At 36.1% G+C, this 60,948-nt stretch overlaps 4 protein-coding genes and 1 pseudogene across 4 annotated transcripts; 2 read left to right on the forward strand and 3 right to left on the reverse strand.

Moving 5' to 3' along the window:
• Window positions 1–12,678: 12,678 nt before the first annotated feature.
• On the reverse strand, window positions 12,679–13,377 carry LOC132612080 (uncharacterized). Its single transcript, XM_060326423.1, has one exon. It carries the CDS (start codon window positions 13,375–13,377, stop codon window positions 12,679–12,681), a length of 699 nt encoding a protein of 232 aa, XP_060182406.1.
• Window positions 13,378–27,592: 14,215 nt separating this feature from the next.
• LOC132612081 (uncharacterized) lies at window positions 27,593–28,596 on the forward strand. The gene is made up of 2 exons (XM_060326424.1): window positions 27,593–27,796; window positions 27,895–28,596. The coding sequence occupies exons 1-2, from the start codon at window positions 27,593–27,595 to the stop codon at window positions 28,594–28,596; spliced, it is 906 nt and encodes a 301-aa protein (XP_060182407.1).
• A 13,600-nt stretch (window positions 28,597–42,196) lies between these two features.
• On the reverse strand, window positions 42,197–43,644 carry LOC132609194 (protein TIFY 5A-like). The gene is made up of 3 exons (XM_060323067.1): window positions 43,453–43,644; window positions 43,253–43,343; window positions 42,197–42,557 (listed from the first exon to the last, which is right to left on the reverse strand). Exons 1-3 carry the CDS (start codon window positions 43,539–43,541, stop codon window positions 42,363–42,365), a joined length of 375 nt encoding a protein of 124 aa, XP_060179050.1. The 5' UTR covers window positions 43,542–43,644; the 3' UTR covers window positions 42,197–42,362.
• Window positions 43,645–47,838: 4,194 nt separating this feature from the next.
• On the forward strand, window positions 47,839–50,969 carry LOC132612083 (uncharacterized). Its single transcript, XM_060326425.1, has 9 exons — window positions 47,839–47,997; window positions 48,452–48,576; window positions 48,812–48,856; window positions 48,963–49,044; window positions 49,130–49,198; window positions 49,272–49,442; window positions 49,562–49,627; window positions 50,487–50,555; window positions 50,829–50,969. The coding sequence occupies exons 1-9, from the start codon at window positions 47,839–47,841 to the stop codon at window positions 50,967–50,969; spliced, it is 927 nt and encodes a 308-aa protein (XP_060182408.1).
• A 4,729-nt stretch (window positions 50,970–55,698) lies between these two features.
• On the reverse strand, window positions 55,699–60,562 carry LOC132611306 (protein TIFY 5A-like; annotated as a pseudogene).
• Between the last annotated feature and the right edge of the window lie 386 nt (window positions 60,563–60,948).

Raw genomic sequence — 60,948 nt, forward strand, 5'->3', positions numbered from 1 at the left:
TTCCCAAAACAAGCAAAAGGGCGGTTTCACAAGGGCAAAATAGGCAAAAACACAAAAGCAGCCAAAATGACCAAACGGATCGTTACATCATTATATCCGGGTGGGGCTATCTCTGAAGCATGAATGAGAAGAATTATAGTTCGTGGTTTGAAGTCAGAATATATTCCTTTTGTTACATCAATTCAAAGATGATCTCGACAACCATCCGCGGAGGAGTTTGAGAATTTGTTATCATCACATAAGCTACTATCCAAACGGATGGCTAGTGGATCTATAAAAGAAGGGAAGGAAATACTCTTATAGCCTACAAGAGGAACTTAAAAGGAAAATCAACAAAAGATAGGCGACACTCTCGATTCCAAAATGGTTCAAGTTCGCCGGGAAAGGCAGGAGAGTCTACTAATAACTTTATGAAAACTCTAAAATGTTATCAGTATGGTAAAGCAGGGCACATAACAAGATATTGTTGAGCCAGGAAAACAATATAGCTCAAACTGATAAAGCTTTTGAAGAAGAAAACTGGGGAACTTACTTCATAAATGAGACTGAAGCAGTAGATGTCATAGCTTCCATCGAATTAGAAAGAGATTGAATCATTGATTTAGGATGTGGGCATCATTTCACTAGAGAAGGGTCCAAATTTTCCAACTTTCGCGAATACAATGGTCATGATATTATTGTGACAACAAATAATACAACTTATCATGTGGAAAATTAGGGAATTATTGCCATCAACAAAAAATAAGTAGATTTTAAAGACATTCAAACTGGTGGATGCGGTAGCTGCTACCTAGGAAATCAAATAAACAAATCCAGAAATTAGTAATAAAAGTCTGGACGTGAAGGATGCTGAAGTAGAACCTGAGCAGGCAGTGTCTGAAACTAAATATACCAATGGTGACCATTTCTGAGAAAGCATTGAGGGATTGTACTAGAAGATGAAGTCTCTGATCAATCATCTGTCATATCAAAGTCAATCACTAGCTCAGAGAAAATACTGAAAGCAGATGGAGAAGCTAAAGATCAAATAGATGAATAAGCTGACCTTGAAGACACAATTTCAGATGGAGAAACAGGTTGTATGATTATTGGAAGTTCTGAAGAGATACAAACAGATTATTGAAGAGTTGGAAAGGGAATCCAATAGTGGATCCTATGCTGGTGTTGAGGCTTCGCAAGAAATTAATGGTCAGATAGTCACCTACACATATGAGGAGACTGATTCTAATAAAATTTCCTTTTATTATGGAGTTGCATCAAAAGGAGAGGGTTCTAAAATATTGAACCTAGAAATCTATTATAGGTGTGTTTGCACATGATACAGTTGTCGAGGAGCTAAGGAGCCCGAAAACTCAACAACATGAAACTAAGCACAGAGAAAATTCAAGTGATTCACAAAGGCCCAAAAAAAAAAACTATTGTCAAGCCTTACAAAGATGAAAAATATGTCAATACGTAGTCATGTTTCTTTGTAGGCCAAATAAATGACGAGAAAAAACATATTGGTCATTAATCTTTGATATTCTATAAGTTTCAAACCCATGACAATTTAATGTCATAAAACTCAAACATAGGTTCACGACAATTAACTTATTCAGTTTCTAAATTATACTCCCTCCATTTCAATTTATGTGAATCTATTTGACTGGACACGACATTTAAGATAGAATGAACACTTTTGAAACTTGTGGTTTGAAATAAGTCTTGAATATTTATGTGGCTGTAAATCATTTCATAAAGTTAATTTGTTTCTAAATTAGAAAAGAGATCATTCATTTTGATACGGAGTAAAAAGGAAATAGATTCAGATTGAAACAGAAGGAGTATTAAAGACCACTAATTATTAATATAGAGCATATCGGTGATTGATGGTTCACTCCATCTTGCAAAAAGGTTGTAAAACAACTAACCTCCCAGATAGGACATTTACTTTTTTGATTGGTCTCTTATGCGAACTTTCTCATTTCTCTTCTACTGATAGTCGAAATCCAAAAAAGGGTGAGATGAGGTGGGTGGAGAAATGCCTCCCCCCACCCCTTTTATCTTTTTTTCCTGTTTTGGACTTACCTAGCTAAATCATTTATCTATTAACTATTTCGACACTCATAATAAGTGATAGTTATGATATTTTTCTTAAAAGAAGCAAATGGATAAGAAAGACATACAAATATCATATTCCTTTTAAATGATTTAAGTGTTTTGGGTTTTGAAAGATGGGACCTTACAAGCTTAGAAAAACTTTAGAATATTTTAAGTTGCACACATATTTCTTATTTTTAATTTTTTCCTTCATTAGTCACCTAAATTAAATGGCAGTGGAGTCCACTATTACTATGACACGATAACTATTACTATCAAACAATTAATGATTCATGACATATTCGTTTGTGGTAAGACTAAGTCCCAATATTGATTGAATTGACAAAGTTAAGGTGCCTAATAAATAAGGGTATCCTTAAACTACCCTTGATTGTCCTATTCTTCACTCTTTTATATATAATAGAAATAAAGTAAAGTGAAAAAAGATCTTTTAGCTTGAACATACTGAATATTTTTTTTTCTTTAATTATTTATTACTCCCTCCAGATAAAAAAAAAAAAAAAGTCCACTTAGTCATTTACATACTCCTTAAAAAAATACTAATTCCTAGATAAAAATAGGTAATTTGACTAAACTACCCCTAATTAAAGAAGCATTGGGATTTGATCATATAACACTTAATGTGGGCAAATATGAAAAAACAAGGTTAATTCTTTCTTGATTTGCTAAGTGAACTTTTTTTTAATAAAAAAAAAAAGCTAAGTGGATTTTTTTTTTGATCCGGAGGGAGTATCGCTGGGGGATACGCAAAAATGATGCAATCTTAGGAATTTCAACTATTTCCAGAGAATAAAAAGAAAGCAGTTTTTGTAAAGTTAAGCTATACCTTCTAATAATAACTAGACAACGTATGCCTGTGTTGCGCACGGGTCCAATACTTTGGATTATAGTGTATCTATGTATATGTAGTTATATTTGGGTAGTAATAATATATATATTTTATATTGCTAATAAACGTACATAAGTTGGCACTGTTTTTATGCATATATATATATACACACACTATGTTCAAAACACGATTAATATAACATTGTAGTTTGTGCTCCATATCCAGAACTTTATTATATTAGTGTTTGCTCCGAATACAAAGTTGGCAAAAATTTATTAATACTTTTTAAAAGAGAAGACTTGTTTAAAAGGAAACTATTTTCCTCTCTTTGAGATAAAACAATAGCAATATTTAAGCATTAGTTGATACTTTGAATTTTAATTCGATTAAGTTAAAGGTGTAAAATAGTCTATTGTTAATGTATGTAGATTGGACCTAAACAATACTTATTATTTTTTATCAAATTTTGATTTGGATAATTCTAATTCAAATTATTAAATTAATCATACATGTTTAAAACGAAACAAAGTAAAAATTTGATTTTCTATTTAAACGAAGAACTACTATTTTAAAATTTTTGGTAAACATTCTTGGTTTAGCTCATTTTACTTGTCATGTTGTCTTTTGCACGGTTTTTTTAAGAAAACGTCAATTAGAATTATGATTTGACTAATTTACCTTATTAATTATTTGATCTCCATTTAATATTATTTTTTCTTTTATGACATTAATCTCTTTTCACATTTATTAGAGTAAGAATAAAAATGAAAAAGTAATTAAATTTTATCTTATCTTAAAATATAAATATTTTAAGTATATTTATTTTAGTAAACATAACAAATAAATGACATGGCGGAATAGCAAATACAATAGTTAAATATCTAGATTAGATCTCAGGCTAATATAAGAAAAGAAAGGAAATTGTATGGTTTGACTACTTAACCTTTTGAAGAAAAGCAATAATATGGAATCCATGTTTTTTGCTATACAATAATTTCATTTGCTCTCACTAATGGGTTGATACGCATGTGGCAATGAATCCACCATTATTGACTTAATGGGGATACTTTGGGAATTACATGAATATTGTTTGATTTTTAATATGGGGTGCACTTTTTCTTTTTGACATTGCTTGTTTTTTTAATATGTCGTCCACTTTTCTTTTTTTACATGAGTTTGGAGATGGTGGGGTCCACTTTTTTCCTTTTTTTTTTAAAATATTGCTTGGTGTTTTTAGTATGGGGCCCACCTGATTTTTTTTTGGTCCGTGACTGACGACAAAGCATGGGTATAATAATAATAATAATAATAATAATAATATTCATGTCACGACCCAACCGGTGGGCCGTGACGGGCACCCGGTACTAGCCCCCCCCCCCCCCCCGGCACCCCTAACATACCTTTACATTTATAACTAGGTGAGTCACATATTAAATCATACATTCTATCCATCAATCATACTAATCCCATTGGACAATCAATGCATTTATATCATCAGCAACTATGCCCATATCAATGTACATGAGCCGACGAGGCTAACAAAATGATATCCAAAATATAGGCCGACAAGGCCAAACACATCTAACTAAATACACATGTCTACGGGCCTCTAAGGAGAGTATGTCATATCATATAGGCGGGACAGGACCCCGCTATGCCCATAAATATATACACAAAAGAATAAGTACCAAAAGCTTTAACTCCGAAAGAAATAGAGCTTCGCTATGTAGTCCCTGAGTAATGTAGTTATGAATCAAGTCTGTCTCCCTGGCCACCTGCGGGCATGACGCAGCGTCCACAAACAAAAGGACGTCAGTACGAAGAATGTACTGAGTATGTAAAGCATGATCAATATCAATATAGAAGCATAATAAGCAACATAAGAAATAGCATATGATGGGAGATAGTAGTGTCATCGTCATAATCACTTACTTGCCTTTCATAGGGACTTTTCATTTCTAATGTGAGATTGTGTACATACCTCTGTATTCATATCCGTACTTGTATCCGTACTCACTTACATTTCGTATCCATAGTCGTATTCATATACGTATTCTTATTCATATTTGTATTCATACTCATATTGATATCATATACATATCCATAGCATATACATAACATTTACATAGCATGCCCGACCACGAAGGTTCAGTGCTTCACATACCCGACCATGGCTAGGCTCGGTTATTATACATACCTGGCCAACCAAGGCTTCAGGGTTACACATACCTGGCCCTACCAAGGCTTCAGGGTTATCCGTACCCAACTGCAGAGGTGTGCGCGCGTTACATAAATATATATTCTAACCGGCCATATAAGCTCGGGGTTCCATAATAGTCATACATAGACACATATACGTAAAAGCTCATAAGCATCTTTAGCATCGTTACTATTATCATCGTCATCATTATCATCATTACCATTAACGTCGTCATCATTATCGTTATCACCATTATCGCCATTCATTACATCTATCCTTAGAGGATTATTCGTCATATGAGGAATTTAGTACAATCGTGATACATATCGAGAATTATAAGCTTTGTAGCTTTTCGAAGATAGAATCATTTAGTGAGCGTCATAGGCTCATAGAAGAATGTATATTTGGCCAAAGAACCAGGCCTTATGAAAGAAGGGTTAGCCTTACATACCTTTCCGTTCAACTATTTTATCACTTGCACGTTCTCCTCCAATGCTCACGTTTCTACCTTCATTAGAGTCATACTATCATTAGAAATCGATGGCTAGCATACACAACTAAAGCTAGAGAAAATTGGACAGCATCTCCTTTATTTATACGACTTCCTCCATATCATATATCAACTCCCAAACGTCAATAATACATTCACAATATCATAACAATAGTCTTTATTTATCCACATTATCTATATTTCTCAATTCACTTCCAATCACCCATATTCATGGTCATAACACACGACTACGTTCATTCATACACATTGCCTATCCCATGTTCTTAATGGCATACATAACATGATTATAATCATAGAATATCAAGAATCATTACTCAACCCAAGCTATTACTCACAAACATTACTATTCTCACATTCAAGACACATTTTCTATATCCTTTTACAATCCAAGTGTTTCAACTTTCAAATACCTTAAACAACATGGAAATACCATAAATCTTACCTTAGATGGTGTAGGGATGAACCTTGGGTGAAAATACTTCACTTGAACCAAACCCTAATTCTCCTCCAATGGAATTTCTTGTGGTCCTCTAACCCTTAGAAGCTTTCTAACACATAAACATTTGATTTTAGTCTTTGATCTTTATGTTCTCTTGGACTTGAGTGGAATATGCTTAGAGAAGGGTTTTTGAGCTCTCATCACTTGTAGAATATGAAAAAAATGAAGTAAAAGAACCCAAGGCATCTATTTATAAAAACATTGAAAATCAGCCCGTCGGGACTTCCACGGACACTTATACGGTCCGTATAATATTGTACGGCCCGTATAAGTGGTCGTGGTTCACCAACCAGCAGATCAACTCAACTTTGATTTGAAGAGTACCATAACTAATATCGTTCTTCATTCGATAAACAAGAGGGATACGAAATATGAAAGGTACTTCAATACAAGCTATTCATGAGAAAAAGATAAGCTTAACCATTTTGGGACATAATCGACACAAGTTGAACAGAAAGTCTTTTAATCGATAGCCAAAAGGAGATGTGGACCATAATTTGGTAAAAGTCATAGATGAGTATGTGTCAGCTCAATTATCATGGAACGCGATCGATCCAAGTTAGCAGAACAACTTTTCAATGAAAGGTCATTTGAAATCTAGTCATGCCACAAAGAGAATAGAAAGCCCTACATACCTTGTCGATTGGAGTTATACACATTTCCATAAGCTTCGAACACTTTATAACTGACTTCCTACAAGATACGAACAATTCGAGAAAATCACGAGAATAACTCAACATTCTCATATTCACATTGAAATCATAAGCTTGGGACTTTTAAATATGAAATCATCATCATCATCGTAATCCTCATAGAAACATTCTCAATTGTAAGAAGTATATCACAGTTGGTTCGCTCGGTCCATCGGGTGTCGGGTGCCAGCCACACCCCCCAAGGTTGGGGTGTGACAATTCATGAGGATGAGCCATTATGCATTATTGTCCTAAAGGTCATTACTTCCAATTTCTTGCTCATAAGCTGAAATTATAATTTTATAAGGATGAATTATTATACGTCGTTATGCTGAAGAGCTTACTTTTCATTTTTTCTGCTCAGTAGTTGAATTTATAACGGAGGAGCGAGTGTAACTCATTTTTGAAATAAACTAAGCCTGTAATTTGTCTTAATGATAATAAAAAAGAATGTTAGCATGATACGATGATTATTTTTCAGTTATTTGTTCATGATAAAATGATGCATAATTAAAAGTATTATTTAAGTCACTATAATGAAAAATACTACATTTAATTTCAGATCATTTACGTATTTTTAGACTATCCTATCTAGATTCAGTTTTAAATTCTTTTACTGAAGTTATTTTTATTTACGATATATAGTTATATATCAAATTAATTAGAATAAATAATTGCAAGGACCAAATAGTTAAAACAAAAACATCACAGTATTATATTTGGTTATGCACAGAAAGCTTGTGAAAACTTAAATTTGTCAATATAATATTACATGGAACTCATTAATATTTTAAAAAGAGACAATTTACATAAAAAGAATTCCTTTCCCTTTCTTATTTGAGACAAAAAAATATTAGTATTAAGAATTATGAACTAATTTGAAAAATAATGCAAGCAATCTATTATAACAGATGAAAAATTGATTTGATTAATTTTAAAATGTAAAAAGATTATATTGTCGGTATTATAAAATGGACCCAAAGTAACACTTGTTTAACAAATTTTAATTTGGTAAGTTTGAAAAATAAATTAAAATTTTATTAGTTCATAATGCATATTCTATTTAAATTTATAGCTAATCCTTCTGTTTCATTCAAGTATCTTATTTTTATTTTTAGTATGTCATTCTTATTTGGTTCTTTAATTCAAATTTTACATTGCATGTTTAACACCATAAAATTCGAAGAGAGTTTAGGTATATTACATAATCCTTAATTTAATATTATAAGATTTAAATTTTTTTTTTTTTTTTAAATTCCATATCTATTTTTCTATTTTAGTGAACCTATTACTATCTCCGGATAAAAAAAAAGAGTCTATTTAGCCATTTGCACACCCCTTAAGAAACTACTCACTCAAAAAAAATGTAAATTGACTAACTATCCCTAATTAAATAGACATTGTCATTTGATCACAGAACACTTAATAGGGGAAAATTTGAAAAGATAAGACTAATTGTTTTTTGATTTAATAAGTGAATACTTTTTTTGATCCCAAAAAAGAGCTAAGTGGACACTTTTTTTTTTATCCGGAGGAAATAGTTTACTTTAATTGAAAGTAGGAAAATAAAACAATTAATTAGATTACAATAGATGTCATGCTAGTTTTTTTTTTTTGTTTTTCAAGTAAGAAAGAAAAAAACAATGAATGGTCTTGATTCTTGAATTCTAGTGGGGCCACGTTTAGGCACCCACTTTTCAGAAATGGCACAGACTATTTGCTTCAACTGTCATCATACACCCACATGGCAATGTGTACTTGTTGGAGGCACGTGAACGGAATGAAATGACAGAAAACCTTGGTCGTCTACCCTCACTTTTCACTTTATTTGTTAAAATGCCATGACTGACGAGGAAGCATGCTTCTATATAGTAGAATTAGTACTCAACTAGTAATAAGAACAATATTTACATAAAAGAAAAAGATGCATCAGTTTTACCGCGGACTTGGTCTTCAGAACTTTTAATTAAAAAACATTTTGGTCCTTAATCTTTGTTATTCTATAATTATGGCACTTTGAGTTTTAGAACCAAGTCAATGTACTACTTCCATGTAATAAAACTCAAAGATAGGTTCATAGGGATTAACTTATTCAGTTTCTAGAGTAATCTAAAGGTCACTTATTGTCGTTATATAGCATCTTACTACTCCCTCTGTTTCAATTTATATGAACCTATTTCCTTATTAGTCCGTGGCAAAAGAATGACCTCTTTCTATATTTGTAAATACTTTACCTTTATGCAATGATTTATAGCCACACAAAATATATGTGACTCATTTAGGACCATAAGTTTAAAAATTTAGGACTACAAGTTTAAAAGTCTTCTCTTCTTTCTTAAACTCCGTGCTCAGTCAAATGGGTTCACATTTTTTTTTAAAAAAAATAAGGCCCCATGGGCTGTTTTATTATTATTGAAAGTAAATGTCATACAATGCATAAAATGAAATCATAAATAGTAAAGTCTAGTCCTACGAAAAGAAGAACAAAAATTAAAATCCCTAATTGGAAACTAGAGTGCTGGTGTTGAAGCTCATTTTCGAAATCCAGCTCAAAATTGATTTCCATTTTACTTGCTTTCGGCCCTTATTGATGAGCTTGGAGTTGCTGAGCATGTCGATTTCGAAGTACAGAGCCCTAAATCTTAGGTCCCCGATTTCTAAATCTTCAGGTGAGTTCATCATCTCCGTTGCCCTCTTTTGCCGATTTGATTTGTGGTGTTGCTTCTCTTGTAAAGTTGACGTCTTTTCCGTTGCCTTCCCTTGTCGATCTATATATTTTTTCGCTTGTGGTCTTGTGGTTGAACTTGTGAGAGTGATCCATTTGTTGCTGATTCGTCTTGTTGTTCCCCATCCATTCTTTTTTGCTGGTACATCGTGCACCTTTTCATGTTGTTTTCGCTTGTTTCAGTGCGATTCACTCCTGTTGGTATCTCATTGAAATCTCTGTTTTTTCCATTGCTGACTTTCTATGTATCCTTGAATCTGTTTGTTTCCTGCTTTTTAGATTGTCCATGTTGTGGTCCTGCTTGTTCTATGCTTATGTATGAGGTAGCTGCAAAACAAGGGACTAATGTTAGATAAAAATGATTTCCCATGTTCTCCTCCCACAACAGGATTTGAACATGGAAAAAATGACTTGTCCTGCTTCCTTCAATGTGTCCATTCATCTCTTGCATGTTCTGATCCTTAAGTATGGTAATTGTAACTTATCATTATTAATCAATCTCCTCCCTTGAATTCCCAACTCCTGGAAAGATTCTGAAGCCACTTCTCCATGATCTAGTGCCAAATTAGCCAGGTGATCTGCTAGCATATTACCCTCTCACATTAAATGTATCACCCTAACTGTTTTATTATTCATTAATCTCCAGATTTCCTCCACCATTTCAATTATCTACCAGGGAATTTCCCAAACTGTGAGAATGATATTCTTTAATAAAAGAGAGTCTGTTTCAATTATAATCTACTGATACTGCCTTTGCTTCATATATCTCAAAGCCTGTACTATAGCCATAGCTTCTACCTGAGTATTAGTACAAGTTGGTTCTTCCATCTCTTTTTCCTTAGTAGCTATCAAGTCTCCAGTCTCATTTCTCACACAAAATCCCCATGATCCTCTTCTAGGATTTCCTCTAGACGCCCCATCGGTATTGCATTTCACCAAACCAGTATCAAGGGGCTTCCAGAGAACTCTAATCACCTTAGTTCTTGGGGCATAATATTGCAAAGTCTGCACCAGTGTATTCCAGTGTTAGGCTGCCTGTTTGAAATTGCTTCTTCTTACCTTCATGAACATTATAATGTTGTGCATAATTTCATATATCAACTTCACCTTGGACATTTTCCCTCCATGTCTTATGGCATTTCTCCTCTTCCATAGTTCCCACACAATAATAACTTGAACAACCTGAAAGATGTACTTCACATGATGATTAACATGAGTGTCCCGCCATAAGTTAAAAAGCTGACGTAGATGTAGGTTTTGAATATTGATGCCCATAGGTCTGCAGAAATACTTCCAGGTGTATTGTGCTATTGGTGAATGATGAAACACATGAGATATGGTTTCTATTTCTGGTTCCTCACAACAATAACACCTAGAAGGAAATTGAAAGCCCCATCTCTTCTCTACATCATCCAGTGGTACCTCTGCTCCCCATAATCTCCACAAGAAGAATGAGATTTTGATAGGCAAACCTTTTACCCACATCTTCTTGTACAGTATATTAGGTTCCACCCTTTGTCTAATTAAATTTAAAGTTGTCCCAACAGTGAATTTGCCTCTAGAATCAGGTTTCCAGTGAGGTTTGTCCAGTTCCTCCTCTTGACCAGGTGGCTGTAGTTTCTGGATAATATGATCAGTTAGATTCTTTGGTAGCAACTCCCTTATCATGTCTTCTTCCTATCTTCCTTCAGTCACCACTTCTTTAATTAGTACCACAGTATTGTCCCTTCAGTCACCACTTCTTTAATTAGTACCACAGTATTGTCCCTTCTGAAGTTTGCAGGAATAAGTTTGTATAGTGCTCCCCGTCCTGTCCAGTTATCAATCCAAAAGTAAGAATTTCCTTGCTTAGTTTGCCACCAGATTTCTGATTCTATCTCATCTCTACATTGCAACATTTTCTTCCATATGTATGTTCCTCTCATCCAGTGGACAGTGATTGCATGATCTTTTTTTAGATACTTATTACTCATGTAAATCCTCCACAATGATTGTTTGGTTCTAAAATTCCACCATAACTTTGAAAAGAGTGCCTTGGAAACATCTTGTAAGCTTCTAAAACCCAACCCCAAACCCAACCCCCCTTCCTCTTGAGGATGACACAAAGTAGTCCAGGAAACCCAATGCTTGCTAGAATTCCCAACTGAATTACTCCAAAAACATTTAGCAAACATTCTATGGATTTGTTCCAATACCCCTGAGGGAGGATCACAAGCTGATAGCAAATGAATAAGCATACTCTGTAGTACATGCTTTATAAGTGTAACCCTTCCTCCAATCGATAACAATTTTCCTGTCCAAGATTTAAGACTATTAAAGATCTTATCAGTAATTTCCTTGTAACGTGCTATCATTCTTCTTCCATAATATATTGGTACTCCCAAGTAGGTGAAAGGAAACTCCTTTCTAGGAATTTTGTTATTGTTATATACCAAGCTTTCCACCTCCTGCGTAACATTATGATGGAGAAATGTTGCACTTTTTCCTTTATTGATCTTCTGCCCACTCACTTTCTCATATGCTGCTAAAGTTTCCATTACCACTTGTAGAGATTGTTCCTCAGCATAAGTAAAGATGATGGTGTCATCTGCATATGCCAGGTGATTTATATAGGGGCTCCACTTAGGCATTCCAAATCCCGAAAACCTTGAGTTATAGTGCAACGCATTCAGCGCCCTAGATAAACATTCCGAAGCAAGTATGAATAAAGTAGGAGATAGAGGGTCTCCCTGCTTAACACCCCTTGTTGATTTGAAGAAGCCACAAGGCTGACCATTAATAAGAACCGAATACCAATTGTTGGAGATGATTCTATAGACCATGTCTATTAGAAATTCTCCAAAACCCATTTTCCTCAGCACTTTAGTTAAGAACAGCCATGATACTTTATCATATGTTTTTTTCATATCCAACTTGATAACAACATTAGCAGGCCTACCTCTTAACCTAATATCATGTACAATCTTTTGGACAAGCAAGATATTTTCTACAATACTTTTTCCCTTCACAAATCCTGCCTGCTGGGGGGAAATTAAGCTAGGCAATATATGAACTAGCCTCTCATGAATGATTCTAGAGAATATTTTACTTGTAAAATTACTAAGACTGATAGGTCTCAGATCTCAGAAAGAACCAATCTCCTTCTTTTTAGGAATAAGCACCAGATTTGTACATGTGATGTATCTAGGAAGTTCATGGCCACAAAAGAAAGATCTCACCATCTGCACCACATCCTTTGCAATTATGCTCCAGCAAGATTGGAAGAATTTTCTCGTGTATCCATTAGGGCCACCTGCACTATTTGAATTTAGCCCAAACACTGCTTTCTTCACTTCCTCCCCCTCTGGTAGTTCATTAATTTGTGCATTCTGCTCAGCTGTTATGAGGCGGGGTATGTGATCCAATAACTCAAAATTTGTAGGTATCTGCTTCTCAGAAAATTGATCAGAATAGAATTTAATAGCTTCTTGAGTTATCTCCTCTTCCTGCTCCAGCCACACTCCATTTTGATCTTGAATTTTCTTGATTTGTAACCTCTTCCTTTTCCCATTCACAAGCACATGAAAGAATTTTGTATTTCTGTCTCCTTCTTTAAACCATTGTAACCCTGCCTTCTGTTTCCAGAACTTTTCCTCCACTGTATAAACCCTGATAAGATCTGCTTGTACTTTCTGCAACCTCTCTCTATTCGCCTTTGTAGGATGCTGTTCAAATTCTGCCTCATGGACTTTAATCACTTCTTCCAATGTGGCCACCTGTTTAAAGATATCTCCAAATGTTTCTTTGCCCCATTTAGTCAATGCTCTACTCACCTTTTTCATTTTGTTGTGGATGTTGAAAAAAGGATCAGCTCCATAATGCCCCTCCTAATTTTCCCTGACAGTGGCCAAAAAACTGTCTTCCTCGATCCAGAAGTTAAGAAACCTGAATGGTTTCTTAATAATTCTAATGTCAGTTCTGTGGGATAGCTTTAATAGAGAATGGTCAGACCCTTGTTTGATTAAATGCTCCACTTCAAAATTGGGGAATGAATTATGAAAGGCCTGATTTCCAAGACATCTATCCAATCTTTTAAAAATACATGCTTCATCAGATCTTCCATTCCACCAAGTATAAGTGCTTACTGAAAATCCAAGATCTTCTAACTGGCAGATGCTCAAGCAATGTGCAAAGTCTTCTACTTCTGGATAATTAACAGGCAACTCACCAAATTTCTCTGTAGCATCTAGGATGACATTAAAATCTCCCCCAACCATCATGGTGTCACCATGTTTGTTGATAGATCATATAAGTCATCCCACAAATTGATCCTATTAGCCCTTTCAGTACTTGCATAAACCAGTGTAATATTGACCACTTGGCCAGATTCCAAGTTGGTCAGTGTAATGGATAATAATTGTGTAGTATCTTTTGTAACCTCCGCCTGAAAATCCTCATGTACAAAGACCCATATTTTTCCATTAATGCTGTGCCATGCAGTTCCCATTCCCAACCATAATTTATACATGTCAATATGTCGTGAATGTTGAAAAGGTTCCATTAGTGCAATATAGTTGAATTAATTTTGTCTATGCATCAAAACCACTCTCTCAAAGGCCTGTTGAGTGTTTACGGACCTAATATTCCAAATAAGTGTGCTATTCATTGAGAGTTTCCTTGGGCATAAGCTTTCCTTGTTAGCACACCACCTATTGCCTTAGGTGGTACATTTTTTCCTCTATTTTGTGTTGCTTGTCTCTTTGCTTTTGCTGTTTGTCTAGGAGAGACATTTCCCATATCTTGTTTTTCCAGTGTGACTGATTCACTGCTTTTTTCAACTTCATCATCATCCCCTATGTCATCCACTTTGCTTGGTTCTGCTGATTGTTCCTCAGGTGCATTGGTGGATATTGAGTCTGCAACCTATCTTTCATTATCCTTAATTTTACCTTCCTGTTAATGATTACTGCCTGTTGCCCTATCTTTTTTTCTCCTTTGTTAGTACTTTGAATCTTTTCAATATGTTGTTCTCCTGTTTGAGTTCCTGCTAATGTGCCACCTTCCATCTTATAACTCTCATCTGTTATGCCTATCCCATCAGGAGGTTTCTCATGAATAACATTGAGTTGCTACACTTTCCTATTCTTTGTTATCTCCTCTTGTTGAGTTGAAGATTGTCACGACCCAACCCCGTGGGCCATGACTGGTGCCCGAGCTGGACACCCGTACCCACTTGTTTATCAAATCGTCGTAGCCATATCTTATTCTTACCCAACATATAATGATTTATACCGATATTACTCTGAAGCGGTCACATATATCGTACATATCAAACCGAAGCATATACATAAGCATATATATATATATATACAAGCCGTTGAGGCTGTCATAGCAGATAGGATCACTTAAACGCAACCACAGACATAACCGAGCAATAGCGACCCACGACCCACATATATGTCTACAGGCCTCTAACAGACATAGCAGAATCATATGACGGGACAGGGCCCCGCCGTACCCCTGAATATACACATACATGTACATAACGGAAGAGTATATACCAAAAGATGGGCTCCAGAACAAGGGAGCACTCCAGAGCAGTAGAACAGATAACCTAAGCAGTCGGGTCTCTCACATGAATGTCTGTACCTGCGGGCATGAAACGCAGGCCCCCGAAGAAGAGGGGGTCAGTACGGAATATGTACTGAGTATGTAAGGCATGAGATACAACTGAAAAGATCATAATCGAAACAGAGGTTATAGAAGTCAAGTATCAAAATCAAGAAACCACTGTATCTGTGCAGTATGGAACAGAATCAAACATTTTCATATTACATATCGTACCCGGCCCACCCTGGGACTCGGTGAGTGAAAATCATATCATTATGTCATCATGAAAACATGTATACATATATCGTACCCGGCCCGTCATGGGACTCGGTGAATGAAATTATGCGTGCGGACATCATATATCATATACATATCGTACCCGTCCCATTAAGGGACTCGGTGATCAAACCATGTCATCCTACTTTCATACCATCATACATGCATATACATATACATATACATATACATATACATATACATAACGTACCCGACCCTCTAGTGAGGGGCTCGGTGAATGAAGTCATACCGTACCCGGCCCATTAAGGGACTCGGTAAATGAAATCATGTACACATATATCGTACCCAGCCCATCATGGGACTCGGTGCCATAATCATATCATTATATACATATACCATACCCGACCCTTTTACGAGGGACTCGGTGAACAATGCAGAGAATTGCGCACGATTACATATCCTGGCCCGGGCTCAGTGAAATCCAAACTGAGGCTTGCACGAACAGAATAATGCGAAACCATGTGCACACAAATCAAGACTCAATAGATACGTACACTTACTGACATCTGAAGGCTCAGAAACAAGTTTCAGGTCAATCCGACTTCGTATGAGAAAGTTACAAACGTTTGAAGTACAGAACATTCTATAAGCGTTTTAGAAGTCATTTTTGGATAATCGAAGTAATAGTCATATCAGGTATCTTTCGGACGTCGTATAGATCAAATCAAATATAACTTGGATTCATACGTACATATCAAAGCATATCAAGACATTAATTATATCACTTATCTATTAATACCAACTAAGGAACATATCAAATAGGTCATTGGATATCATGCCGACATCATATTCCATATATGTATACATACAACAGATTCATGCACGCATACTCGTAGAACATCGTACATGGTATTGCTGCGGAACGTGCAGCCCGATCCATGAACGTATTATATCATTGTTGCCGAGGAACGTTCGGCCCGATCCAAGATTTTATGCAAAAGTTAGAAACATTAATACTTACAAAATCATTTTAAGGACATGAATTCTTATACTTGGTTTATTATCCAATTATGCAACAATCCTAACCATACTACGTATACTCGTATCAAAGGCCAATAGAAATCGTAAACGACTTGGAAACTTATCAAATAAAGCATCGGAATCATGAGTACGTATCAAAACCATATGAAACGGCTTATGGAGATCAAAGATATTAGCCACCCTAATGGCTCTAAGAACAAGAATTTCTTTGAAATCATGCATATACCTCATTTATTCATTTCATAGAGATCATGCCAAAAGAAAGAAAGGTAAGCCTTACATACCTTGCCCGCTTTCTACGCAAATCCGAATTCAAGTCTTTGGCTCCACAAGATCTACAACAGCATTAATGCGCACCAAACATTAGGTATAAACACTTAAGAATTCAATTCCAACCAACACCTTTTTCTACAGAAATTTCGGCAACATTTCCCCTGTAAATGCTACCATCCCCGAGAATTCAACTCGGCTATATCATCAACAACAAATCCGAGAATTTAACTCGGCCAAAATATCAACAACAATACCAACGATTATTCCAATAATACCAACAATCAATTTAAGACATATTCTAACATTAGTAACCTTCTTCTCTACATAATTCGTCAACACTCAATTCGACTACATACATTTTCAAGTCAATTCCAATGCTCACATATTCATCACTAATTCAAGATCAACCAAATACAATTCAAAAACATTTCATACAATTCTGCCAATATTCTACAATCCCACTATCGCCATATTCCACTTGAAATCTCCACAAATGCGACAAGGTCACAACATCACATTTTCTTCTTCCAATTTCATCAACAACAACAACAATTCATATTTTAACAATTCCATTTCCATAATTACGTAAAACTATAATAAGATCACATAATTTCCTACAACAACTTAACAACCAATTTTCATGCCAACTTGAACTATTATTCTTCCGTTTACATCACAAGGCCACAACAACACAATTAACATAATAAATAAAATTTGTTCCTCCTTCTCCATCACCAACACTACACGGCCACACACACACACATACCCTCAACACACAAATTTCATACTTTTCACTCATTTCCACATACTACAACATATATATATCTTCCATAACATAAAAAGGATAGAATTTTACCTTTTCTTAAAATTTTCCACTTGCCACAAAAGGTATTTTCTTGCCTAAAAAATTATACCACGTTGAAGAGGGTCTTGAGATTAGTAGGAATTCAAAAAGAGATGAATTTTTGGACCAAGGATTTAGGCTCAAGATTTTTTTTTTCTTCTTTTCTTTTTTTTTTCCTTGGGGCCGAACCCCTTTTTTTTCTTGCTCTTAATCTCTCTCTTTTTTCTCTTGAATGTTCTAGTGTTAAATGACAATCACATGGCCCTTTTATCTATTTATCTCATGAATTTAATTTAACACATGGGCTTGGGCCCTTTTTGCCTTGACCATGGCCGGCCACCCTATGATCTTTGGGCCTCTTTTTCTATTTTTTTTAGCCCAATTATTTGTGGCTAATTTTTGTAATCCCCAAAGCTAATTTTCAAAATTCCCAATTTTGCCCTCGGCCTTCCTCCATATTTTCGCATCAACATTTTTCATGAACAACATATATATTAAATAAAATCAAAATATGGCCTTATCTCTTACAAGTCACAATTATTTCAAATTTTCCGAATGTGCAAGATTACGGGATATAACATCCTCCCCCCTTTAGAACATTCGTCCTCGAATGTTCAACTGACCTTAGGGGGTCTCGTAATACTTCAGGGAGGTTTCTCTCTTTCCTTCAAAAATTTCCAAACGTTGCAGCTGCTATCCCCTTGTTCGTACTCGCTTTCTTTCTATTCCCGAACATCGTTGTACTAAGACTTTCCGGCTTTAACTAGTGGTGGAATCAGTATTAGTCTACTTGCAACATCTGTACCATATTTTTCGCTTTGCCTTTTAGATTCCGTTCAGTCAATGTCTTTCACATATCGCAACACTGACTGCTGGGCCCACTTGTCGATCGATACAGTCATAAATGGGATGTCATATGCATACACGTACATTTACTACCATTTCGCTTACAAAACATTCTCCAAACGCTTATTCAAACTTACTCTTATTCCAGAGCTGTGTCGCTCTGTCTCTCTTTTCACCGGCCTATTCTGCCTTAATCTACCCGACCTATTTAGGGTTTCTAACCATTCGGTACATTCTAATTTCCTTTAGGTTACCCCAGATTTCCCATCTGTCCTTTATATCTACATTTATGTAATTTTGGTGTACTTCCCAGGGGGTCACCCATCCCAAAATTGCTCTAGCCCTAGCACGCTTAACCTCGAAACTTTAATGCATTCCAATGCGCTAATGCTAGTATAATTGCATCCACTACCCCGTACGACCTTTATCACGTAATTTAAGACAAGTCGGGGGTCTTGACAGTTTTCGAGAAGTTCTCGTAGCGGGTCCCACTCCGATCTAGAGAGGATCTTTTGTTTTTCTGATTATGAAATTACCAAATTAGCCTTTTTAAATTCCCAACATTCACTTTTACTTGTATGGATAGCTGCCTCCAACGGTTCTATCAATTCCGGGTCTTCATTCCAGTTCTTATGACAATCAGGGGGGGGGGGGGGGGGGGGGGGGGGGGGGGGGGGGGAGGAATACATAATAAAATAAAGTTTGAATCTATCAATGCATATACATTTCAGTAGAAAATTAACAATATACCTGCAATCACGTCTGGTGACGCCTCCTGGTCCTGTCGGCTGGCCAAAGCATATAAGCGGTTCGAAGGACCGCTAGAATCGGGAGCTCCGCCTCGACCTCTACCGCGACCTGCCGGTGTCGGCCGCATAGCTACAGAAGGGGAAGATGAGCCAGCAACTGATCCGGTGGGCTGAACTGAACCACCTGGACCACCCCTAAACGAACACTCCCTCATAACATGGCCCGGACGGCCACAAGCAAAGCAAGCATTTGTACCAAAACGACATTCCCCAAAATGGGGCCTACCACAGTGAGAACACCGAGGCAAAGGTGGCCTCGTCTGACCGGAACCTCTGTCCACCCGTGAACCCGAGGCCCTGGAACTCTGGTCTACTCATGTGTGCCCAGTACTATCGAATCGCCTGCCCGTGGACTGTGAAGGCATACTACGGGCTGGCTGAGAAAAATATCCACTGTGCTGCTGCTGAGGCTGACCACCTCGAGACTCCCCAAAATATCCAGCTGATCTAGCCCTCTTGGGCTGCCTCCTATCGCGATCCCTACCAGACTGATCCTCTCTGTGTCGGTCCTCCATCCCTTGCGCATAAGCCTGTAACCGGGCAATGTCCATACCAGTCTGCGATGCCACCGCCATATAGCTATCAATCAAATAGTCATCCAACCCTATCACATATCGGTGGATCCAGTCAGTCATATCGGCTACAATGGTAGGTGCATATCTGGCCAGGGAGTCAAACTCTAGACTGTACTCCCGAACACTCCGGCCCCTCTGTCTCAACTGTAAAAATCTATCCACCCTTGCTCGCCGCATCTCGGGAGGCAGAAAATGGTCGAGAAAGGCGGCCGTAAACTCGTCCCACACAGCTGGAGGGGCATTCTCGCCTCTGGACAGCTCCCAGGACTTATACCAATTGACCGCTACATCCCGCAGTCTATATGAAGCCAGCTCGACAGACTCAGTCTCACAAGCTCTGACTAATCTCAGCGTACGCTGCATTTGTCGAATAAAGTCCTGGGGCTCCTCGTCGGGCTTTGACCCATAGAACTCCGGAGGATTACAGGTCAGAAAGTGGCGAACTCTTAAGCAGTCGCGTCTATCCACATAATCACCCCTGGTCCAGGCCTGTGAGCCATCGCTGCTACTAACCTCGTCAGTAACTGTACAACATCTCTCATTGCCCTATACTCTGCTCCTAGCTGAGGAGCTGGTGGCTCAGGCGCTGGAGCCTCTGGAGCTAATAGTGGAGCCGCTCCAGGCTCCTCTGGTGGGGGTGTAGCAGAACCCTCTGACTAGGGTGCAATATCGGGCATAATCTGAGCACGAGCCCGAGTAACTCTCTGTATCTAGCTGGTCTATCCTGCCACTGCTTTGCCCTTCTGCGCAACCATCACCTTCTTTGGAGGCATCACTGAAAGCATAAAAATCGGTCAGAAAGAAATCATCCTAATAGCACAGCTCCATCGCACGATCTAAGATTCAAGGAAAGGTAACACCATAAATGTCCTGTAGCCTCTTGTTTATAGATGTGGTGCACAACACACCGATAAACAAGTCTCTACTAGACACGACCTGTAGACATTCCGAGGACAAACCGCTCTGATACCACTTTTGTCACGACCCAACCCCGTGGGCCATGACTGGTGCCCGAGCTGGACACCCGTACCCACTTGTTTATCAAATCGTCGTAGCCATATCTTATTCCTACCCAACATATAATGATTTATACCGATATTGCTCTGAAGCGGTCACATATATCGTACATATCAAACCGAAGCATATACAAAAGCATATATATATATACAAGCCGTTGAGGCTTTCATAGCAGATAGGATCACTTAAACGCAACCACAGACATAACCGAGCAATAGCGACCCATGACCCACATATATGTCTACAGGCTTCTAACAGACATAGCAGAATCATATGACGGGACAGGGCCCCGCCGTACCCCTGAATATACACATACATGTACATAACGGAAGAGTATATACCAAAAGATGGGCTCCAGAACAAGGGAACACTCCAGAGCAGCAGAACAGATAACCTAAGTTGTCGGGTCTCTCACACGAACGTCTGTACCTGCGGGCATGAAACGCAGGCCCCCGAAGAAGAGGGGGTCAGTACGGAATATGTACTGAGTATGTAAGGCATGAGATACAACTGAAAAGATCATAACCGAAACAGAGGTTATAGAAGTCAAGTATCAAAATCAAGAAACCACTGTATCTGTGCAGTACGGAACAGAATCAAACATTTTCATATTACATATCGTACCCGGCCCGCCTTGGGACTCGGTGAGTGAAAATCATATCATTATGTCATCATGAAAACATGTATACATATATCGTATCCAGCCCGTCATGGGACTCGGTGAATGAAATTATGCGTACGGACATCATATATCATATACATATCGTACCCGGCCCATTAAGGGACTCGGTGATCAAACCATGTCATCCTGCTTTCATACCATCATACATGCATATACATATACATACCGTACCCGGCCCTCTAGTGAGGGGCTCGGTGAATTAAGTCATACCGTACCCGACCCATTAAGGGACTCGGTAAATGAAATCATGTACACATATATCGTACCCGTCCCATCATGGGACTCGGTGCCATAATCATATCATCATATACATATACCATACCCGGCCCTTTTACGAGGGACTCGGTGAACAATGCAGAGAATTGCGCACGATTACATATCCTGGCCCGGGCTCAGTGAAATCCAAACTGAGGCTTGTACGAACAGAAGAATGCGAAACCATATGCACACAAATCAAGACTCAATAGATACGTACACTTACTGACATCTGAAGGCTCAGAAACAAGTTTCAGGTCAATCCGACTTCGTATGAGAAAGTTACAACCGTTTGAAGTACAGAACGTTCTATAAGCGTTTTAGGAGCCATTTTTGGATAATCGAAGTAATAGTCATATCAGGTATCTTTCGGACGTCTTATAGATCAAATCAAATATAACTTGGATTCACACGTACATATCAAAGCATATCAAGACATTAATTATATCACTTATCTCTTAATACCAACTAAGGAACATATCAAATAGGTCTTTGGATATCATGCCGACATCATATTCCATATATGTATACATACAACAGATTCATGCACGCATACTCGTAGAACATCGTACATGGTATTGTTGCGGAACATGCAGCCCGATCCATAAACGTATTATATCATTGTTGCCGAGGAACGTTCGGCCCGATCCAAGATTTTATGCAAAAGTTAGAAACATTAATACTTACAAAATCATTTTAAGGACATGAATTCTTATACTTGGTTTATTATCCAATTATGCAACAATCCTAACCATACTACGTATACTCGTAGCAAAGGCCAATAGAAATCGTAAACGACTTGGAAACTTATCAAATAGAGCTTTGGAATCATGAGTACGTATCAAAACCATATGAAACGGCTTATGGAGATCAAAGATATTAGCCACCCTAATGGCTCTAAGAACAAGAATTTCTTTGAAATCATGCATATACCTCATTTATTCATTTCATAGAGATCATGCCAAAAGAAAGAAAGGTAAGTCTTACATACCTTGCCCGCTTTCTACGCAAATCCGAATTCAAGTCTTTGGCTCCACAAGATCTACAACAGCATTAATGTGCACCAAACATTAGGTATAAACACTTAAGAATTCAATTCTAACCAACACCTTTTTCTACAGAAATTTCGGCAGCATTTCCCCTGTAAATGCTACAATCCCCGAGAATTCAACTCGGCTATATCATCAACAACAAATCCGAGAATTTAACTCGGCCAGAATATCAACAACAATACCAACGATTATTCCAATAATACCAACAATCAATTTAAGACATATTCTAACATTAGTAACCTTCTTCTCTACATAATTCATCAACACTCAATTCGACTACATACATTTTCAAGTCAATTACAATGCTCACATATTCATCACTAATTCAAGATCAACCAAATACAATTCAAAAACATTTCATACAATTCTGCCAATATTCTACAATCCCACTATCGCCATATTCCACTTGAAATCTCCACAAATGCGACAAGGTCACAACATCACATTTTCTTCTTCCAATTTCATCATCAACAACAACAATTCATATTTTAGCAATTCCATTTTCATAATTACGTAAAACTATAATAAGATCACATAATTTCCTACAACAACTTAACAACCAATTTTCATGCCAACTTGAACTATTATTCTTCCGTTTACATCACAAGGCCACAACAACACAATTAACATAATAAATAAAATTTGTTCCTCCTTCTCCATCACCAACACTACACGGCCACACACACACACATACCCTCAACACACAAATTTCATACTTTTCACTCATTTTCACATACTACAACATATATATATCTTCCATAACATAAAAAGGATAGAATTTTACCTTTTCTTAAAATTTTCCACTTGCCACAAAAGGTATTTTCTTGCCTAAAAAATTATACCACGTTGAAGAGGGTCTTGAGATTAGTAGGAATTCAAAAAGAGATGAATTTTTGGACCAAGGATTTAGGCTCAAGAATTTTTTTTTCTTCTTTTCTTTTCTTTTTTTGTCCTTGGGGCCGAACCCCTTTTTTTTCTTGCTCTTAATCTCTCTTTTTTTTCTCTTGAATGTTCTAGTGTTAAATGACAATCACATGGCCCTTTTATCTATTTATCTCATGAATTTAATTTAACACATGGGCTTGGGCCCTTTTTGCCTTGACCATGGCCGGCCACCCTATGATCTTTGGGCCTCTTTTTTTTTTTTTTTTTTTTTTAGCCCAATTATTTGTGGCTAATTTTTGTAATCCCCGAAGCTAATTTCCAAAATTCTCAATTTTGCCCTTGGCCTTCCTCCATATTTCCGCATCAACATTTTTCATGAACAACATATATATTAAATAAAATCAAAATATGGCCTTATCTCTTACAAGTCACAATTATTTCAAATTTTCCGAATGTGCAAGATTACGGGATATAACAAAGATAAGTTGTCACTGTTTTGTACCTTAATTAGCTCCTTATCAGTGATTTTGTTCTCAACATTCATCTCCACATTATCTGCGTTTATATCTTGTGGCTGCATTTTATCATTGTCCTGTATTTCAAATGATTCCTGCACTGCTTCTGAAGATTCTTGAGTTCTGGCTTTGTTGTTTGTACTCTGAATATTGGTGCTCTCATTTTTGTCTGTGTCTTTTTCTTGTGCGTCCTTATTAAATTGGTTTTCCTTGTTTATAATCTCCTTGCTTCCCTTTTTCTCCTTGTTGTGTGGTGTTTTTTCACTGGTATCATGTGTTCATTTCTTGTCCAGTGACTGATTTGTGTTGTTTTTGTCTTGCAGCTTTCCAAATGATGTTTCAACCCATGGTTTTGCTGTTTCTTTCACTGCTTCTGAAGAACCAACCATTGTTTTGCTTGTTTCAAGCTCATGTTCCTTCTCAAAATTCACCAAAGCATCAAACTTATTTTTTGTGCCTTCATTTTTATCATTGTTGATTGTATGTTCATTCGTCTTATTTGCATCTCTTGCATCTTTATTCTCCTGAGCTGTAGCATTATGTTTGTTGGTCCCTTTTTTATTTTGAACCACATTCCATGCTTGATTTGTTGGTTTCCCATATTTGTGCACTTGTTTCTGCCTCTGATCTGTAGGCTGTTTATTTGCTTGATCTTTTTGTTTGTGTCTTTGATCCGCACTTTGATTGGTTGCTTGCCCCTCTTCTCCCGGTCTGCCTTTAAGATTTTCACGTATGTTTTGGTTATTCCTTTTGAGTTTATGTTTTTCGTTGTTGTCTTCTTCTCCTCCGTCCTTTTGTTCTTCCCTTTTTGGTCTGTGCTCAGGATGTAGTACCCAGCATCCTTGCATATCGTGTCCTTGCAGTTTACAATGAGTGCAGTATTTTGGCAAGTAATCATATTGTATAGTTTGCCACTTTGATCTGATTTCCCCAGTTTCCTCATCTAAACAGTTTATTTGTACTCTCTTTGGTAATTCTTTAAGAAGATCAACTTCCACTTTTACCCTAGCACAACTAGGTCTCGTTTGATTATTAGTGACCTTGTCAATCACTAATGGTTTCCTTACTGCATTGGCCAGGGAAAACATGGATTCCTTATCAAACAAATTAGTCGGTAATCCAGGGAAAGAAATCCATGCAACAGCTATCATAGTCTCCTCTTCCGGGATAAACCATGGATCCCATATTTGAAATCTTACTGGGAAAATTCTATTTCTGCATTTAATCTCCCAAGCACTTGATGCCAAGGCAGCATAATCTTCAAGTAAGGACAATCTAATCAGTATATGCCTATCCTCAAGGAGTCTAGTAACACACTCACCTTTGACCTCCAATTGAGTTGGAAGACATTTTCTCAGTTCATGAATATCTGGTCTGCCATACGAGAATTTTGCAATCAAAGCATATTGAAGTTTTTGTCTCACACATAGTATTTCAAATTCTTTCTTCGTCCACATTAAAGTAGGTTCTCCATGTAAATATGTATTAGGTTTGATGTTTAAAGGCTCTGGTGCTTGGGTATTTGAGAATGTTGTTAGGGCTGTGGCATATCCAATTAGTGATGATGGTTGAGTCGCAGGCTGACCATCCACCGGAGGTGGCTGGCCGCCGGCCGTTGAGGCCATAGAATGATGATGTTGATGCTAGGGTTTTGGTAGGCTATAGGTTATTCTTTAGAGAGCGTTTTTTTTTTAAATGAGTTCACATAAATTGAAACGGATGAAGTATTTTGTTTCGCACCCTGTAGTTGATGGTTCACTTTATCGTGTTGCTTTGCAAAAAGTAGTAAAACCACTGACCTCCGTAGTTGGATTTTCACTTGCTTGATTTGTCTCTTCTTATATTTTCACTTTTTTATTTTTATTTTTTCTTCTACTAACAGTCGAATAATAAAAAAGGGTTAGAAGATAGGGGATGGGCATCTATTAAATACCTCGGGAGCCTCATAGTATTTTAGTAGTATCACTTAAACTTCTATTTTTTAAAAAAAAAAATCTTTTTTACCAGTTTGGACTAATCAACTGGCTAGGTCGTCTATCCTTTACTATTCAGACTATCATAATAATTGGTAATTATGATATTTTCCTAAAAGAAGCAAATTAATAGGAAAGATGCATAAGTATCATATTCATTTTAAATTATTTAAGTGTTTTGAGTTTAAAAGAGGGGACCTTCAAACATTAATAAAAAATTTAGAACGTTTTAAGTGGTACGTATGTTTCTTATTCTTTTTCTTTTGCTACTAGCCTAAATTAAATGAAAATGAAGTCCTATGATTCAATAACTATCACATGCAAACAATTAATGAATCATGACATTTTCTTTTATGATAAGACTAAATTCCAATTGATTGAACTAAAGTCAAGGTGCCTGATAAATAAGGATATTCTTAAAATATCCTTGATGGCCCTTATCTTCCCTCTTTCATAAAATAGAAATAAAGTGAAGTGAAAAAAAAAACATTGTGCTTGAACTTACTGAATAATTTTTTCTTTAATCATCTAGTATTGTTGGGGGATATCACACGATAATGATGTAAGCTTACAGATTTCGCTTATTTTCGAATATAAAAATAAAATCACTCCTTTTAAAAGTTAAAGCTTTAAAAGGAGTGATAAGGTCAACTAGTAATAAGGTCAAAATTTACAGAAAATAGAAATAGAATGAAAAATAAGCATCAGTTGTACTACAGACTTGGTCTGTAGAACTTTTAATTAAAACATTTTCGTCCTTAATCTTGGTTATTCTATAACTTTGGCATTTAAGTTTTAGAACCAAGTCAATTGACTACTTCCATGTAATGAAACTCAAAGATAGGTTCACAGCGATTTATTTTGTTGGAAAGGACTTCTCCGATGATCTCTCCGGTGAACGACCGGTGATAACAAAGAGAAAAGATGAAGGCTTGACTGACTCTTCTAGAAATGAAATGAAGGTTGATGAACTTTGACTAGAACACATATTGAACCAAACTCATTATTTACAAACATTGGGCCTTTTCCACACCATTGGGCCAAAGCACACAGAAGAGTTTTCAGAACATTTGATGTTGGCCCATACTAGAAAAATATACAACCATACACATACATAACATACCATACATAATACTATCTAAAATGTATATACGTGTATATTCCTCGGTACAAATTTTTAAACTTTGATAGCAAGTAAATAAATAGTAGAAGGACAGGTGTACAGTTTGTTAGGAGTCATTTTCAATTCTTTGCTATTTATAGTAAACCTTGTACAGATTGGAAAGAATCATCAATATACAGAAAATTCTCTCATTCTCTTTTCCGATATGGTATCAGAGCAAGTGCTCTAAAACCCCAATCTCTCGTTCTTTTTTTTTTTTTTTTCTCTTAAAGCTTATTTTATCTTCAGTTTTCTTCAATCTTCTCTTGTGAACATCAAACATGGGAAATAACACTGAAATTACTCCAACTGCAACTGCAGTAGCCACTGAAGCAGTCAACTCTTCACACCCATACTTCATTTCTCCTTTAGATACTCCAGGAATGCAGCTGGTAAATTCACCTTTTGATGGCGAGAGCTTTGCTGGATGGAAACGTGGCATATTGATAGCTTTTGCAGCTAAAAACAAGCTGATTTTATTGATGGTTCCTGACCAAAACCAACTGACGACTCAGATCTGCAAAAGGCATGGTCAAGAGCAAACAGCATGGTTATTGCTTGGCTTTTGAACTCACTCTCCAAGGGAATTTCTGAGAGTGTGATATACTTCACCACTGCTAAAGATATGTGGAGTGACTTGGAGGCCAGATTTGGCCAGAGCAGTGGAGCAAAGTTGTTCCAACTCCAAAAGGAGCTAAGTGATTTGACACAGGGTTCAAGTGACATAGCTACTTACTACACAAGGATAAAAAGGCTCTGGGATGAACTTGATAGCCTAGATTCATCCATCACTTGCAGCTGTGTGTGTACCTGTGAAGCAAAAGGGAAAATGGTAAAGGCCAAGCAAGATGAGAAGCTAGTTAAGTTCCTCATGGGACTTAATGACATTTATTGTGGTGCTAGAGGTAATATTTTGATGATCTCTCCTCTTCCCTCTGTTGCTAATGCCTATGCACTTCTAATGCAAGAGGAAAAACAAAGGGAGATGCATGTTACACCAAAGTTTTCAGGTGAATCATCATCATTCATTGTTGTTGGACAAGGTTCTCAGAGACTTTATTTCAATGAGGGGAAGGTTACTAAAGGAAATTTTGTCAACAAAAAGTCAACACTTGTATGCAGATACTGCAAAAAGACTAGACACACCATTGAAAAATGCTACAAGATCAAGGGTTTCCCATCTAACTTCAAATTTACCAAAGGAAGAAATAATCCTAGTCCTGTCAATGGAAATGCAGCAATGAAGAATGAGGGAAATACTGAGCAGTTCTTCTATAAAAAATGAGTCTGGTGATGCTAGCAAACAACTGAGTCAAGAACAATTGCAAAAAATTGCTCAAATGTTGAGTCAAATGAAGGCCACTGATCAGAATACTAAACCAACAAATGAACCTAATGGAAGCTGTGTTGGTATAAGATATATTTGGTATAATATCTCTATCTTTCTCTTTCAATTCTAATAGTCCAAGTAAATTCTTAAACAACAATTTTTGGATCATTGATTCAGGTGCCACTGAGCAGATGAGTTTCAACAAGAATTTCTTCATATCTTTCTATCCTCTGCCTAAACCTGTCTCAGTTAAGCTTCCAAATTCTCAGCAAGTTAGAGTTACTCATGCAGGATCAGTTAAATTATTCACTCAAGTGGTCATACATAGAGTTTTGTTCATTCCTAGTTTCCATTATAATCTTTTTTCAGTTCACAAACTATGTCTACAGTTCAACTATTGGCTAATGTTCAATTCTTCTCATTGTTTAATGCAGGGCCCTTCCATAAAGAGCACCATGGTCCTTGGTAAAACTCACAAAGGTCTCTATGTGGTCAATTCTACTCCAACACCAAGTCATTTACTAGTTTCTAAATTAGATCATTCCTGTACTGCTTTGTCTATTTCAGTTTCTCAATCCAAAGGCACTAGGCCAATAGTTTTATCTTCTATTTCAGGATCTGATGTAACTAGTAGGCTATGGCACATAAGATTAGGCCATATGCCTTTATCCAATATGAAGAATATCAATGAAATTCCAGTTTCTTTTTGTTCCAAGTTTGATGTTCCTTTTGATGTTTGTCCCTTGGCAAAGCAAACCAAACTGCCTTTTCCTAATATTACATCTAAAGAACCTTTTGATTTGATACATATAGACACATGGGGACCATATAAATCACCCACATATAATGGATTTAAGTATTTCCTTACTGTAGTAGATGACTACAGCAGGTGCACCTGGACTTTCCTATTGTCAACTAAGAGTAATGCTTTTCCCATTCTCAAGTCATTCATTTTTATGATAGAAAGACAGTTTGACAAGAAAATCAAAAAGAATAGATCAGATAATGCTTGGGAATTGGGGTCTAGTCATGAGTCTTCTGAATTATTAAAATCAAAGGGCATTGTTCATCAAACCTCTTGTGTAGAAACACCACAACAAAATGGCATAGTTGAAAGGAAACATAATGGCATAGTTGAAAGGAAACATAGGCATCTTTTAGAAGTTAGTAGAGCTTTATTGTTCCAATCTCATCTTCCTCACAAATTCTGGGGAGATTGTTTAATGACAGCCACACATTTAGTCAATAGATGTCCTACTAAGCTTCTCAACTATCAAATCCCTTTTGAAAAATTATTTGGAACTAAACCTACATATTCCTCTCTTAAAGGTTTTTGGATGCCTTGCCTTTGCATCTACTCTACTTCAACGAAGAACAAAATTATGTCCTAGAGCAGAACCATGTATTTTCTTAAGGTATCTCTTTGAGAAAAAAGGATACAAACTAATGAGACTTAAAACTCAAAAAACAAATTGTGTCTAGAAATGTGTTTTTTCATGAGAATATATTTCCTTATTCACAAAAACAGTCTACTACTCCTTTCTTTGCTCAACCTACTAATCCTAATTCTATGAATCAAGATTCATTTTTCCCTTCCATTCACCAACAACACACTCAATCTACATCTCCCACATCTACCAATAATCCTATATCCAGTCCATTCATATCAAATCCAGCAGATTCAAATTTTCATGCGTCAAGTCCACTCAAATCAAATCCAACGGCTTCTGATTTTAGTCCTACTTCTGCTATTCCATTTTCTACTCCTATCCTAACTACCTCACCTTCAATCCCTTCTTCTCCAACTGCTCCATCTAATCAGATCCTTCTTCCCCCCAATCCCATTATTCTCAAATAATCTACTAGAGCCACTAAAACTGTATCTTATTTTGATGATTATGTCTGTGAGACTATTCACTTAGCAGACATCTCTGCTACCTGCTTCCTCTCACCTATCTCTCCTCCCTATTTATCATTTACCTTTCTTTCTCCTTCCAATCAACATTTTCTTAACTCTCTCTCACATGTTCAAGAACCCATCAGTTTCTCCCAAGCTAGCCTACACCCTGGTTGGCAAGAAGCCATGTGCAAAGAAATTGATGCTCTAGTACTCAACAAAACTTGGGATGTTGTTCACTTACCTAAAGGAAAAAAGGCATGGCCTTGCAAATGGGAATACAAAGTTAAACCCAAATCTGATGGAACTATTGAAAGACTTAAGGCAAGATTGGTTATAAGGGGGGATATCCAAAAATAACGCATTGATTTTAATGAAACTTTTAGCACAGTGGTTAAAATGACAACCATACGATGTTTGTTAGCTGTGGCAGTCAAGAGAAAATGGGGCTTATTCCAATTAGATGTTGACAATGCATTCTTACATAGGGTGCTTGATGAAGAAGTATATATGAAATTCCCTCCTGGTATGGCAGTTTCTGATACTACCCTAGTGTGCAAATTGAATAAGTCATTATATGGCTTAAGGCAAGCTTCATGTCAATGGTATGCTAGATTGACATCAGCTCTCAGTTTTAAAGACTACTCTCACTCTCTCAATGATTACAGTTTGTTCTTCAAGAGTAATGGTTTGACCATCACCATTTTGGCAGTTTATGTCGATAACATTATATTAACAGGAAATGATTCGAATGAAATACATTCCATTAAAGCCTTTGGATTTGGAATTCAAGATTAAAGACTTAGGAAACTTACATTATTTCTTGGGTATCGAAGTACTTCGCGAGCCTCAAGGTCTGATTCTCAGTCAGAGAAAATTTGCTATGGAACTGTTACAAGAGTTTGATTCCTTGCATCTTCGACCAACTTCTTCTCCATTGGATCCATCTAAGAAATTACAGTTCACAAAGGGGCAGTTATTAAAGGATCCTACTATTTATTGCAGATTAATTGGAAAGTTAAAATTTTTAACCCATACCCGTCAAGATCTTTCATTTTGTGTACAACATCTGAGTCAGTACATGCAATCCCCTCATCAACCACATTTTGATGCTAGTATTTATGTCCTCTGATACCTTCTTTCGAACCCTGGACTTGGTTTGTTTATGTCATCCTCCCCGTCTTTGGAGTTAATGGTATTTTGTGATGCCGATTGGGCTACATGCCCAGAAAGTCGTCGATCAATTAGTGGGTACTCATAAATTTTGGGGATTGTCCTATTTCGTGGAAGTCTAAGAAGCAGATTTCCATCTTCTTATCTTTAGCTGAGGCAGAATACCGGTCAATGCATCGGTTTGTTGCTGAAATCACCTGGCTTGTTCGACTATTTGAAGATCTCTCTATCTCTCCTTCCCTTCCAATTTCCTTACACTCTGATTCACAAGCAGCAAATATTGCTAAAATCCTGTCTTTCATGAAAGAACGAAACATGTAGAGTTAGATTGCCACTTCGTTCGAGAGAAATACCTCTCCGGCCTCATTTCTCTCTCTCTTGTACCATCCACTTCCTAAATTGCCGATATTTTCACTAAACGTCTCACAGGCCCTTCTCACTGGCATATTTTGGACAAGTTGGGTCTGCATTCTTCCCGCTCCAACTTGAAAGGGGGTGTTGGAAAGGACTTCTCCGACGATCTCTCCGGTGAACGACCGGTGATAACAAAGAGAAAGATGAAGAAAAAGATGAAGGCTTGACTGACTCTTCTAGAAATGAAATGAAGGTTGATGAACTTTGACTAGAACACATATTGGACCAAACTCATTATTACAAATATTAGGCCTTTTTCACACCATTGGGCCAGAGCACACGGAAGAGTTTTTAGAACATTTGATGTTGGCCCATACTAGAAGAATATACAACCATACACAGACATAACATACCATACATAGTACTATCTAGAATGTATATACGTGTATATTCCTAGGTACATATTTGTAAACTTTGATAGCAGTAAACAAATAGTAGAAGGACAGGTGTACAGTTTGTTAGGATTCATTTTCAATTCTTTGCTATTTATAGCAAACCTTGTACAAATTAGAAAGAATCATCAATATACAGAAAATTCTCTCATTCTATTTTCCAATATTTATTCAGTTTCTAGATTAATCTAAAGGTCACTTACTATTGTTGTAGAGCATCATAACTGTATTTTTGTGGGCTTTCCCGTGGTTGATGGTTCAGTTTATCGTACCACTTACAAAAAGTTGTAAAAAAAACTGACCTTCCTAGTTGAATTTTCACTTGCTTGATATGTCCCTTCTTATACTTTCAGTCTTTGTTTTTTCTTCTACAGACAGTCGAATAATAAAAAAGGGTCAGAAGATAGGGGATGAGCATCTAGGAAATACCTCAAGAGCCTCATAGTATTCTAAGGGCTCGTTTGAATTAGAAAACAAGTTATTCCGGCATTAGTTAACAAGTTATCTCAGGATAACTAATCCTGGGATTAGTTATTCTGGGATTGTTATTCCACTTAATCCCGGGATAACTAATCTCGGAATTAGTTATCCCAAGATTTTATTCTAACCAAACGTGGGATAAGGCGGGACTAAATTTTTATCCCAGAACTATTTTTGTTTATCCACCATACCAAACGACCCCTAAGGGTATCACTTAACCGTTTAAAAAAAAATCTATTTTGCCAGTTTGGACTGGTCACCTAGCTAGATCATCTATCTTTTACTATTTTGACTATCATAATTGATAGTTATAATATACTAGCAAACTATGCCCGTGCGATGCACGGGTCCCAACATGATTAATTTGATTACTCACTTTAGTTAATCTTTATGGTTTGTATATTTTGCAAAGGATATAGCGATTCTCCTTAGTGAGTCTTCATATTTTATTTTTTTTCCTCTTAATTTCTCAATTGTTGTTAAAATTTATCTTATTTTGGTTATGTCCGTCCTTTTTTATATTTAGTAAGTTGACAAATCAAATATCATACATGTTAAGTTTATACTCACAAGATTCAAAGGATATTTTATTATATTATACACATTTTTAATTTAGAACCACAAGATTCAAAAGTGTATCTATATTTCTTAAACTCTGTGTGTAGTCAAACTTAGACACTTAAATTGATACAGAGGGAGTATATGCCAAATGAAGGAAATGAAAGGACAATTGAGACACTACGTTAGATCTAATTAACAAAGAAATTTGTAGAGTAAACTCACCAAAATTAATAGCAAAACTCTAATTTAAACTGGAAAAATTAAAAGAAAATCTTAAATTCAGAGTACCAACTATATGAACCACCAAGCAGCCCAGAGAAAAATCAGATCGAGCGAGTGAAGAACGGAGAAGTAGAAGAAAGGCTGAGAGACCACCGGAATATTGAAGAAGAAACACATTACTCACTTTATTTAGTCTTTATGATTTGTATATTTTGCAAAAGACACCGCAATTTCCTTAGTGAATCTTCATATTTTGTTTCTTTTCCTCTTATTTTCCCCTTAATTTCTCAATTGTTGTTAAAATTTGTCTTATTTTGATTATGTCCGCCTCTTTTTATATTTAGTAAGTTGGCAATTCAAATATCCTACATGTCAAGTTTATAATCACAAGATTCAAAGGATATTTTATTATATTATACACATTTTTAATTTATAACCACAAGATTCAAAAGTCTATCTTTATTTCTTAAATTCCGTGTCTAATCAAACTTAGGCACTTAAATTGAGATGGAGGGAGTATATGCCAAATGAAGGAAATAAATGGACAATTGAGATATTGCGGACACAGGGACTTAAAAAGTAAATGCACAAGAGGTAGAATTAATGTTAAACTTTCTAAAATATACACATGTTAGTCCCTACTTAGAGTATAGTTTCATGTGCTTACTATAATAGAGTAATAAAACGAAGTGTAAAGTAAAGAAATATGATAACGTAAAAGTGGAATACACGTGTACAGAGAATAGGTGACAAACCAACTAGTAGTAGTTGTTAAATGAAGTGGACCCAACACTTAAAAAAAAGAAAGAAATCAAGTACAATTAAAATAAGTCCAAATTTAGTGTACAACTTAGACAGCTTTTTGTACAATTTGTCTATTGTGTTCATCCTCTTTTGCCACTTATATATAATAATAATACTACCAGAGAATTGCAAAGAAGAATAAAATAAACAACAAAATGAAAAACTAAATATCAAAGCAAAGAGGAGCAATGAAAAAATTAAGAGGAGAAGCGATTAAGCGAAGAAGCAATCCACAAATGAAACTCCTTAGTGAGTCTCCATATTCTGTTTCTTTTCCTCTTATTTTTCCCTTAATTTCTCAATTGTTGTTAAAATTTATCTTATTTTGGTTATGTCCGCCTCTTTTTATATTTAGTAAGTTGACAATTCAAATATCCTACATGTTAAGTTTATAATCACAAGATTCAAATGATATTTTATTATATTATACACATTTTTAATTTAGAACCACAAGATTTAAAAGTCTATTTTTATTGTCTAGTCAAACTTAGACACTTAAATTGCGACAGATGAAGTATATGCCAAATGAAGAAAATGGAAGGACAATTTGAGACACTGCGGATACGTAGGGACCTAAAAAGTAAACACACAAGAGGTAACATTAATGTTAAACTTCTGAAATGTACGCATGTTAATCCCTACTTAGAGTATAATTTTATGTGCTTTTTATAATAGAGTAATAAAATGGAGGTAAAAGTGGAATACACGCGTACAAGTAAGTATTTGCTGAAGAAAACCTCTAGAAATCAAGGAAAGAGGTGTTATGTGGAAAATTGAAGGAAACATGATTTGTGAGTGTGTACAGGTGTTGTGCTGAAATAGAAATACAGTACACGTGTGATGACCCGCCATGTCATCATGCCACCTAGGCACCACATGGAACTATTTTTGCCATGTAGGAAGCTTATGGATGCTTACATGGAAAGGAGTCTAGCTTATGTGAGAAGGTTCTAGAGAAATATGGAGATTTCTCATCGAAGACTTTAGAACCTTATGAAATTGCATGGAAAGTCCTTGCAATATTCTAGTTGTGTAGAGATTTCTAGAATAGGGGTTTATTTATAAATATGTAGGGATTTGTACAATAATTATTATTTACATACTAGTCCCTAGGTGAGTAGTATAAATTGGAAGGTCATTCATTTGTAAACAATCAAGCAAAACAATTCAAGTTCTCTCTAATACAAAGCTTTCTTAGCAAATTTCTCTTGTCTTGCTTATCTACCATTTTCTTAGCGATCCTAAGTGTAGTAATCTAGGCTGACTTGGTATAACAAGATCGTGAGCAAGTTGTCAAGTGCCGCACATGCGCTTAGTTGAAGAATAAGAATGTGACAACGTGGTATCAGAGCGAAGGTTACGACTAAGGGAATGACAAACGACGGAGAAATCAACGCTGCTAAAACCCAAGCTAACGTCATCCAGGATGCTGCTTGCAAGAGGGGCCATAACAAAAAGAGGAATGCCGCCAACAAGAGCCAGGAGGTACCATCAGAGGTTGTGCCAAACGAAGGGCTTACATCCTAAGAACCATCTGCCACTGAGGCGAGCGAGCATGAAGTGGAGGCCCTGTCCGAGAACATCTCGCTCGGTAAAGAGTGGGTTATGAAGGTTAATGTGGGGATGGATTCCATCGACATATTTGGCCAACGTTTGGGCAAGGTGGAGGGCACTCTTAGCATTCTTGAGGGGCATACTCTTGAAGAAATTGAAAGCATCTGAAATGACTTGGAAGGATGTATGCAGGCTGAGATTGAGGTAAAGCAAACCATCACTGCCTTAGAGAGCAGAGTCATAGAGGTGTTGAGTACTATCGATGCCATGAAGGCAAAGATAGTGGCACTTGAAGAGCAGGTCAACGTTGGTGTGACCGAGGCAGCCAATAATGTTGTAATGATGAGGGAGGCTAAGATCGAGGCTCCCAAGCCTCCGGTGTTCAAAGGGGTTCGTGATGCACAAGAGGTGGAGAACTTTCTTTGGCACTTGGAGAACTATTTCAGGCATGGGAAAGTGAGGGACGATGAGGCCAAGATCAACACCACTGTGTTGTACCTAACAGAGACTGCCATGCTATGGTGGAGAAGAAAGGTCGTCGATGTTGATAGAGGTCTATGCAAAATCAACACGTAGGATCACTTCAAGAGTGAGTTCAAGCGACAATTCTTACCAAGTAATGTCTTGTATGAGGCAAGGCGCAAACTTAGGGAGTTGAAGGAAACGGGGAGCATACGAGACTTACGAGACTATGTCAAGGAGTTTACCACACCCTTATGCTTCAAATTCCCAACCTCACCAATGATGACTTATTGTTTCACTTTATAGACGGGTTGCAAAATTAGGCTAAGCAGGAGTTGCAACGCCGTCAAGTAGCAAACATAGACCAAGCCATAGTGGAGGCCGAGTCTTTGATGGACTTCAGGCATGACAAGCATGACAAAGGCCAAGGCAATGAGTCAAGGGGTAGCGATGCCAAAAGTGGGGAGGACCGTGGCAAGAGCAGGGAGTTGCAACAACCATACTCCAAGACTCAAAGTGCGAACAAGTTCGACGGCAAGAAGTCAAGTGGTCGTCAAGGCTATGTCGAAAAGAAAGTGTTGAACAAGAAGAAAGGATGATACTTATGCAGAGGGACGAACAACTTCAAAAATTTCCCTGACCTGAAGAGCCTTAGCGCTATGGTACATGAAAGTCACGAGCAAACGCTAGGACAGAGTACGGGAATCGCACAGTTGGGGACGATTAGACTATGTGGCACTGTCACGAAGCAAGATAGTCAAATCAACAATAATAAAAACCAGTATGTGGATCTCACCATCAATAAGAAGCCCGCTCATGCACTAGTAGACACTGGGGCGACTCATAATTTTGTGACCGAGGCCGCAGTGAAGAGACTAGAGTTGAAGCTCGCTCCAATTAATGCCCTCGTCAAGACCGTGAATGCTAAGCCAGAAAATTCTCGCGGTATAGCTAATGGCGTTGGTGTCAAGTTGGGTGATATGAAAGGTACGCAAACTTTACCGCCATACTATGGATATCTTTGACATTGTTTTGGGGCAAGAATTCTCTACACATTGCCACGCGATGATCGATCCCTACCTCCAACGCCTCTTGGTCATGGAGCGAGAAGGCGCTTGCATGGTCCCTACAGTGACTATGTTGCATGGATAGGGCCATGCACAGCTTTCAGCTATGCAGCTTGTCAAGGGGCTCAAGAAAGAGGAGCCAACATTCATGGCAACCATTACAAGTTTGGAGGAAGATAATGGTACCCAAGAGACACCGCCGCCTTGAATAGATAATTTGCTCGAAGAAGACAAAGATGGTATTTTCGAAGAGCTACCTAAGCGCTTGCCTCTTAGGCGTAAGCTGGATCACAAGATTGAGTTAGAGCATGAACCGGGAAGGGGTCAAGTCATGCACCGATTACCATCACCGCCTCACACGATAGAGAGATTGAAGCTATCATTGACTACCAGGCCAGGCGGAAACAAGGGCAAGAAACCACCGCCATTTACCCCGTCCATTGGAAGGGGCAATCACCGGAAGAGGTCACATGTGAGCGATACGAAGACTTGTGGCAGTTTAAAAACAAGAGTCGAGAGTTTAAGCAGCAGCAATGCGTCGCGGTCGTCGCGACATCAGGTGGGGGAGAGTGTGATGACTCGCCATGTCATCATGCCACCTAGGCACCACATGGAACTATTTTTGTCATGTAGGAAGCTTATGTGGATGCTTACATAGAAAGGAGGCTAGCCTATGTGAGAAGGTTCTAGAGAAATATGAAGATTTCTCATGGAAGATTTTAGAACCTTATGGAATTGCATGGAAAGTCCTTGGAATATTCTAGTTATGTAGAGATTTCTAGAATAGGGGCTTATTTATAAATGTATAGGGACTTGTACAATAATTATTATTTACATACTAGTCCCTAGGTGAGTAGTATAAATTGGAGGATCATTCATTTGTAAACCATCAAGCAAAACAATTCAAGTTCTCTCTAATACAAAGCTTTCTTAGCAAATTTATCTTGTCTTGCTTATCTACCATTCGCTTAGTGATCCTAAGTGTAGTAATCTAGGTTGACTTGACATAGCAAGATCGTGAGCAAGTTGTCAAGTTCCGCAAGTGCGCTTAGTTGAAGACTAAGGACGTGACAACGTGTGTATAAAGAGACATAACAAATTCAATGACCAATGAGATTGGTCCAAATTTATAGTACAATTGACATTGTTCCTAGTACAATAATTGATTGGAGTGTTAGTACCTTTTTCACGTTTATATATAATAGAAAGAAAATTCCTAACAGAAGCAAATTGATAGAAAAGATGCATAAATATCATATTCATTTTAATTGATTTTAGTGTTTTGATTTTGGAAGATGGGACCTTAAAAGATTCCCTTCACTACTCACCTGGATGGCAGCAAAGTCCAGTACAGCTATGAGAAAATAACTATCACATGCAAACAATGAATGAATCCTGACATGGTCTTTTATACTCTCTCCGTCTCATCATAAGTGTCATCTTAACTAAAAATACGCATATTAAAAAATTAATAATGTAATGTGAAGTTTATTAAACTATTCTTATATAATAAAAATAAATTATTTTTCCTTCTTGATTAAAGCATGCATGAATAGTCTTTTTGACATTGGAAATTCAACAATATCAAGTTACTATGTGTCTTTGTGTTTTGAATACATAAACTTGCCACTTTTTATGTAAGGGTAGAGTTGGAAAAAAAACTAGTTAATTTATGTTTTGGTTTCCTAAAGTGACACACATATTATGGGACAAATTTTTTTTTACTAAAATGACACTTATTATGGGACGGAAGGAGTATATGGTAAAACTGAATTTCAATATTGATTGAATTGTGAAAATTAAGGCGCCCGATAAGTAAGGATATTCTTAAAATATCTTTGATCGTCCTCATCTTCACTCTTTTATATAGAAATGAAGTGAAGTGAAAACAGATCTTTGTGCTTTTGCTTACTGAATATGTTTTCTCTAATCATCTAGTATTGTTGGGGGATATCACACGCTGATGATGTAAACCTGTGAATTTCAACTATTCCAGAAAATAAAATAAAGAGTTTCTTTTTAAAGTAGAGCTTTACTTTCTAATATTAATTGGTACTCCACTAGTAACAAGGACAAAATTTACAAAGAAATAAAAAGAGAAAAATACATAAGTTGTAGCGCAGACTTGGTCTGCTGAACTTTTGATTAAAAAGTACTAATCTTCGTTATTCTAAAACGATGGTACTTTAAATTTTAGAACCAAGTCAACTGACTACTGCCATGTAATAAAACTCAAAAGGTAGGTTCTAAAGGTCACTTCTATTGTCGTAGCGCATCATATTCTGTTGGCTCCGCCGTGGTTGATGGTTCAGCTTATCGTACTGCTTACAAAAAGTAGTAAAAAAACAGACCTTCCTAACTGAATTCTCACTTGCTTGATTTGTCCCTTCTTATGTTTTCACTCTTGCTTTGGTTTTTTTTTTCCTACCGGCAGTCAAATCTATATATAATATAAAATTAGGCATAGACAAAATTATGTGACATCTTTCTATGGCTAGCATTCATATTTATCTTTTTTCCTTATTTTATTTTTTACTACTTTTTATGTACCTTTGTCACAACATTAAATGACTCAATAATTAAGCAATTACCAACCCTTCTTAGCGGATAAAAACAGTTTTCATTTTTCAATTAAGGGACAGCCGTGCCCATTCAAATTAGAAAATCAAAAGCCTTAGCAGTTTCCCTTTTTCTCATCCTCTTTCATTGAGAATTAAATATCAACATTTGGCATGTTAAATATGGGAAACAGAGAGGAGATTAATTCTATGATTTGTGAAGGATAACTTGCGAAAGGTTGGAGCTTTCAAGAAAGGGGAGGGAAGATAAGGAAAAGATTGCACTCTTAATTGAAGGAAGTAAATTATTTTTGATTTCTTATTCCTCTGTATTACTTTTTGTTTTATTTCCTTTTTTTTTTCCAGATTTGGCAGAGTATGAGTTTAAGCATGAGAGTTCCGGTAAAAAAATCTTCTTTTTTCTTTCCATTTCACTATCGTAGTATTTGTCTTGCGAGTTGAACTTATTTTTCGTTCAATTAACGGTGTAGTTTGAATTTTTTATTTTTGTCATATGCCTTAACTGCTCCTTTATATATGATCATCTCGGCCTTTCTTCTTTTGTCTGTTTTCACTGATGAATTCACATGAAAGAATGATGTCGAGCGTAAAAGTAGGAGACATTGTTTTGAGAAAAGGCAAAATCCGTGAGGATTTATTTAGTGAGTTTAAATGAGATTAAACGAATACGTTAAGAAAGAGACGACAGCTAGCAAATAATAATACTTCATAGAGAAAGGAAGAAAGAGGAAGGAGAAAAAAAGAGAGAAAGAAAAAAGCTACCAAGAAATAAGAAATGAGAAAGTAAAGAAAAAATATGACACATTTGATATGATAACTTTTTCCGTTTTTCTCCTTCTTTAAACCTTTTCTCTAAATGAAAAAAAAAAAAAACTAGCAACAAAATAAGACAAGTTAACTAGAATTTAATATATCTAAAAATATAGGAAGTAGTATATACAATATTATTGAGCAAAATTCAAGATTTCTCAAGTTGTACTAAAATAATGAAACGTACTGTTTTTTATTTTCTTTTGGAATGAAATAAGTCCTAAAAACGACTTATAGTCCTAGATTAACAAAAATATTGAAAATGAAATGTTTCAAAATTATTCGTCTGCGTCAATAATATGTGAGAAGCATCTATAACTAAACTTTGATCGTCTCCCATTTTTATTTTTAAGTGGTTCGGTTATACATATTGTTGTGATTTGCTAAAGCATCTTCATGGATAGTAAAATTGCAATGGAATTTATTACATATTTTTATCTTGGGACTTATATCCATCAAATTTTTGATTTACTTTTTCCTATGTCAACAATTCATAAATAGGGGATCATTTGCTCAGTTTTGTCCCTAGAAACACAAAATATTGAATGAAAGATATCATTCTCTTTTTTTTTTGTTTTCTGTTTTTTATTTTTCATTATAACCGCGCGAAACGCTGATAAATTCACTAGTAATAAAGAAGGGTCAGAAGATAGGGGATGGGCATCTATTAAATACCTCAGGAGCCTCATATTATTCTATCACTTAACCTATTTTTAAAAAAATCTATTTTGCCTGTATGTATGGACTGGTCACCTAACTAGATCATCTATCTTTCACTATTTTGACTATCATTGTAATTGGTAGTTGTGATACTTTCCTAAAAGAAGCAAATTGATAGGAAAGATGCATAAATATCATATTCATATTAAATTATTTAAGTGTTCTAAGTTTAAAAGATGAGACCTTAAGAGATTAATAAAAAATTTAGAACACTTTAAATCACGCGCATGTTTCTTATTTTTTTTCCCTTCACCACTCACCTAAATTAAATGGCAGTGAAGTCCAGTATTGTTGTGACACAATAACTATCACATCAAACAGTTAATGAATGATATTTTATGTATGTTATTGTATAATATACATAAAATATTCATTTATTATGCATAATAGTGTATATTTTGTATATTTGGCTAGAGAATGTAATTCTTTTTTACCGATCAGCCAAATCGGTAACTTGCCCATTAAATTGCACCAAAATACAAAATGTATGTACAAATGGACTAAACCATTGGGCCTAATATAGAGCTAGAAGTAAGTGGCCGTGAAACTGGATGGGCCGAGCTAAGTTGAAGCCCAAGAAAAACAGCTAGTGATGTATCATGTATGGAGAAGTTGCTTGAATTCTGTTCTTTCTCTTCTGTAAAAATCTTTGCAGAGATCTCTTTGTAGAAAGACCAGTCTCGGGTTGTAATAATGGTGATGTTGGCTCTGAAATTGGTGATGAATTTCTTTTTATTTTCTCTTCCACTTGTCTACTTGCAAGACATATTATTGCTTTCGCCTGCATTTTCATGAACGAAAAAATAAATAAATTACTAGGAATTACCAATAAAGCAACTCATTTGTTATTAGAAAAGTCATATTTTCAAATTATAGAAATTTTGGTACCGTTATGCCTAATCGCTAATAGTAGATACATAAAAATTACGGCAACTTATTCTAGTTCGGTAAAAGAGTTGGTTCATATTTAATAAATGAGAAATACATAGCTTCTGTTAATTAAAATTTAAACAGCAATGTCGTTGATCGTTAAAAATAAATGATCAAAGTGATTATTTTTATGGTTATCTCTTTATGATCAAAATAGTATATCTTCTGGTATCATTTTTACAAGTAAAAAATATTTATTCTCGACGCCCACCTCTCTAGACCAAAATGACAAAAGAGTAGGGCATTCAATATTCAAATTGCTAATAAATTTCAGTTCATTGTGTTTGTTTAAATCAAATTAGATCACCTTCCCTGAAAATACCAAGAAGCTGCTTCACTAGTACTAATGGTACCAAAAGACAAAATTCTACTAGCCATTTGCAATTCAGTGAGCAAAGGGTGCACAGAAGGTCCATACAATAAAGCTTCCTTCATCTTTCTCCCTACCCCCTCCACCACCCCCCACGCCCACCCCCACAAGGGGGAAAAAAAAAAAAAGAGATACAAAAAAAAAAGTGAAAAAAACTAAGCTAGAGATACACATACCTGAAGTTCGGTAGCATCAGAAACCACAAGTTTGCCATTGTAAAATATGGTTAGCTGATGTTGCGGTTGCTTCTCTAATTCTTGATCCTCCCTATAATAACGAAAAGCAAATATAAACTCAATACCTATGCATATTACTGATCATTACAAGGACTACTTGTCATGAATGGAAATAGCTAGAGAGAGAGAGAGAGACTTACATTGAGAAGTAGGGGGTACTGCAATTCGTAGGAGAAAAAGAAATACAAGGAGGCATAAGGCTGAGTTCCAAGTTAAAATTTCTTCTCATCTTCTTCAAAGATTAAATGATAATCAAGATTTACTTAGAAGTTTGGATCAAGTTGTGATAGGAAGAGAGAATTAATGAATGAAGAAACGGGAGTTTGAATGAATATATACATGATGGTTTTTTTAGATGGGTGAGTTGGTCCACTATGGGGGTATTAGAAAAGTAAAAGCCACGTTTTTAATAGAGTATCCTAGTAGTAGTTGATAAAATGGAGAGATGCCATTGCTAGTTGACAAATAGACGCTTTGAACACGAAACGCCCACTTCCGAAAGGAGATGTAGATTGTACAGATAGATGGCGTCCCCACATACACATAAACAGACAAACTAACTAAAACACATGATAAATGAGATTATTTATCTCCTTTTTATGCCTTATGTATATTTTAATTCTTATGCCGTTAATTTAGCATACTATGAGCCCGTTTGAATTGACTTATAAGTTAGTCAAATTGATTTATAAGTCATTTTTAACTTATTTGGATATTTAATAAAATAGAAAACAACTTAAACTAAGTTAAAAAGTGCTTAAAATAAGCCAAAATCAAGATGTTGCTCAACTCCAACTTTTTTTTTTTTTGGCTTAAAAGTTATTTTGGTTTGACCAATAACTTTAACCTTTTATTCTTTATATTTTTTGTTAATTCTAATAATATCCTTACTTCTAAAAACCCTTTAAGCACTTTTATCCAAACACGTAACTGCTTATTTATAAAATAATTTTCAGCACTTAAAAGGTACTTTAGGCACTTATGCTTGAAAGTCACTTTTTTCAGCTAATCCAAACGGGCTCTATATCACTCAGTTAGTATCAGTCTGGAATAGTTTGACACTTGGGCCAACAAGCATCTCTGTATTATTGAGGGCAATTCACACGAATGCCCTTATTTTGGGGTGGTCTTTAATTTTTGCCCCTCAAATTGGTGTCTTTAATTTTTATCCTTTGCCTAATACCATGAGGTTTGGGGTTCGAACATGGGCTCAGTAAAAAAAAAAATGGAAGACGGAGTTTTATAGCAAATTTAGGCCTATTCGGGTCAAAGTTAGGCTTGGAGACAGAATTTTGCCTGCTTCAGGCGGAGTTTCGAACTCGCCTTAAGGCAGTTTTTTGCCTGTGAAAGTTTGCCTTAAGGCAGAGTTTTGAAGAAGGAAGAGTTTTGCCTTGCGAATCCAAGTTCTATCTGGCGAATTGTTTTTAAATTTTTTGACTGAGTGGAGGTTTGAACCTAGAACCTAAGAGTTTTAGGCGAAGGGCAAAAAATTAAAGACCAACAATTTGAGGGGCAAAAATTAAAGACCAGTGCATTTGAAGGGCACTCCGCACAAAATTATGTATTATTGAGCTAGTACTGAGTAAGACGGGTGGTTGATGAATCGTGTCAGGGGCGTCAGCTAATTTCCAACGTTCCTAAGATAGGCAAGACATGTTTGTGAGCAGACCCAATGCACCATAGCAGTTATCACCAATTATCAACTATTAATAGAATCATGCTTACTTTTTATATTTGTGTCGATGATTTATGTTTCAGTGGCATATTTTTGTATTAACTAATCTCTATAAACGTGCAGTTGCGCGTTATTTTCAAATAATTTAATGGAATGCTTAAACATAATTAGTCGCCATACATATTGCTCACGAGTTTCTACTCGCTGCCTTCTGTGATCAGTAATTGATTCTAAAGCTTCATGCATAATTGTAGTAAAAGAAATAGGATTAAAAAAATAGTAAATAGTTAAGGATAGAAAAGGAGATCAATTTACTTAAATTAATATGATAAATTGGTATGTTAATAAACATAAAGTAGTAAGATCAGGCCTTATTACGTGAGGTAAGTTGTAGTAGTAATAGGATTACTAAAGAATATATATTCCTAACGTTAGTAATGGGATTAAGTTTTTTATTTACCAAAATAGACAATAGAAATATGATAGAATTAAACTAAAAGAGTATAAAAGTTATTCAATATTTGAATGATATTTTGGTCAACCAACATTTATATTCATCCTTTAAAATATTATAGATTTTATACTTGTGCCTTTTATTGCTAATTATATGCACTATTTTTTTTTTTAAAAGACTTGTTCCTAGGACTAAGATGATAGAGTGAGTCAGTAATCTTGTTGAGCCATTTAGATTCACAATTAGATTTTAAGTTCAAGATACCTACATTGGCCCAAATTAATTTTGGGTTAATAAATGTGGAATGTGGATTTGTCAGAGTCAAAAGTAAATGACTTAATTCAAATTCAACTACATTTTAACCCAGAAAATCATTTTTGTTTTCGTGGATTTCCCTTCAAAGGCCTGGTCTTTAATTTTTGCCCCTCAAATTGCTGGCCTTTAATTTTTGTCCCTTCGCTTAAAAAAATGACCGAAAATGCCCCGAGGTTCTGGATTCGAACTTCCGCACAGTAATAAATAAGAATTTCGCAAGGCAAGACTTTCACGGAACTTTTGCCTTAAGGCCTAACTTTTGTCGAATAGGCTTAATTTTGGGCAAAAGTTTGCCTTAAGGCCTAATTTTGCTATGAAACTCTACCTTGCGATTTTATTTTATTTTTTGACTGAGCCGGGTTCAAACCCAGAACCTCAGGATATTAGGCGAAGGGCAGGAATAAGGGAAATCATGCAAACTGCCCCTAGAAAATAAAGTTGAGCCTCTAACAAGACGAAGCAATTCGCATGATTGCCCCTATCTCGGGGTGTTCTTTAACTTTTTGCCCCTTAAATCGTTGGTCCTTAGTTTTTGCCGTTCAGCACTTTAAATAATAAAAAAAAGTTGCTGAAAACACTACTAAAAAACCAGCGTTTAGTGACGGAATATTAGCGACAGACCATATTCTGTCGCTAATTAACGACAGATTAGCTACGGATTGCTCATTTTGTCGCAAGAAAAGCAACTAAAATTTTATCTCATTATATAGTGACGGAGTAGCAACGAAAACTGAGTTTCGTCACTAATGATTAGCGGCGCTTTAAATTTCACTACAGATTTAGCAACAGAAAAGGCGCGACAAATTTTATTTTTATTTAGCGACAGATTCAGCAACGGAAAATCCGTCGCTATGCCTTTTAATTTTTCTCGAAAAAAATATATATTTGCAGCATCGGAAAAATTTGTCGCAATATTAATCATTAAAAGAAATCAATGTATTATTTAGCGACGGAATATAAAATCCGTCTCTATTCCGTCGTTAAGTGTTAAAAAAAAAAAGATATCTCCTAGGGTAAACATTTATTTCATTTCAGTTCAAACACACCCAACACAGATACAGAGAGAGAGAGAGTGTGTGAATTGCTAACCTAGAGAGAGAGAGAGCACAACATAGATCAAAATAATGTGAATCTAAAGGTATGTTTTGATTTTTCTATGTTTTATGGGTAGTTTCTTTCTTCTTTATCTTCTTCTTTGTGTTTTCTGACATTAAATCTAAAATAGAAATTAAGATATCTGTGTTTTTTTGCTTATTATCTAAAGGACAAAATGTCTTTAAGTGTTTTTTTTTTTGGCTAAAATCGAAGTTGGGTGTCTTGAAAACTGTTGGGTTTATAATTTAGTTGAAGGTTAAGTGTTGGGAATCTGTATTTGGGCCAAAATCTGATGAAAATGAAAATTCGACCTTTGTTTGTGCTAAATCTTGTAGGATAATATTATTTGGTGGTTAAAGTTTGTTTTAATTCGTTGCATGTCGAGAAAAAGATTGAAGAACTCAACATTCTTTATATTCTGTGATTTGAAATCAGTGTTAGTGAACTGGGTTTCTTACTCGATTTTTTTTATACTCTGTGATTTGAAATCAGTGTTAGTGAACTGGGTTTCTTCTCGATTTTTTTTGTTTTAGTTTGTCATTTTTTTTTTTTTTTTACTAAAAGGTGAATGATATGTTCTGTTTCACTAAGTTAGCTAAAATATCTCATGCAACATGCTAGCATTATGTGAAAAGAGTTGAAACATAACAATTAGCTTAGACTTTTCTTACACTTGAACTTTGGATAAGCCAATTCAACAGGTTGTTTCGTGGTAAATTTGTCTATGAAAGCTCAAATAGAAGTAGTTTTCAAAAGTGAATTCCTTTTTGCTTCGCTTCTTGCTAGTTTTAGCTGATAGAAGCTAAGGTTATCAGTAGCTTCTGAAAATGAAGAGGTTAAAACTAAATATCTACCAGAAACGAGTAATTAACTGATCTGGCATTTTGTTTGATTTGGTTGATGATAATCTGATTGTAGAATCAAGGCAAATTTCTGATTCCTTTTCACACTTATATCCAGAATAACATCTCGCGTGAAGCCCAAACAATGGTCCTAGTTGATCATCCCAATGTTCTTAAATCACACTGCTCCTTTGTTAGTGATCACAATCTATGGGTTATCATGCCTTATATGGCTAGAGGTTCCTGTCTCCACATTCTGAAGGCTGCTCATCCAGATGGCTTTGAAGAGACTGTTATTGCAACAGTATTAGGGTTTGGAATATCTTCATCATCATGGATTCATCCATCGTGATGTTAAAGTAAGTCTCATTGTTGCTTAAATCCATTACTAATTTCTGTGCATTGGCTGATTTTTTTTTATGTATTAGATGACAGAACATATCTATTCATGAGGTATCACTTTTACAAGTCTTGATTCTTTGGGTGGGCACTTCCATTGAAACATGATCTATACATACAGTTTTTTGACAGTTTTAATAAGTGTCGTTTTGTTCTTTCGAGTTTGAACATGGAAAATGATTTCTTTGAAGAAACTTTAGCATACCTGTTCCACTTAAGATCCCATGGAAATATGACAAAGGACAAATCTTATTCATGGTTGGCACCACCTGCATGAACATCAAAATGTTTCTAAGGAAAAACATTCTTTTCCATTACCATGCCGAGGTTGATATCACGTACTTGTGTGGTTATTGCAGGCTAGGAATATTCTCATTGATGCACGAGGTGGAATAAAGTTGGGAGATTTTGGTGTCTCTACTTATTTATTTGATTCAGGTGATAGACAACGTATGCGGAACACATTTGTCGGAACTCCTTGTTGGTATGCTCTAACCCAAAAGGATGCTTCTGGAGTTTTTATCTACTTAGTTTTCATGATTTATTCAATGGTTGATAAGCTTCAAACTTTTGATCTATGTTGGTACTAATTATGTGGACATGCGAGAATAAGTGCATGCGTAAAGTGTACATCTAGAAACTAAGATGTTAAAAATATTGATGAAGATTTTGCTCATGTTGCACCTTAATGTTTTCCATAATTTAGATTCCTTTTACAGGATGGCGCCGGAGGTCATGGAGCAATTGCATGGTTATGATTTTAAGTAATGCTTCTGGTCAATTATGTAGTCTTTTCATCCTAAATGTGTACTTTCTGAAGGAACTCCTTTTTTTCTTTTTCTTTTTCTTTTAATCCATCCTCATTCACAGAGCTGATATTTGGTCCTTTGGCATAACTGCTTTGGAGCTTGTTCACGGCCATGCTCCTTTCTCAAAATATCCTCCAATGAAGGTGAATATTGTTAGTGACATGATATATTTCTTTTGTTGAAGTCCTAAATATAAAATAAATGCATTCAATATTCTGTACTTATCAGGTCTTGCTAATGACATTACAAAATGCACCCCCTGGCCTTGATTACGAGAGGGATAAGAAGTTTTCGAAGGTAAGTGAATAGCATTGATTATCTACTGATAATGTTATTGGCATGTTGCTTAAACTCCTTTTTGCCTTTGTAGTCTTTTAAGCAAATAATTGCTAGTTGCTTGGTGAAAGATCCTTCAAAACGACCTTCAGCCAAAAAATTGCTAAAGCATCCGTTCTTTAAGCAAGCAAGGTCCAACAATTATATTGCTAGAACATTGTTGGAGGGTTTGCCAGCACTTGGAGATCGCATGAAGGCCTTGAAGGTGATTTGTTGTCACTTAATCTGAGTTTCCCCACTTTAGAACCACATGATACTTTATCCAGATGATAATATTGATCAGCATTTCTATGCTAACAAGAGTTTTTCCTAACCTAATTGTAGAGGAAAGAAGAAGACATGCTAGCACAGAAGAAGATACCAGATGGGCAGAAAGAAGAAATATCACAGGTTTGCTGTGCACAGCCAATTTCACAAGAAAACTGAGATTTTGATATATGTATAACATATTGCCTTATATAACAGAATGAGTATCTTACATGCTTACGTTAAGCGTGCATTAGGAAATAAGATGGTTTTTCTGTAAATTGCTTATCTATGGAAAATAAATGTAACAAACAAGAAAGTAACAGTATTTACTGGAGGTAAGTAATTCATACGACTAGACTCTCCGGTTCATCCCAGTCGATGTGTCATATGTCCAGTGCTTTTTAAATTTGATATACAAGATGGATGTAGGAAAATCTTTTCAAAAGCTTAGGCACAAATGGGGTACTAGCAGGTTGCAGGGAAAGAAGTGTTTTTGGAGGAGTAGTATTTAGTTAACCGGATAATATTTTGAACTTTTTTTTTTTTGATTAAGGTAATGCCATTTTAATATAGTTCAAAAGATTGACTTGTTAGATCCTAAGAAATTGACCGTTTGTGTAAATGCTGCGACATTAAACTCCTTATATTTTTTAGGATCGCCACCTTATAGGAAATTTCTGAACTCCGAGGTGATTGTTTGATAACTTTGATCATTAAACCCCGAGGCAAGTTTCTTTGTTTTTTGGGAATAGCTACTCCAAGTTTAAAAGAGAAAGAAAATAAATTATTCTTCATCTAGCAGGATAGCAACACACAAGAATTTTTTTTTGAAAGCACTGATACATGTTTTAGAAGTTGTTCCATTCCAGGTTTCCTTTTCTTTTTTTCGTTACTATTTTGCTTCAAATTTTGTTTTCACACCTTACTTTGGGTACATCATTTCAATATTCCTTTTTATCTTTGCAAATTGGATCTTACTGTGCCTCAATACTATATGCAGAATGAATATAAACGGGGGATTAGCAGCTGGAATTTTAACCTTGAAGATTTGAAGGCACAGGCTACCTTGGTACGTAGATCTATTTTCTGATGCACATGTACCTCAGTATTTTCAATCATATGCTAGTTTCTCAATGTATACAAATAGAGGTTCTCGATTAATGTGTATTTTTGCAAACTCAATTTTATTGGCCTCTTCAATTGATAGTTGTGAAACTTGCTGCAAAATGAAGAATTTCAGTCTAGATTGTCCACATTGGAAATCTTTTCTTAATTAATGAAACAAAAGCAAGTTCTGAGCATTGTGTTACCTTTTTCTTTTTTCAATTTTTTTCGCTTTTAGATTCCAGATGAGGAGATTATTGGTGACAAGGACCAAGGTGGGAGTTCGAATGTGATGTCTGCGCTTGATATTCCAGGGAAACAGCTACACAAGTTTCAGCATCAGTTCTCCTTCTCAAGTCAATATTCAGAATTAATTTAATTCATCTAAGGCAGACTCATCATCTTCCGACAGCATCCAAGGATGCTTAGGACCCCGGATGAATGTAAACAAGCACCAGGTGAGGTACATTTGCACGTCCATACACATGATCATGATGGAGAATCTTTTGTTGATGAGCGTGCCCGAGCTGTCCATGTAAGTTCAAAATTTTATAATTTCAGAATTAATTTAATTCATCTAAGGCAGACTCATCATCTTCCGACAGCATCCAAGGCTGCTTAGGACCCTGGAGGAATGTAAACAAGCAAAACAAAAAGATGACCATAACATGAATGCAAACATTCTAATTCAAAGAATTGACAGGGAAAGAAAAAATTGATCCACGGTTATTAACTTATCACATTACCAATAAACAAATCAACCATAAGTTTTATTATGAATACAAAAATGGACGAAGGACAGAAGATAGTTGATCATGAACTATTTTCGATCATTATACTGAAGTAAAATCACTTTTTAAGGGCACTATGTTATAAATTTCCAGCATGTTATTTCTCCAATAATGCGTAAACTGGTATCTGGCATCTCCACTTAAGCTTGTAGCAACTGTTTTCGACATGATATGTTTTCGACCTGCTTTTTAACCATTTCATGAACCTTGTACCTTTCTGACAAAGCAACTCAGTACTAATTCTTGCTAGCACTTAATTAAATAGCTTTATCCTTTCAACATGACGTATCTCTAATACTGAGACGCTCTTCTACGATCCACGTTCTAATTATTTCTTGACCACAGGTACCAGTTTATTATTTAATTTACTTAATAAATTTTGCTGCGGTTGCTTAAGCAAGTCCTAAGCAGGGTCCTAAGCAGCCTTGGATGCTGTCGGAAGATGATGAGTCTGCCTTAGATGATGTTGGTCAATTTAATTTTGCTTGATATAAACAGTCTACTAGACAGGAAGAACTGAAAAGTAGTATCAGTAATGACCTAAATCAGTAGGAAATAGCCTGAAATTGTCCTTCTATTTGTTGTTTAGGAACTCTAATTGTCTTTGTTTTCATGTTTTGTTACTTGACTATGAGACAGTGTATATGATCATTTATATCCAAGTTGTATGAAACTCTTTTTTGTTGGTCATCATGAGACTTCAATTCCAACGAAAAATGGATAAATATATCTACTCCCTTATCTTTGGAATTCATTTCTCTTTTTATTTGGTAAAATGGAATGGTTAGTATTCTTGATGTTTTAATTTCACTACTTATTACAGGAAAGATATAAAGAAATATTACGGGAAAAATCACAGTCTCAGTCTGATATTGATCAATGTGAAGCATATTACGAAGCTGCTGGGGGAACAAGGAATAGAAGAATATATGGTCTTGGATCTCAAGCACAAAGTTATTATGGGCCGAATCTTTGCGTCAATTCTGGCTTTAATGTTTTAGCATCAGCAGCACCTTCAACTTCTCAATCAGCACCGACAGAAAATATGGAGGAGTTAGTGATGCGATTGATTCCTACACTGACTGATCGCTTGCTTCTTTTATTTATTGAGAAGGCACGTGGAGTGATTTCTTCACCATCACATCATCCAAATACTCCTATCGACAAACCATCAGTTGTGACACCCATAGTGCCTCCTCCTACTACTGCTAACGTTGACGATGTTGATCCTTTAGTTTCTGATGATGATCGTAGTCCTTCACCCATGCATTAGTTTTTTATGTTATCTGATTTTTGCTGGAAGAACAAAATTATGCACTAACAATACTTGATGGATGTGTGGGTTCTTTTGGTAGTTGATAGCTTGATGTTGTCAGTGTTTTGGACTTAACGATTAGGATTCCGCTATCTATTTTGAATCTTTTTTATAAATATTATTTTATGTGAATGTCAGTTATTTTTAATGGTATTTATTAATTTGTATTTAGTATGTTTCAACAGGTGTATTTAAAAAAAAAATTGGAAGAAAAATATTTGTGACAGATTTGCGACGGATTTTGGTCGTTGCTAGAGGGAAAACAGTAGGCTACAGACTGTGACAAACATTGTATTGTCGCTAAATGCAGGCACAAATAATTCAAATATTTTGCGACGGATTAGCGACAATGGTTTTCGTCGCTAATTTACTAAAACGACGAAAAGAAATATGAAATTAGTCACGGAATTCATAACAATAGCAACAAAATATTCCATTGCTATAATGTGGAACGGATCCCATACGTCGCTACTCTGTCGCTAAGTTTGCTACGGATTTCATTTTTCCGTCGCTAATAGGTTAGCAACGCGCAAAATCGTAACAGACGACATTCCGTCGCTAATCCGTCGCAACACATGTTTAGCAATAGATATATGTTGATTAGCGACGGAATACGTCCGTCACTAAACGCTGTTTTTTTTTTTGTAGTGAAATACCCTTGACATTCTGGGTTCGAATTCCAGCAGAGTGAAAAAAAAAAACATTGCAAAGCAAGGTTCCATAGCAAATTATGCTTATTCGGGCAAAGTTTCATAGAAAGTATGCCTTGTCCGGCATAGTTCTGTAGAAATTAAGTTATCCTACAGAAAACATAGTTTTTATGTAAAGTATGCCTTGTCCGGCATAATTCTGTAGAAATTAAGTTATCCTATAGAACTATGTCACAAGACATAATTTATGTGTAAAGTATGCCTTGTCCGGTATAGTTCAGTAGAAATTAAGTTATTCTACAGTTCTATGTAACTACATAGAAACTATGTCTTGTCCGACATAGTTCTGTAGGATACTACAGAACTATGCCTTAAGATATAACTTTAACCCAAATAGGCATAGTTTCTTGAAAACTTTGCCTTGCGAAATTGTTTTTTTTTTCTCTGCTAGGGTTCGAACCCAGAATCTCTGATTTCATAGACCAACAAATAAGGGTACTTTGGCCCACAAATTTTTATTAAATGAAAAGTAGGGATAAAAAGTAAAGACTAGCGATTTGAGGGGAAAAAATTAAAGACCAGTCCATATGAAGGACAATCCGCTCAAAAAAAGGGTAAATCTATGGTCTTCACGCCCAAAGGTTCATTAAAGGTTCTTCGGAGCTACTCTACCCTAATTAAAACTTATCTTACACCTATATAAAAGGGCTACAAAGTTTCTTTTGAAGGAATCTTGGTTATCGCAAGAAGAGAGCAAAATGACATAACATGATGTTTTTCATTACTCTAGCAAAGAAAGAGAATTCAAGGAACGTCCTTCATCAAAAATGATATTTAATGCAACTCAATGCAATACAAAAAAACTGATAATTTGCGGAGGCTAAAAGTGTAATTGACAGAGGTTAAAAATCTTCACTATTTGCTGACACAAATAACAAAGGTTTTTAACCTTCACGAACTGCACTTTCAACCTCCGTAAATTATCAGTTTTTTTTTTTTTTGTAGTGTTCCTAAAATACTCAATACATTAGTAAATGTCCATCATCTTTCATTCAAGAAAGTGTAAACCATTATAGAGCAATCGCGCAACGGAAAAACAATGGCATACCTCCAACTATTGTCACGAAGTCGTCGGAGTTTTTTTCCAATTCCAATGAATCTTCTAAGCACTCAACCTCACTATTAGATGGTGTGAAATTTAGAGAAGATTTGTGCTTAATGATCAGAACCGGATTATGCCATATATATAGTTGTTCCTCCATCAAGAACAGTTTTAGGCAATTTCTTATGGTTATGGGCATGTTCAGAAAATCACGGTGGTTTGAACAACATGGATAGTTGCCAAGAGAATTGGGTTAGTGGTTTAGGTCCAAATATTACCAGCCATATTTCAACTGGCACCAACATTAAGATGTTACATCTAGCAGCAAAATGACTTTTCTTATATTTGTTTGTGATTTTAATTATTTTAATTTTCTATATACAAAATTTGTCACGAACAAGGATATTTCTTTACATACACTTAATGGAAATAGAAAAAAAAAAACACTATGTATCTGAAGTTTATTGGCTCGACAAAAATGAATTCACATCAAATATATATAGCTAGTGTACTAATGCAGGTAAATGCTTAGTACCGAGGAACTCTGCATTTAAAACTCTCTAATTAAGGCTGAAGAGATCTCAAATGTTGCAGTACCATGCTCGGTGGTCCATTATGTGCTCTTTTGCGCTTACACTAAAGCTCCATACTGATTGAATTTGACAACTTTAATTATAGAGTGGTCTTTTTTATAAGGCAGTGCTAATCTCAAATGTGTCACCTCGTTACATTGATGATAGGCACATAGAGCAAATGTGACTGGTAGCATAAAATAGAAACGTGTTTATCTTCTTAGTTTTTTTATACTTAATCCAACTGGCTTGATGGATGATTTCATTTCCACACTACTAGTTTTACAACGCTCAATGCATGGGTGTTGCAGAGTAAGTACAACGAAAGAACTTATTTATGAACTAGCTGCGCGAGAGACCATTCGCATAGGTCGATTTTAAAGTAGTTCATTTGATGGGAGAAATCATCATGTTTAAGGGATTTGGAATTCCGATAGGACTAGTCTGTTTTTAGCCATTTGGCGTGACCATGGTGATAGTGTGTAAGCACCAAGCGCGGGTAAAGTTTTTGCCAAAGTGTGTGTGTGTACGAGGAGAGGAAAAATCAAGTTCTGTTCACCATATAAGTGATGTTCTTCTAAGCTAAGAGAGAGAATGAGAAAAAAATTGTATTGTCAAATCTGTAAAAATTTACACTAGTGTTGTACTTACTAATATCCACTTATCAAAAACCTTTTCCTTTCTAGCTAAAACAGACACAATTAAATTACCCACACCAAAACACAAATTAAATTTACGTACAATTTGTGAAACTAAACTAAGGAGCAGTATGTCCATCAGTAGCTGCTAGTGATGATATGGCGAAGTTGTTAGAATTCTATTTTTTCTCTTTTGTAAGAATCTTTGCAGAGCTCTCTTCATGAAAAGACCACTTTGAGGTTGTAACAAGGATGACGTCTCCGACAATGATGATGAAGTCTTCTTTGTTTTCTCCTCCATTTCTCTACTTGCAAGATATATTATTGCTTTAGCCTGTATTTGGAAAAAGATATAAATTAGGATTGTCAACAAATTAAAACAACTCAATTATTATTAGAAAGTAAAAACATGGATCATTAAACCAAATTCAGATACTTTGTTGTTAATTCTTGACCACGAACCCCCAGCCTCAAAGACAAAAAGAAAGAAAGAAAAGAGAACGTGAAAATTTTCATGAAATTTCAATTCAATTTTTTTTTTCAAACTAGCTAGATCACCTTCTAGTGAACATGAAGATACCAGGAAGTGCATTAATGATGAAAGTGATACTTACTATGGTGAGAATCTCGTTGTGATCAAAGTAGTATCTTCTGCCTTTTAGTTTTATAGTTTAATAAATATATGTATATATATTCTCGTCGCCCACCCTCTTGACCAGAATGGAAAAAAGGATAGTGCATTCATTCTCTCTTGGGTCAGAAATTGGAATTTTATGTATATATATTCTCGTCGCCACCCCTCTTGACCAGAATGAAAAGCAGGGTACGGCATTCATTCTCTCTTAGGTCGCACTAAGCACCCGCTATACGCGAGGTCCGGGAAAGCAGGGGCGGACCAGCCCTTCGGGTGTGGGTTCGGCCGAACCCAGTAGCTTTTGTCCGAACCATATATTTGTATTAAAATTTTTGTCAAATATGTACAAATTATTAATTAAGAACCCAGTAACTTTAGAGAATTAAAACCCCAAACCTACAAGCTTCGAACCCTGACTCCGCCTCTGCGAGAAAGGATCAGTACCACAAGGATCTATTGTATGCAGCTTATCCTTTATTTTTGCAAGAGGCTGTTTCCAAGGGCTCAAACCAAATTCATTTCCTCTTGGGTCCAAATCAGTTCATTATATTTTGTTATCAAATAAGATCACCTTCCATGGAAATACCAAGAAGTTGCATCACTAGTACCATTATTTGAAATGTAGTGAGCAAAGGGTGCACAGATGGTCCATATAATAAAATTTCCTTCTTCGGAAAACAAAAACAAAGATACAGAAAATAAAAAGAGAAAAACGGGAGATAGACATACCTGAAGCTCTGTGGCATCTAAAACCACATGTTTCCATTGTAAAATATGGTTAGCTGCTCTGATTGTTTCTCTGATTCCGTGCTTTATTTATCCTCCCTTAAGAAAACAAAATTAACCGAAAGCAAATAATCAATACCCTTATGCCTATTATTGATTACACTTTACAAGGACTGTATATGTGAATGGAAAGAGACAAAGAGACTTACATTGAGAAGTAGGGGGTTGTAATAACCCGTTTGGTCCTTATAGTGTTTTGACCCATTTAACCTTGTTGACCCTTTCCCCGAGTCCCGTTAGTACGACCTATGACTTAGTCAAGCCATTGGTTTGGGTCCCAAGGCGTTCGGGGATTTTTTGAGTCTCGAGTGAAGGCTTAGTTTCATAGTGTTGGGGTTGACTTGGTCAACACCGGATTAAAATGATATCTGTTGGGAATTCCAAGATCACGGGTGCGTCTGTAACGTAGTTTACAATCAAGACGCATATATGATTTGCGTTCGGGAGGTTCCGGATGAGTTTATGGGGCTAAAACGAAGTTTTGAACAAATCAGAATATTGGGCACCTGCTATAGCGAAGGGTGAACCCGCTATAGCGAACCACTGGGCAGAAAGTCCCTTTTTAAGTGTTTTTTTTCAAGTCTTTCCCATCATAAACCCAAAAACACTTCCTTAGAATGTGAGAGGCTATTTTCCTAGGGCTAGGGTAAAGTTCCTCCTTAAAGGTAAATGCAAACCCTTATGTGATTCATTATCATTCCTTCTTCAAATCACATGACAAGCTTAAGCTCCATTAATGGTGGGTGAAAGATTAGTACCCAAGAATTGATGAAACCTTCAATAGTTGAAGGGCTGGGGAGAGGGCAATGGAAAATCATTCACAAGCACTTTGGGGTAAGATTCTAACCCAGTATTCATTATTTATTTGTCGATTATCATCATCTCGTAGTCATCCTATACACTAACTGTGAAGAACTAATGGGTTAAGAACCCTAGGGCTAAAGATAGAAAAGATGAATTTGGATATCTTGTGATGAATAGAATTCCATGAAATTAAGATTCAAGGTTAACTAGATGATGGGTAACATAATTATACATTAAGTTTCCCGTTTTACCCTCATGAACCCGGATTCACATTATAGGGGTATTTTGGGTATTTTTCTAAAAGTATAGCAATATGGGTATCGTTGGACTCATTTAGACTCGTAGAGTACTATTTTGACTGTATTGTATTTGAATTTTCAATAAAATTATAGTTTTGCCCTTGTGCCTCGGGTTTGGCTATTTTGGGTCCATTTTTGGGTTTTGGGTAAAACTATGACAATAGGGGTGTCCTTAGATTCGTATTCTGACATAGAATTCATGTTGGATAGACGTTAATCATTTTGAGGTTCTCCAAGGAGGAAGGCAAGGCTAAGGTTTGACGATTCGAGACTGTTAATCGGCATCCCAGTTAGGTTACGGCTTACTTAAGTTAGACTTTGATTAGCGAAACGTATGTATTGTGTAGAATTGATGGGAGAAAGCATGATTAGGTCTTCGTACATGGTGTTTGGTTGGATATTAGCTAGGTTGGTATGACTTCGAATTTTGTGGGCTCGTCGCCATTACTTTATGTACTGAAATGTGAGGTGTAGTTGTATTCATACTGTGGTGATTCGGGATGGATTTCTATTAGGTTGATTGTTGTTGATGGTGATTTGTTGTCCTGTTATTGTGATTAGACTTATTACCTAAATTGTCGTGTTGTACTCAGTTCTCTCTTATTGTGACACATATCATCGGAGGAAGGAAGGATAATGAGTTTGGAGTTGAATTGTGACATAAACTTATGACAATACGTAGATGAAAACTTGATGTATGATTTACTGCTGATGATAATATATAGAAAAGTGGAGCTTCTTGGTGATACAAGACTTAGTTGTGAGGCGTACTTGCTATATGAAGAAGTAAAGAGGTACATAGACTCTTATGTTAGTTGAGACGGTATGTATGATTCATTTTATGGCTGAGTGGATCCAAGTCTTGATATGACTTGTGGCTTTGTGACTTGTACCTTCACTGTTGCTTTGTTGGTTTGCATTGATTTATCATGTTTACACTCATTTATGCATTCACACACTCATACATAATGGAAATGGTTCGGAAGACTTGTGGCATGATGCATTGTGTTTGACATTGATATTGCTAATTGTTCATAGTCCATACATACTAATGAACTGGAACACGTTGAGACATACATTGTGATGTGAAATTAGTGAAGAAGTTAATATAATCTTTTTGTTGAACTTATGATACTATTTGATATACATGGTACTTGATGAATTAATCATTGAGAGTGATGTGACAGTGTTACTATACATATGAAAAGGCACATTTGACTCGGGAGGGGGGGGGGGGGGGGGGAGGATGTGACCTAGTTGTGAGCTCGTGGTTCGAGGTTCGTTCTGAAAACGAGTGGTACATGATGTGGATCCGCGTCCGAGGTTCTTTCCGGAGCGGAGGATTTATGGCTCGAGTCCGATGAGTATCCGGACAAGTGGTACATGGACACCATGGGTCCCCTGCAAGTCATGACTACTGAGCAATGACATCATTTAGCACGTGTGTACAGTTCAAGTGATTGGGCATTGCACGTCATCATATTTTGCATTGCACATCATTACATTTTATTCTGCATTATTATATGCTCGTTTGTTATGAATTTTGGTACGGATGTTGAATGCCTATTATGATATTAATATGACCATTGACTGAGTTAAATTGTGAATTAGTGACTCTACCTACGGAAGGAACTTGGACTTGTGATTATCAGGTGAGGTTATTGAAACTTGACAGACTTGTGGTTTAGAAGCTTCATCTTAGGCTATGACTCTGTTGTGGGATATTCTACGACTTGGATTTGAGTGTTAAGTGTCTATCTGTTTATCTTATTGATTTTATACTTATATGCATAAACTAATCTTAGTCGGCCTATGATGCTTACCGGTACATAGTGTTTGTACTGATACTACATTGCTGCACCCTTTTTTAGTGTAGATTGTGTTTCAGAGATTTCATCCAAACTACATCTCTAGCTTGAAGCTAGTTTGCTTGATCAGATCCGAGAATGAGCTTCTATCCATGCGATCCCACCTGAAGGTCTCTCTTTCCAGATGTCTATTTTCATTCCAGACATTATTTGTTATTATATTTGAGATATAATTCATTCTTTAGACATTGTTAGTTAGAGTCCTTGTACGATGACTTTCAGATTTTGGGGGTGTAATAGTTAGACTTCCGCACTTATAGTATCTATTAATTATGACTTGTTTTATTTATTCATTCATTCACTTATCTATTGACTGTTAATAAATGATTAAAGAAGTTGAAATTGGCTAATGATTAATGGGTTAACGGGTAAGGTTCGCCTACTAGTGATAATAAGGTAGGTGCCTGCATGATCGGTAATTAGGGTCGTGAAAGGGGTAGTGCAATCCTTGGGAGAAAAAGAGGAAAGAGAAGGAGGCATAAGCCTGAGTTCCAAGTTACAATTTCTTCTCATTTTCTTCAATTAACTTTAACCAAGACACAAACAGATCAAAATCTGGGAATACTGAATGGAGCTCAGGTATCTCTGTGTATCTTTTGTATAAGAAAAATAATCAACAAACAAATATTAACTGATAGATCAAGATTTTTATTTAGAAGTTTGGATGAAGTTGTGATAGGAAGAGAGAATTAATGAAGAAGAAATTAGACTTTGAGTGAATATATATATGCATGGTTCTTTTGGATAGTAGGGTGTAGTGGCGTACGCAGAATTTCTGATAAGCGGTGTCGGCATTTAAAGAAGTGGGCAAATGAACAAATCACGGCAACAACATCATATTAAAAAAAAAAAAAAAACACAATTGAAGTAATATGAATAATTAAAGAATACTCAAGTAC

This window comes from Lycium barbarum, chromosome 9 (assembly GCF_019175385.1).
Source record: "Lycium barbarum isolate Lr01 chromosome 9, ASM1917538v2, whole genome shotgun sequence".
In the NCBI taxonomy this organism is placed as follows: domain Eukaryota; kingdom Viridiplantae; phylum Streptophyta; class Magnoliopsida; order Solanales; family Solanaceae; genus Lycium; species Lycium barbarum.

Bases quoted from the DNA above. Each gene is read 5' to 3' on its own strand.
- LOC132609194 (XM_060323067.1), bottom strand. From the start codon at position 43,541: ATGAGAAGAAATTTTAACTTGGAACTCAGCCTTATGCCTCCTTGTATT. The intron at 43,344-43,452 runs GTAAGTCTCTCT...TCGTTATTATAG, and splicing joins AGTACCCCCTACTTCTCAAT to GGAGGATCAAGAATTAGAGA. The intron at 42,558-43,252 runs GTATGTGTATCT...ATGAAAATGCAG, and splicing joins CTGATGCTACCGAACTTCAG to GCGAAAGCAATAATATGTCT.
- LOC132612083 (XM_060326425.1), top strand. From the start codon at position 47,839: ATGGTCCTAGTTGATCATCCCAATGTTCTTAAATCACACTGCTCCTTT. The intron at 49,628-50,486 runs GTTTGCTGTGCA...TACTATATGCAG, and splicing joins AGAAAGAAGAAATATCACAG to AATGAATATAAACGGGGGAT. The intron at 50,556-50,828 runs GTACGTAGATCT...TTTCGCTTTTAG, and splicing joins TGAAGGCACAGGCTACCTTG to ATTCCAGATGAGGAGATTAT.
- LOC132612081 (XM_060326424.1), top strand. From the start codon at position 27,593: ATGGGAAATAACACTGAAATTACTCCAACTGCAACTGCAGTAGCCACT. The intron at 27,797-27,894 runs GTTCCTGACCAA...TCACTCTCCAAG, and splicing joins ACAAGCTGATTTTATTGATG to GGAATTTCTGAGAGTGTGAT.
- LOC132612080 (XM_060326423.1), bottom strand. From the start codon at position 13,377: ATGAAAAAGGTGAGTAGAGCATTGACTAAATGGGGCAAAGAAACATTT.